General features: G+C 35.2%; 1 protein-coding gene and 1 non-coding gene across 2 annotated transcripts; one reads left to right on the top strand and one right to left on the bottom strand.

The window, feature by feature from the left end:
- Positions 1 to 13,117: 13,117 nt before the first annotated feature.
- LOC138702165 (odorant receptor coreceptor-like) lies at positions 13,118 to 51,998 on the top strand. Its single transcript, XM_069829771.1, has 7 exons — positions 13,118 to 13,368; positions 17,666 to 17,945; positions 30,310 to 30,551; positions 36,067 to 36,166; positions 42,233 to 42,337; positions 46,961 to 47,116; positions 51,927 to 51,998. Exons 1-7 carry the CDS (start codon positions 13,118 to 13,120, stop codon positions 51,996 to 51,998), a joined length of 1,206 nt encoding a protein of 401 aa, XP_069685872.1.
- TRNAH-GUG (transfer RNA histidin (anticodon GUG)) lies at positions 27,874 to 27,946 on the bottom strand. Its single transcript has one exon. It is a non-coding gene; the product is annotated as a tRNA-His (tRNA).
- Positions 51,999 to 61,593: the final 9,595 nt, after the last annotated feature.

The following is a 61,593-nucleotide window of genomic DNA, read 5'->3' as shown; positions in this document are numbered from 1 at the left end:
TATTATATAATATTACATATTATATTGTATTGTATTGTATTGTATTGTATTGTATTGTATTGTATTATATTATATTATATTATATTATATTATATTATATTATATTATATTACATTATATTATATCAGAAGTTCCTGTAATAACATTATAGCATTATGTCCATCTAGAGAAACTATACTTTCCAATGGTGAAATAATAATTAATTATACAAATCGGTTAATTAGCTTCCGATATTATTTCATACAAACACAGAAACATTCTCTGTAGGCTATCTTTCATAGCTTTCGATTGTTGCTGTCCAAGGCCCCTTATAGACGAAGTCATTTGTTTTTTTAATTCATTACACGGCCTTAGATGGCAGTTATTTTAATTTTAAAACTCATTTATCTCATTAAATATCAGTCCTATCAAACTTTTTCAAGGAATAAAACTTATCGAGAATTATTTTCAAAGAAAATTTTGTTATGTAACATTTTTCACAAAAATCAATAATAAGCGAGATATTTCGATTTATTTAATTCAGGCCCCCTTATAACCTCCCTTTTAAATAATGTATTTTGAATTCCATTTGGTCTAAAATCTAAGTTACAACGAACTTAATTTATATTCCAATTTTCATCGAAATCCGTTCAGCCATTATCGCGTGAAAAGGTAACAAACATACAGACAGACAGACAGACAGACAGACATACAAACGAAAATTTCAAAAAAGCGATTTTCGGTTTCAGGGTGGTTAATTATATATGTTAGGACCAATTATTTTTGGAAAATCGAAAATGACCAGAAAAATTTCGGCTACAGATTTATTATTAGTATAGATATTAAATTATATTATAAAATAATATAACACATTATAAAATTAAGTATCAAATTCGTTTAATATTTGTATATAACATAATATAGGTATATGGTTTTACTTCTCATAAGAGTTTTGTTTTTCTATTTTCAGCGCTATCAAATCATTACATATTTTAATTGTTGTTGGGGTCAACGTCTCAACTCTCATTATAAAGGAACTCTAGAGTCTAGACATTACAATTAATGATGGATTTATTATTTTATGGATCCAATTTGTTTTATTTGAGTACATAATGTACCTAGATGCATTAATTTTATGTGTTATATTTCCGCTGTGTCGACTGCTAGCTGGTGTGATGTCAGCGCCAACTCTAGGGAGAAAGCAGAATCTCACGCTCTAGCTGGCTTGAAGGTCATTGAAATCAGTCCGGCTACATCAAAGGTACCGACGCGAAGTGTCCATACTTAATTACCTATACGCTGGTCAGAAGGTCATTCTAACGCAATTGTTCAGTACAGCATTGGGCAGAGGATCATTTCAGTGGAAACCCATTCACAGAATAAAAACTCTATAAAATGCGTTAAGAAGCTCATTCTTCATACTGTTAATTCGATTCCCTTATATAGGAATCAGTAGATAAATATCCAAATTGTGTTCGGATAAAGACAGAAAAGTTTAATACAATTAACACATGAAACTAAACCCACCTAAGTACTCCTCAAAATAAAGAATATAGCCTATTTTACTAATGAAAGGCAATCGTATACCATTTATACAGGGTGGAAGAGAACCAATCACATTAATTCACAGAGGTAGTAGATTCAGTATATTCAGTGTTATACAGTCAGAGCATACAACATTGTTCAATTGACAAAGTCAGTAATAAGAGGTAAACAACAAAACAATCAAATTAATTCAAAAACTCTCAACAACGTTGACATTAAAAAATAATTAATTTCATAAAATAGTTTGTTGATTAACCAACCAGAGACAAGTCTGTTAAAAGACTTTCTTTCCAGATTAAAAAGATAGCTCGGAAATTTATTTGCTATTTTTAAAGACATAATAATTATGCATTGTTTTAGTTAGCCTACACTTAGGTATGTCAAAAAGGTCACGGTTTCTGGTGTTGTATATATGAACATCATTCCTATGTGTCAACATATGTGAATTTTCTTTGACGAAATTTAGGGCTTTATAAATATACAGTGATGTTAGTCATAATTTTTTCATTTACAAATATCAGTCTGCAGTGTGCCTTCGTTGATGAATCAGTAATAATTCTAATAGCCTTTTTTGTAACACAAATACCTTATTTGTATGAGAACTATTACCCCATAAAAGTAGTCCATAAGAAAGTATAATAATTATGAAAATAAGAAAAATACATAACTCTAATATAATTCTTCGGAACATACATTTTGAAATTTCGACGAAGAAATATTACTCTTGACAATTTTTTACAAACAGAATCAACATGGTCTGCCCAAGTAAGTGTGCTGTCCACCGTAATACCAAGAAGTATAAAATTATTATTTTCCATGACTGTACTATTAAACAACAAAGATGCAGTCAATGCGAACCAGTGTTGTCAAATAGGTTCCTTTATACTTCCAATTGTTTTGAGAATACGAAATGTAACGTTTTGCAAAACTACAAAGTGTATCAGCGCTCCTTGAAGTCATTGACCCGTAGTTCCAATTTGAATTGCATTAGCGACTGTATTGTCGTCTCGTGTTCGTTTACGGCGGACGGTAGCGATCCTGGCGGTGGTTCTCTTCAAAGTGCTACCGATTTTAACATAGGTATAAGCAATCTGTTCACTTTGAGAGAGGAACAGAGATTAGGGGTGTTTGAGAATAAGATTCTTAGGAAAATTTGAGCTGAGAGGGATGAAGTTACAGGAGAATGGAGAAAATTACACAACGCAGAACTGCACGCATTGTATTCTTCATCTGACATAATTAGAAACATTAAATCCAGAGGTCTGAGATGGGCAGGGCATGTAGCACGTATGGGTGAATCCAGAAATGCATATAGTGTGTTAGTTAGGAGGCGGAGGGAAAAAGACCTTTAGGGAGGCCGAGACGTAGATGGGAAGATAATATTAACATTGATTTGAGGGAGGTGGGATATGATGGTAGAGACTGGATTAATCTTGCTCAGGATAGGGACCGATGGCGGGCTTATGTGAGGGCGGCAATGAACCTCCGGGTTCCTTAAAAGCCAGTAAGTAAGTAAGTAAGCAAGTAAGTAAGTAAGTACTATTTCAGTGTAAAATAGAATCATACAACAAGTTAATTTACAATTTCTTTTTGTTGTTCACTACTTGATATAATATTCCCTAAAGCTATATGAAGACGCAAAACTGTCTCATAAAATTCCAGAGTAGGACATGGTCTTGGGTTGGTGTTACATAATTTTTGTTGTATAATTTAATTAGACCACTTATTAATCATGTAATCAACGACTCCTTAACCCGAAAGCATGTGTCTTCTACATAATTCATACTCCAGGCCACGAATTTAATTTCTTCTTGTAGTTGAGCAGTGCCTAATTTCCCATATTTATACTTAATTTTGTTTCAATCACCTTCAATTCACCTCCAATTGTGATACAAGTGAAATCATTCGAATCCAATACTACTTCAAGACTTCATTATTGGATGAACATTTCTTCCCATGCAGGAGATCTTTGAGTTTTGGGAATAGCCTGAAGTCGCAGTGTGCCAGATCTGGTGAATAGGATGGATCAGCGTTTCTCAAACTTTTTTGAAGTGGGGACCACTTTTTTAAGTCAGAACAGTTCCGCGGACCATCTTACTCTTGTTCCCTTCGAGAGCAAATTTATCATTTTTGTACGATATTTTAAAACAGAATTAATTAAAAGTGATTTAATTTAATTTTATATTAGTACTAGCCGTACCCGTGCGCTCCGCTGCACCCGTTAAAATAAATATGAAGTAATTACATATTTAAAATAGGACATTTGATCCAGGGAACATGCGTGTTTGATAGAAGGATAAATCGTTTATTATGTTACTTAATTTAAATTGTATTAAAAAAATTAAAATGCGATCATTTTGATCCAGAGACCACTCATTTGGTCATAAAAATTATTTTAGGAAATACAGGAAACGAATGCCTATCAAGTTTTCTGTGCATAAGAAGCTATTTTAATCTTACCTGTCCTCAATTCACTCACAAGTTACTGTAATAACATTATAGCATTATGTCCATCTAGAGAAACTACACTTTCCAATGGTGAATTAATAATTAATTATACAAATCGGTTAATTTAGCTCCCGATATTAATTCATACAAACACAGAAACATTCTCTGTAGGCTACCGTATGTTTCATAGCTTTCGATTGTTGTTATCCAAGGCCCCTTATAGACGAAGTCATTTGTTTTTTATTTCATTACACCGCCTTAGATGGCGTTATTATAATTTTGAAACTATTTTATCTCATTAAATATCAGTCCTATCAAAATTTTGCATGGGATACAACTTATGGGAAATTATTTTTAAAGAAACTTTTGTTATTTAATATTTTTCACGAAAATTAATAATAAGGGAGATATTTCGATTTATTTAATTCAAGTCCCCTTATAACCCCCCTTTTAAATAAAATATTTTGAATGTCATATAGCCTAAATTCTAAGTTACAACGAACGTAATTTATATTCCAATTTTCATATAAATCGGTTCAGCCATTATCGCATGAAAAGGTAACAAACATACAGACGGACAGACAGACAGACATACAAAGAAAAATTTCAAAAAAGTGATTTTCGGTTTCAGGGCGGTTAATTATATATGTTAGGACCAATTATTTTTGGAAAATCTAAAATTGCCAGAAAACTTTCGGCTACAGATTTATTATTAGTATAGATGAACTAATTAAGTTAAAATTAATAGAAAAAATTCATTTTCGTCTTTTAATAAATCCAGACTCTTAGAGTTCGGATAATCTTCAACTTGTTAACTAAAAAAATTAAATAAATATTGGTACTCACATTAATGAGATGGATGAGCCTGCTGATTCTTGCACAGTTGTTCTATATTTGGACGTATGCTGGTAAGCTTAAATCGGAGATCGTCACATACATCGAGTCGATTTCGGTACTTTGTTTTTATTAGAGTTAGTGATGAAAACCCTTTCTCACATAGATACGTAAAAGCAAGCTGAATTATAATCTGCAAAGCATCATTGTAAAGTTCACTATATTCTCATTTCACTTGTGATGAGGTCCAGAAATTAACCATACCTTCCGCTTGGAATTTCATTTTAAGTCCTGTGTCATTAGAGAGTTTAATTAACTGTTCTCTTTCACTCAATGAAAGTTTGTTATTTTCAATATCGCAATGAAAGAGATCACAAACCCATGGAAATTCATCATATTTGCTTGAAAAATAAGTTTCAAATTGTGACCTCAGAGTTTCGAAATGCGAACATATGTCATTGCACAATTGTTTTCCAATCACGAAATCATTTTCAACAAAAAAAAAAGACTCTAGGATTGGAAATAGTGAAAAAATCCTCTGTTTTACGGAAATGACCCACAAACGAAGTTTCCTCTCGAACATCTTTATTTTCTCATTCTCACTAAGAACAGTCAAAGAATTACCTTGTAGAGCGAGATTTAGTTCGTTTAGTTTTGAGAATACGTCTGAAAGCTATGCCAATGTACTTAGCTACATGTCATCAGCTGATGTGCAGGGAAAAGATGGCGAGAAAGACCACGTTCATAGTATTGTCGTACCATCGGATCCATGCCCCTTCAGCGCTGTCGTCGTTCTTGGAAAAGTTAACGCCTCTACTCACCCCATTCCACCCGTTTCTCTCCCACTACGTCAAACAGCAGGCCACGAACCTTGCCGAATAGGGATGTTGCCAAACTTCCGTGAAACAGTGTCATGTCTCTTGAATATTGCTTATAATACTGTAAGGTTAATTATTACTTATTCATAATTTAATTTAAGTAGGTCTAATGACGCTGATTGACTTATGCAAAATGCTATTACTTGCTTAATAATATTTCTTTCACCACTCCGTGCTACAGTATTCATGTTGAGTTGACAACACTGGACTGCAGGTGCAAATAAACTGTCCCGCAAGAAGGCTCAAAATTGCTTAGTAGTGGGGGAGAGAAAGAGAGAGGGATAGAAAAGAGAGAAATAGGAATACAGGGAGAGAAATGAATTGCCGAGGCTGAAAAGTAATTAGGGTTCAGTTCGCATATCTTACGGGGGCACAGAACCGATGGTCGGACTATACTTTAAATCCCTCTTTTGCTGCTGAGAGTAGAGTGGGAAATCGGTAGACGGTAGGGTAATAAATTTCATAAAATGTCAGTACTGGGAAAAAAAAGTGAAAGGCGATTGCCATGTGTCATTTCCAATCTCTGAGATTTTCAGCTATAGTGTGATACGCAATTCGTTTGAAATTTTATTTTTTCTGACCACAAAGATAGACCTCGAGGACCACAGGTGGTCCGCGGACCATAGTTTGAGAGATGCTGGGATGGATGATCCAGAAATTGAAATCCTGCTGTTGAAATTGCAGGCATTGCAACTAAGAACTTCTAACTTGGAGCATTATCTTCGTGGAAAAGAAAATTTCGCCTCAACTTGCCACGGCGTTTCTCTTCCGCAATTTTTAACATCCCGCAATTTTCAATTAAATTTGCATAATAAAGTTCTGTTATTGTGGCTCCTTTTTACAAAATAACACCATGGGCATCCCAAAAAAAAACAGACAGCAAAACCTTGCCTGCTAATAGCTGCACCTTTAATTTTTTATTAAACTGTGGACCTTTTTGTTTCGACTTCATAGTTCGAATTTCGGTTTCAGAGCCATAGTGGTGAGCCCATGTCTCATCCACATTCAAATATGTTCAAGATTTCTTTTTTGCTCTAAAATTAGTTACATGCTACTCTGCTGCTTGCAGTTATTTTTTATGCCCAATTCGTTTACTAAAATACTGTGTACACTATGTTATGAGAAGCCTATTTCCTCTACTATATCCCTGATGGTGACTCATCGATCTTGCATCACCAAATAATGCATTTTATTGATGTTTTCTGGTGTTGTGACAGTTCTCAAAAGACCTCCACCATGTTCATATTTATTTATTTACTAGCCGTACCCGTGCGCTCCGCTGCACCTGTTAGAAATAAATATAAAGTAATAATTAAAATAGGACCTTTGACCCAGGGAACAACTTTTACAACAGCGCAAGATAATCTGCTTCGCTCATTACCCAATTTTTTTGCATTGCATTTATTGCATATATATTTTATGTATTTTAACACGATTCAATTGAGCATAGTTAAAATTTGAATTATAAAATAATGGATTGCTAAGCTAACGTACTATTACTGCATACTAAATCAATACACTCTCGTTGTTCGTTAATTCTCTGAGATTAAAATGAGTGTACATAAATATTATTTTAAGAAATACAGAAAACGAATATACAAAATAGCCTATTAATTTTCTGTGCATAAGAAGCTATTTTAATCTTACCTGTCCTCGATTTGCTCAGACGTTACTGTAATAACATTATAGCATTATGTCCATCTAGAGAAACTACACTTTCCAATGGTGAAATAATAATTAATTATACAAGTCGGTTAATTTAGCTTCCGATATTACTTCATACGTACACAGACAGATTCCCTGTAGGCTATGTTTAATAGCTTTCGATTGTTGATGTCCAAGGCCCCTGTTTCGATTGTTGTTGTCCAAGGCCCCTTATAGACGAAGTCATTTGTTCTTAATTCATTGCACCATCTTAGAGGGCGTTATTTTAATTTTAAAACTCATTTATCTCATTAAATATCAGTCGTATCAAAATTTTGTAAAGAATACAACTTATCGGAAATCAATTTTAAAGAAGCTTTTGTTATGTAACATTTTTCACAAAAATCAATAATAAGCGAGATATTTCGATTTATTTAATTCAGACCTCCTTATAACCCCCCCTTTTAAATAAAGTATTTTGAATGCCATATAGCCTAAAATCTAAGTTACAACGAACTTAATTTATATTCCAATTTTCATATAAATCGGTTCAGCCATTATCGCGTGAAAAGGTAACAAACATACAGACAGACATACAAACAAAAATTTCAAAAATGCGATTTTCGGTTTCAGGGTGGTTAATTATATATGTTAGGACCAATTATTTTTGGAAAATCGAAAATGACCAGAAAAATTTCGGCTACAGATTTATTATTAGTATAGATTTATTTATTTATTTATTTATTTATTTAAGTCGCTAGCTAATGAGTACAAATTACATTTATAAAACAAAAATGTTTCTAGCCACTACCGTAACAGCCAGGCTCGTGTACGGTGTGGTCTTAGTCAATAATATAACATAAAATTTACAAGGACAGTTTACTAAATACAGTAACTTAATTCAAACCAATGAATAACACACAAGACAAAAGAAGAAGAAAGAGAAAAAGAGAAAAAAACACATTTCATATAAATTGACAATCAGACAGAAGCCAGTGATATTCACTAATAGTACATTATGCAACCAGCCTATAATGGTAGTAATTAAGACGCAAGTATGTTTGTTTATGAGACGAGCGCAAGCGAGTTTCATAATTTTCATACGAGCGTCTTAATTACCATTATAGGCAAGTTTCATACGACTTTTTATGCTCGACCATATTTCTAACTTGAAATTATTCAAAAGTATTCATGTTATGGTTATGTAAGTGAGTAGCGAACTGACCTGAATTGTGAGATGTGCGCAGACGCGAAAGTATTGATTTTTTCAGAGGCCGAATGTCATTGACCTTGATATAACGTAGAGAATAAGATTGGTCTTGATATAACCTGGAAATTGATTTAGAATTGAAAAACGAGATGACAAATTGAATTTATTTGAATATTATTTACAATTAACGCTAATTATTATAGTAACAGAGCATAACCTTCTGCGACAGTATTGGATTTCCAGCCTCCGTGATTTTTCGCTAATTGTCTTTCGATTGCATATCCGAGAATAATCGATCCTTGCGGTTTTATAATGGTACAAAGGTGATTTGCCATTGGCTGAACACCTGAACTTTAATGAATAGGTGTACTTTAATGAGTGTGCATTAAAGGGGTACTACCAGGTGTATAATTACTACATTTCGGCATGGTCGAGCATAAAAACATGAATATAGTCGACAAAAATAAAAGGAAAAAATACACACATTTGTTAATATTATATATCATGAATAGTTTTATAAATTTCTCTTTTAAAGGTTTCAATTTTAAAATATTTAAAATTTGGAAAATGGTTTGTAATTTTATTATACAGTCTTGGGCCGAAACTAGCACCATGTTTAAGAGCTGCACTTGTATGACATTTAGGCTCAATTAATGGGAAAGTAGACTTTTGTTTTCGAGTACGATATTAATGTCGATTAGATTTATGTTTTATTTGATTTCTGTGGTAGTAAGTTAGTAAACTATATTTATAAATTTCTTCAATACCGGTAGTTAATACATTAAAATCTGTATAAATTAAATTTGTTGAGTAATCCATATTTTTGGTCAGACAAATTTTTATTAATCTTCTGTGTAATAAAATTAATGGATTAAGTACAGATGATGCTACTCCACCTCATCTTCATTTCCATCTTCACAAGATAGTCTCCCACATTTAAACATTCGACATCACCTTTTTACTATACCATAAGATACATTATATTCTCCTAAGATACTTGTCATATCTGGTGAAAATGAGATGGAGACATTCTTTCCTTTAGCAGATATTTAATCTTTGCTCGACAGGTAGAGATGAGCTGAAACGATATTTTCAAGTATCTGTGACAACTGTGACTGTGACAATTAAATATCTGTGACTTTTATCGGTGATTTTGTCACTCCGATATTTTATATCGATACGTAGCATGAATTACACCGATATTTTGTCATACCGATAAAAATTAGCAGGAAATATTGAAGAGCAGTGAAATATGAATGCGATTTCTCTATACACACCACTCATCAGTGATTTATATGGGAAAATCCAACAAAGAAATAATGTACATGTACCATTAATAAATAAATACTTACCTAACTGAACAGTAACATGTCAAAAGTTAACCTCATGTACCAAGAGGTTATACAGTATTATAGATATTGAACCAGTTGATCATTTTTAAATGCAGTTGGGTATGGAGAAATTGAGGTTATATGATTATCCTAATCGTTTTAAAAATTGATCCTTTTCATTGTATATAATATAATGGATAAATTATTTTAAGTCGTGCATTAACATGATAATATTGAGTCAGAGAATAAAAATTAATGAAAAATAAGTATTCGGAAAAACATTGGAAAATAATTACAAAACAAAGCAGTTGTTGAGACAGGATTTTACACAAGATTAAATACTGGTAACCACTGGTGTTATTATTTAAATCGTGTAATAACTACATCATTTATAAGATGGAGAAACTACCGCCCGATTGCTGTTATTGTATCAAGCGCACGCGCAAACCTACGACGTAGAGGAGAAAATATCAGTCACAGGGTACTGAATACGGAGCAGATTTCGATGGCGATATTTTGTCACAGATATTTCGCGTCATCAATCACAGGTTTATCTGTGACAAAAAATACCTGTGACAAAATATCGGTTTGTGAAATATCGGCCATCTCTATCGACAGGTTAATTTATCTACTGACGCCACTCGAACACTTGCTACGACCCAACGCGTACACAGACTTGCAACTTGGCATGTAGCTGTCGTGCCCATTTCTGTCACCAACTTTTTGTTATACTATATTAATTCTGACACCAGTAATTTATCGTGGCGCTTGCCACGACAAGGGCGGATGGCTTATCTTCGAAATAATCGCGAGTTATAATCTCTATCAAAATAACACAAACGAATCAGACACTGCGTTATACTTTATAGACTGTTCTTTCCTATGGATAGGAGGGATTCCTACTTAGAATGTGATCTCAGGTTTTCGAAATAACCACAAGTGTAGAAATTCACTATTACTAAGTTTATTAATAAAAATATCAATTTACTACAGATAAAATATTGAGTATTGAACGATTTGGAAAGTATGAAAATTTCTGTTAATTTAAAAGTACCAAGATGAACTAGTTACACGAAAAGTTTAAAGATTGATCTGATTATTTTACTTACAATAAATAGTAGGGCGAAACCTAATGCTGTCCCAGTTGATCCCATTTTCGATGCCATTTTCAGAACTTCTTCCTGGACATCGGGAGCGCTACTCCATGACCGCTATCTTGACCAATAACTAATGACCGCGTTTTCGACGTTTCATATCCTTTTATAAACTCTCGAACCGCGTCCTTTGTGACGTAACAGAGTGACGCTATTTTACCCGCGAATCTTCTGAAAAAACGGTATTGCATTCACTAAACACCACGCTTCTGATTCTTAACCATCCTTTCAAATCGGCGTTTCCGGTCGTTACTTAGAACAATATGGATTCAAGGAACTTTCACGACTGAATCTGTTTTTGACTTGATCGATGGAAATTCAGAGTTTCGGAATCATCGCCAATTAAAATGTCTCGCGAGAGACGCTATATCTTCGCTGTAACTCAGCTGTTGCTAAGTTGAGTTCGTGATAAAAATGCAAAATGCAAGCGTACGCATTTCTGCATGTTCAAGGACTGGACTGTGCTGAGTTGCTGACGTTAACTAAACTGTGCTCTGTAATCTGTCGAAACAGGAAGCGAGCTCTTTCGCATGTAAAGCATGTATGCATGTATTAATAATACGATTTCAGTACTTTAAAATAAAGTGGAAATATATTGCTTATCATAATCCTTGGGCACAACATAGCAATAACATATTTCAGTAATTTTTTGTATCACAAAATGGAAATTTTAGTTCAAGTAGAAATAGATCAGGGCTACAGCATAGAGATCAATCCTCGTATACGTTCTATGCTCGGACATTGTAGGCCTAACCCTATGATGAAGTCTGGTTGCACGGGAGTTGCTTGTACAGGGACATCATTTTATTTTTACTTCAATTTTTATTGTACCTGAGTTTTTTAATGTACTTCACTCCCACCCTCTCTACTAGTAAACTTACAACCGTTCTCCAAGCGTATACAGTCAAAGTCGCCTTACGGTCTTCGTAAACACAAACAGTACTGAGTTAATGAGTATAGTACGTTCCAGAAATATGTTCGCTTTCAATATTGAATCATATTCTCGCACAGGTACTGTCGTCCGTTTGCCTATGTCGCATCCCGATTTCCCCCACCCACTTCTGCCCGTCCCTTTGTGGCTGGGCTGTCTTTGCTCTTTTCTGAAAACATTAATTTCTGTTAGGAATCGGACGTCTACGTAATATTATACAACTGTTTAAAATAACTTAAATAAAAAGGCCTCGTTAAGTAATTAACTGTCACATGATTTCCCTCCTTTCTACGACCTTCGACAAAACCACTTGAATGGACAATAAATAGCATGTCTGAATAAATCTTTTCGGATCGGGCAGAAGTGAAGATTGAATTTACGGTACGTAAGGTACTCTTTTATAGAGTAGGTACACAATTATTTCAACATGAGTTACTAGTACGAAAGACGAAACTGGTAATTGGAATTAGATGCAATAATTTATAGTGCGATAATATGCAAAAAAAAAAAAAAAAGAACTGAGATCTGTATAGAAATGAAAGGCCATCATTTTCAAATATGTGTTTAAATATCCATATTATGATTATTTTTCAATTTAACTTCATTCTCTATATTGTACGCTAATGTGTTATAGCCAGTATAATATGCGCTGCATAATGAATACGTCCACATGGACAGCTCAGTTCGAGTATAAAAACACTTATTGTTAATATTTTACTGTATTTTGACTAAAGAAAAACCTAATGAAAATTATCAAACTCAAAATCGCGATATTTCCTAGTTTACGTAAATGGATGAACTACTTTTCATCCCTCCTATACCTAGTAAAGTGATTTGTTTGTATCTTACGCCACTACCATCGAACTCTAGTGGAAGGGGGTATCAAACGGTGTTTCTGGTTCACAACCTTTAAGCCAAAGGTATAGGCAGGTTAATATTAGAAATGTTAGTAAAAATAAAATGATGTCCCTGTAGTTGCACGTCGTGCCAGAGGCAGTTTAGATATTTGCGTGATGTGTCGTTCCGTGCGGTTGCTGCTTATTAAGAATTGTCCCCACTTGCCTCTTCTCTCCTCCGTGTTATAAATTTTAATGGAATGTTTGTGTTCATGAAAGCCGGTTGGCTGTAGTACATCGCTCTTAAGCAGTAGTGATATCGGCACCATGGAAAGAGCACCCCCGCGATTTAAATTCTTCGTCAGAGTCATCATGTTTGGCGGCAACCAGCTGGAGGACAGACCATTCTCATTCTTGTACTTACTTTACCAAACTTTCTGTGTACTGCCTGCATATGGATACTGGATGGGGGAGGTCATCGACCTGACTCTTAATTGGAGAGATTTTAAACGCGTTTTGGAGACCGCGACGGCCTTGTTACCTATCACCGCCTGCGTGTGGACCAATATCTATATAAAGTATGAAATAAATATATTAAGATTCAGTTACTTTCGCCAAATATTCTAAAAATTTTTATCAATCTACAAAATTTCTGTGAAAATTATTATTATTTACTAGTGGCTTGTGCAGCAAATGCTGCAAACTAAGTTCATTAGACGTTCAAATAAACATTTTTCAGATTTATTTTCAACTAGCCGTACCCGTGCGCTCCGCTGCACACGTTAGAAATAAATATAAAGTAATTACATAATTAAAATAGGACATTTGATCCAGGAACATTCGTGTTTGATAGGAGGATAAATCGTTATTATGTTACTTAATTTAAATTGTATTAAAAAAATTAAAATGCGATCATTTTGATCCAGCGAGCACACATTTGGTCATAAAAATTATTTTAGGAAATACAGGAAACGAATGCCTATCAAGTTTTCTGTGCATAAGAAGCTATTTTAATCTCACCTGTCCTCGATTCACTCAGAAGTTACTGTAATAACATTATAGCATTATGTCTATCTAGAGAAACTACACTTTCCAATGGTGAATTAATAATTAATTATACAAATCGGTTAATTTAGCTTCCGATATTACTTCATACAAACACAGAAACATTCTCTGAAGGCTACCATATGTTTCATAGCTTTCGATTGTTAATGTCCAAGGCCCCTTATAGACGAAGTCATTTGTTTTTTATTTCATTACACCGCCTTAGATGGCGTTATTATAATTTTGAAACTCTTTTATCTCATTAAATATCAGTCCTATAAAAATTTTGCATGGAATAAAACTTATCGGAAATTATTTTTAAAGAAAGTTTTGTTATCTAATATTTTTCATGAAAATTAATAATAAGGGATATATTTCGATTCATTTAATTCAAGCTCCCTTATAACCCCCCTTTTAAATAAAGCATTTTGAATGCCATATAGCCTAAATTCTAAGTTACAACGAACGTAATTTATATTCTAATATTCATATAAATCGGTTCAGCCATTATCGCGTGAAAAGGTAACAAACATCCAGACAGACATACAAACAAAAATTTCAAAAAAGTGATTTTCGGTTTCAGGGCGGTTAATTATACATATATGTTAGGACCAATTATTTTTGGAAAATCGAAAATTACCAGAAAAATTTCGGCTACAGATTTATTATTAGTATAGATGAGGAATATCAGACATTCTGAAAGTTATTTGCTTCCATAATAATGAAACATACTCCCACTGAATGTTTTTTTTTATGCCAAATACTTTTTCTTGAACCTATACACCTTCAGTTTTTTTTTTTTTTTAGTTTGAACGCGAAAACGCAAGTAACAATGTCAGGACGATCAGTCGGTTTTTCATGTGGGAGTAAAGCAGTAGCTATTACAGATCATTGCGGATTGTAGGTGAAAGTTAAAAAAAAAAAAAATGTCAGGTTTGCTATGCTTTCGAACAATAGACATAACATCTTGGTATAGCTGCTGCACGTTTCGTAAACTACCTTGAAATGTAGAGGATAAAATCATTTTATCCTGCTAAGAGATCTTTCTGAAATGATCAGGAGACTACAAAATCTTGTAGACCTCATATTTTATCAGTAAGTAATACCTTTTGATCTTTCCTTAGGAACTCTAAGTTTTGCACTCTCTCGAGCCAATACTGAGGAGAATCACGCACAGAAATATCTCCACCACACCGCCATTAAATATATGAAAAAGACCCAATCCCACTTGATTAATAACTACAAAGATATTTGATTTTTAATAACAATATTATTATCTTACGTAAGTTTTACAGTTTTAAATAACATATACTATATTGCAGCCACTCAGAAAATTATATAAATCAAGATCTAATTTAAGATATTCTCTACATCTACTTATATAACACCAAAATGTTTCACTTTCATATCATCAATATAGCATTAATATGTATAATTAATGAAAAATAGTCACATCATGGCATTAACTACAATAATATTTTATTTCTAATGGTAATAAAGTCATCAAACCACCTCAAGTTTTGTAGTTTTTAATATCTAATACACAGCTGTACTCAGAAAATTACACACCACAGAATTAGAACTGTAAATTAATTTTACTAAGTCTTGAAATTTGTAATAACCAATTTAATTTCACCGCCTAAATACTTATTCTCTCAATCACAACATTTTCACATTACAATAACGTACGTAGACGGCCATATTTGATTTCACGACAGCAAGGCTTTGGCCTTCCATCTAGGTCAGACTTGCAGAACTGTAGCTCCACAGAGCGACTGCTTTACTCCCCTCCTTACTCCACCCACCTTTTCTATCAGTGTGATCATGGCGTTCTAGTTACGCTCGGCTGCATCACCATTCATTCTCGCGGCGGCAGGTATACAATACGCTATCAATAATTACAAATGAACAGATAATAAAATCCCCGACTTGTCTTTCCGTGCTCTGTATTCTACTAAAATGAAATAAGTCCGAAATGTTGCATGCAGGCAACAAAGCAATTACTTTATTTGAAGAATTTATTATGAATTTTCGTGCATTAATAAAGTTTTAATTCCTGTTTTTACAAAATTTGCATTACTGGTCTTAACTGGTTTCACTGGTAATAGGACGATAAATAAATTGTACGTTGATAAGTGAGTGATAGCTATATGACCGGATATCATTGCTGTCATTCAACATTGTAACGCACTCCAGCCAAATAAATAAATAAATAAATAAATAAAAAAATAGAGTGAGTAAGTGAGTGAGTGAGTGAGTGAGTGAGTAAATGAATACATATACTGCAGTTTAAAGAGAACTGGAACATGGCAAAATCTAAACCGTGAAGAAATACTACTTCCAAAGGAAATGGGAAAAATGATAATTTTGTTGTTGAAGACGTTGCTTGTTTACTGTGTCCCATCCAATTTATTTCTACTCGTCATTTCAATATTAAACCACATTTCAACAAAGTCCATATTAAGAATTATGGAATGCACAAACTTTCGGGTAAGTTCATTATTGCGAACTGTATATTGATTATTTATTTATATTCTGTTAAATTAAGGACGTCACTCGTGTTCATTTTGAATTAAAATTAATAGTGACTTTCAAGGTTCATTACTTAAATGCTATAAATTTATGTTTCCGTAGGTGATGATGCGAGGAAAGTTTTTGAAAATCTAAAGCAGGTTAGGTGCAAAGGAATCTCAAAGAAACTACCGACAGGAAATCTAGCTTAATTGTAAACCTTGAAACGAGATAACGCATTATAAATACAATGAATTTATTACAATCCTTTTTGCAAATTACATGCCGCCACTGATGGGCCTTTGGACGGGAAGAGAATGTAAACAACTCTACGCGGAATTCGATCATCCCCAATAGAAGTGGAGTGAGGTTGACGTCATATTTCCCCTACTTTCGAGTTCTGCAGGCCTGATCTAGGTGATGTTGCCCGAATATGATCCACCTTGCAGTATTAGTTTGAAACCCCCTGTCTTTAACAGACCGATGCAGAAAGACAATTTGCATTTATCGATTTTGCAAACACACTCGTTAAATAGCCATAACATATTGTGACAGCCACGTGAGATTCGATCTCACGACCGGCAGAAGAAGGGCAAGGTCGGCCGTGGTTCGGCGCGGAAGTTGCGCGCGCATCTGCTTCCTGGGGCATGTGCTGTGGCGTAGAGAGGAGAGGAGAGATAGCGACCGCGGCAGTGAGGGGAGAAATCCAGAGAATTCGAGGGGTCCATCTTCTGGGCATCCGTAGAAATTTCCAGTATCGTACTCTCTGGAAACTATGGTTTGGTTATAAAAAAAGAGAGGCAAGTGAACGAGAGCAGTTGTTATAGTCGTTGGGCAGCAAGTCAGCCAGTCTTGTGTAGGAGTGAAGCCAGCTTCGAGACCGGAGTTCGACTTGAGTGTGTCCGCAGATGTGTGAGCGTCCGAAGTCCTGAGTTCGAGTGCAGTGGACCGCAGTTGGGGGACCTGAGTTCGAAGTTCAGTGGACTGTCTCTGAAGGTCTGGGGTTCGAGATACTGTGAACTCGAGTGACTGAGCTAGAAGAACTAGCCAAGGCAAACGAACTGTGAACTGAGAACTGACAGTTCTGTGTTGTAAATAGTGCTTTGTGAACATTAGTTAAGATTTGCAGTATATTGTTGTTCTCAATAATCCAAGTAAATTGTTATTGTCGTCTGTGGAGTGCAATAACGAATACTGTGTTGCTGTGTGGAGTGGAAATCCCATTGTTGACGGGAGTATTTAAACTAAATTATAAAGTAACTATTGTTGAAACAATAAAATTACATTATTGTTTTGTATTAAAAAGTTACAATATTACAGGTTCAAGAGGAGGTCTTTTCAAGAGATGATTCTTCTTGCTGACCAGTTCGTTTGGGAACATCTTCCAAAACGGGACCCAGAGACTGGCTTCCCTACCAAGGCAGGCATCATCGCGGTGATTGAAAAAGTTGCGGTCACCGCGTCTCTGTGCTGTCTGATACCCACCTGGGTGTACATGGCTTACCGCACCTTTCAATCTCGACAGAACCTCGGACTCAACGCCTGGTTGCCGTTTGATACGTCATACAGTCCGCTCCATGAGTTTATGTTGTTCTTTCAGGTATGTGGAGATACGGCATTCCTACTTGTTACGGCACTTAGTTGTCACTTGGGGCAGGGCATGGTTGCGCCCCACGGTCAGGTAAGATGCAGCAGATAAAAAAGGGTCCCTGGGCATAGTTGCGCCCCGTTACCATCAGGTAGAGAAAAGGGCATGGCATAGTTGCCCCCGATGAAATAGGTAGAGAAAAAGGCATTACTGTGGAACGGTTCGCTGCTCTTTACTTTGTACAGTTGATAAGAGTATTAAGTAAACAATACTACAACAATAAAGAATTACCCTGCCGTCGAAAGATATGATAGGGTCAACTGTCTCTGTGGTGAGGTGATACAAAGAAAACACTCCATATAAATCATTAACACTCTCTGTCAACATTTATTAATAACACTTTAGGAAGATGCAAATGAACCAAGGTCTCCAATAAAGTACACTCACTGATAATTCACCCACGCATCGACACTGGCTTGCCGCTAAAGGTCACTGAACTGGCATTCGCCATTACACAAACTAGTAACGCCATCTGTCCACACAGATAATAATTAACAGCTTGCAAGACAAGTCCCAACTTGTCTGATATGGCAGAAAAGCACTAAAGCCTCGTTCACACTTTTCAAGTAACTTGAATTGAAGTCACTTGAAAGAAGAACTTGAAAAGTGTGAACTATGTTTCAAGTTGACTTGAAATCAATTAGCGGCTTGAATTCAAATTCAAGTGAAGTTGGATACCTTTCTACTTTTTACTTGACTTGAAAAGTGTGAACGTCACTTGATAAGTTGAATTCAAGGAGAAAAGAGCGGGAATTTAAATTAACAGCTATTTTAAGAGCGTTAAATTAACAGCTGATTGTTTTTCAGTTCTACTGGGAACGTAAAAATAATAGGAAACAGCAGTAAGTGAAAAAATGACCAAATATTTGAGTTTCTGAAGTTGTATAAAATTCACGAAGGCCTGCGGATTATAGTAACTGCAAAGTTTCGTAATAGAAATCCTAAGAAAGCTGCAAAGAAAGGAAGAGTTCATTGAAGAACTGAACAGCAGAGATTTTAACGTGGACACAGATGGGATAGCCTATGAAAAATAATACAAAACTATTAAACGTAGATAGAAAAGAAGTGAGGAAGATATGAGGGATTAAGAAGAGAAAACCGTTGCTTGAAGGGATGATATTTATCGCCGAAACTGGCATGGTTCAATGTGGTTGATAGATTTTTGTGGGGGAACTGTAACAGCTTCAATTATTATGGTAAATCAGACTCGCTTATGTTTTATTACATTTGCGATAAGAATTATTAAATCTGCTTGAAGATTTCACTTATTCTATTTGTCATAGTCAGTGGTCGTGTATTTCTCTTACTAATCTAATTCCTAACCCATACTGCACAACGCGTTTTCCATTTCTTCAATATATTTATCATTTACCTGGCACGGATACCTGCTACTACAGAAATTCCTAATTGCACAACATCCATGGACGCCATTTTATCCTACTTAAAAACAAAATAACTTCAATATGTCTGAACGGCGACTTGAATTCAGGTACTTGAAATCACGTGACTTGAATTCAAGTTACTTGAAAAATGTGAACGAGGCTTAATACACAACAGAACACAACCAATGTAAAACCCTTGACGAATGCCAGGTTATTCTTTCATACTCCATATGAAATCAAAGTCCTTCTATGAATCCTAATAAACTTAACATTACTAACATATGAAAACCTGTTTAGCTTCCTGGTACACCAGTCTCGAAACCAACTCAACAATGATCTCTCATATCTCTATATACACACAGCATACATCACAGCAGCTCGGCTACGTTTCCGCCTGTAGTAAGTCACGAACTCCGTTCGATCCCAGACTACATCAGTCCACGTCCCTCCCGAACTGGGTTATCCGTGGTCCCCTCACGGATAGTCACACACGCACACGCACACGCACACGCACGCGCACACGCACGCACGCACGCACGCACACACACACACACACACAACCTCTCCACAGCTGTCGTCCAACCTTCCTCAACGAGACAAACTGTATGGAAATTCTCCCCCAGAAAAACCGAAGCTAATGAATAATTAATACAAAATGGCCAATGGCATTCAAAGCGCAAGACACGTGATCACTTAATTCGCTCCTTATACGTGAGGAATAAGAGAGCCATAATGGCAGAAATAAAACAAGCTATCTAAAGGAGAAATAAAGACTAAAAATGGAGAAGAAGTGAAGCCACCTATGAAAGGCGAGGGTAACTGATAATAAAAAGAAAATAACAAGAATAGAAAAGAAAGAAAGAAAAGGAAAAGAAAGAAATGAACATAGTGTGCCGAAACTAAGACGGCACAACGGGAACTCGAGCCTCGTAATCAACCAGCCTTACTGATTTCTTATTCGATTTAATATTCATTATCGATAGCGTTAAAATGAACACCATGAAGTTGGCAGTACTTTATTAACTGTTTTTCTACTGTTTATGCAGTGATTATCGATAGCCTAGTCGACCTGGTTGGCGAGTTGGTATAGCGCTGGCCTTCTATGCCCAAGGTTGCGGGTTCGATCCCGGGCCAGGTCGATGGCATTTAAGTGTGCTTAAATGCGACAGGCTCATGTCAGTAGATTTATTGGCATGTAAAAGAACTCCTGCGGGACAACATTCCGGCACATCCGGCGACGCTGATATAACCTCAGCAGTTGCGAGCGTCGTTAAATAAAACATAACATCGATAGCCTACCGTAAAAATGAACACAATGCAGTTGGCATTACTTTATTAACTCACATATTCAAATGAGTGAGTCGTTGAAATATGGGACCTTAGCAATTTTGACATTTTTATTAGTGACTTCCACAACATCTGTGGCGTATAGTGAGGTTAATTTAATGAATGTTATGTTTAGTGAAAAGGGTAGAGTTAATAATTCACAATGGTTTTAAGTTTCGATTTGAGAAACTCTGTAACATATTTTATCCCAATCACTTACGTGTGTACTATACCCTCTCCATTATGCTACCTGATTTCAACGCAGCTACCACAATAATATTTTTATAATATTTTAAGTAATTTATATAATTTATAACAATCACTTTCGTGTGCACTATGCCCATAGGGCGCAACTATGCCACGTCCATTCTGCTACCAGATTTCTTCGGGGCGCAACTATGCCACATCCATTCTGTTACCCGATTTCTTCGGGGCGCAACTATGCCATGTCCATTCTGTTACCTGATTTCTTCGGGGCGCAACTATGCCACATCCATTCTGTTACCTGATTTCTTCGGGACGCAACTATGCCATGTTCATTCTGCTACCAGATTTCTTCGGGGCGCAACTAAGCCACATCCATTCTGTTACCTGATTTCTTCGGGGCGCAACTATGCCATGTCCATTCTGCTAACTGATTTCTTCGGGGCGCAACTAAGCCACATCCATTCTGTTACCTGATTTCTTCGGGGCGCAACTATGCCATGTCCATTCTGCTAACTGATTTCTTCGGGGCGCAACTATGCCATGTCCATTCTGCTACCTGATTTCTTCGGGGCGCAACTATGCCATGTCCATTCTGCTACCTGATTTCTTCGGGGCGCAACTATGCCACATCAATTCTGTTACCCGATTTCTTCGGGGCGCAACTAAGCCACATCCATTCTGTTACCTGATTTCTTCGGGGCGCAACTATGCCATGTCCATTCTGCTAACTGATTTCTTCGGGGCGCAACTAAGCCACATCCATTCTGTTACCTGATTTCTTCGGGGCGCAACTATGCCATGTCCATTCTGCTAACTGATTTCTTCGGGGCGCAACTATGCCATGTCCATTCTGCTACCTGATTTCTTCGGGGCGCAACTATGCCATGTCCATTCTGCTACCTGATTTCTACGGGGCGCAACTATGCCACATCAATTCTGTTACCCGATTTCTTCGGGGCGCAACTATGCCATGTCCATTCTGTTACCTGATTTCTTCGGGGCGCAACTATGCCACATCCATTCTGTTACCTGATTTCTTCGGGGCGCAACTATGCCATGTCCATTCTGCTAACTGATTTCTTCGGGGCGCAACTATGCCATGTCCATTCTGCTACCTGATTTCTTCGGGGCGCAACTATGCCATGTTCATTCTGCTACCAGATTTCTTCGGGGCGCAACTAAGCCACATCCATTCTGCTACCTGATTTCTTCGGGACGCAACTATGCCATGTTCATTCTGCTACCAGATTTCTTCGGGGCGCAACTAAGCCACATCCATTCTGCTACCTGATTTCTTCGGGGCGCAACTAAGCCACATCCATTCTGCTACCTGATTTCTTCGGGACGCAACTATGCCATGTTCATTCTGCTACCAGATTTCTTCGGGGCGCAACTAAGCCACATCCATTCTGCTACCTGATTTCTTCGGGACGCAACTATGCCATGTCCATTCTGCTACCTGATTTCTTCGGGGCGCAACTAAGCCACATCCATTCTGCTACCTGATTTCTTCGGGACGCAACTATGCCATGTCCATTCTGCTACCTGATTTCTTCGGGACGCAACTATGCCATGTTCATTCTGCTACCAGATTTCTTCGGGGCGCAACTAAGCCACATCCATTCTGCTACCTGATTTCTTCGGGACGCAACTATGCCATGTTCATTCTGCTACCAGATTTCTTCGGGGCGCAACTAAGCCACATCCATTCTGCTACCTGATTTCTTCGGGAGGCAACTATGCCATGTTCATTCTGCTACCAGATTTCTTCGGGGCGCAACTAAGCCACATCCATTCTGCTACCTGATTTTTTCGGGACGCAACTATGCCATGTTCATTCTGCTACCAGATTTCTTCGGGGCGCAACTAAGCCACATCCATTCTGTTACCTGATTTCTTCGGGACGCAACTATGCCATGTTCATTCTGTTACCAGATTTCTTCGGGGCGCAACTAAGCCACATCCATTCTGCTACCTGATTTCTTCGGGACGCAACTATGCCATGTCCATTCTGCTACCTGATTTCTTCGGGGCGCAACTAAGCCACATCCATTCTGCTACCTGATTTCTTCGGGACGCAACTATGCCATGTTCATTCTGCTACCAGATTTCTTCGGGGCGCAACTAAGCCACATCCATTCTGCTACCTGATTTCTTCGGGACGCAACTATGCCATGTCCATTCTGCTACCTGATTTCTTCGGGGCGCAACTAAGCCACATCCATTCTGCTACCTGATTTCTTCGGGACGCAACTATGCCATGTTCATTCTGCTACCAGATTTCTTCGGGGCGCAACTAAGCCACATCCATTCTGCTACCTGATTTCTTCGGGACGCAACTATGCCATGTCCATTCTGCTACCTGATTTCTTCGGGGCGCAACTAAGCCACATCCATTCTGCTACCTGATTTCTTCGGGACGCAACTATGCCATGTTCATTCTGCTACCAGATTTCTTCGGGGCGCAACTAAGCCACATCCATTCTGCTACCTGATTTCTTCGGGGCGCAACTAAGCCACATCCATTCTGCTACCTGATTTCTTCGGGGCGCAACTAAGCCACATCCATTCTCCTACCTGATTTCTTCGGGGCGCAACTAAGCCACATCCATTCTGCTACCTGATTTCTTCGGGACGCAACTAAGCCACATCCATTCTGCTACCTGATTTCTTCGGGGCGCAACTAAGCCACATCCATTCTGCTACCTGATTTCTTCGGGACGCAACTAAGCCACATCCATTCTGCTACCTGATTTCTTCGGGGCGCAACTAAGCCACATCCATTCTGCTACCTGATTTCTTCGGGACGCAACTAAGCCACATCCATTCTGCTACCTGATTTCTTCGGGGCGCAACTAAGCCACATCCATTCTGCTACCTGATTTCTTCGGGACGCAACTAAGCCACATCCATTCTGCTACCTGATTTCTTCGGGGCGCAACTAAGCCACATCCATTCTGCTACCTGATTTCTTCGGGACGCAACTAAGCCACATCCATTCTGCTACCTGATTTCTTCGGGGCGCAACTAAGCCACATCCATTCTGCTACCTGATTTCTTCGGGACGCAACTATGCCATGTTCATTCTGCTACCAGATTTCTTCGGGGCGCAACTAAGCCACATCCATTCTGTTACCTGATTTCTTCGGGGCGCAACTAAGCCACATCCATTCTGTTACCTGATTTCTTCGGGGCGCAACTAAGCCACATCCATTCTGCTACCTGATTTCTTCGGGGCGCAACTAAGCCACATCCATTCTGCTACCTGATTTCTTCGGGACGCAACTATGCCATGTTCATTCTGCTACCAGATTTCTTCGGGGCGCAACTAAGCCACATCCATTCTGTTACCTGATTTCTTCGGGGCGCAACTAAGCCACATCCATTCTGCTACCTGATTTCTTCGGGACGCAACTATGCCATGTTCATTCTGCTACCAGATTTCTTCGGGGCGCAACTAAGCCACATCCATTCTGTTACCTGATTTCTTCGGGGCGCAACTAAGCCACATCCATTCTGCTACCTGATTTCTTCGGGACGCAACTATGCCATGTTCATTCTGCTACCTGATTTCTTCGGGGCGCAACTAAGCCACATCCATTCTGCTACCTGATTTCTTCGGGGCGCAACTAAGCCACATCCATTCTGCTACCTGATTTCTTCGGGACGCAACTATGCCATGTCCATTCTGCTAACTGATTTCTTCGGGGCGCAACTATGCCATGTCCATTCTACTACCTGATTTCTGCGGGGCGTAACTATGCCATGTCCATTCTGCTAACTGATTTCTTCGGGGCGCAACTATGCCATGTCCATTCTGCTACCTGATTTCTTCGGGGCGCAACTATGCCATGTTCATTCTGCTACCTGATTTCTTCGGGGCGCAACTATGCCACATCCATTCTGTTACCTGATTTCTTCGGGGCGCAACTATGCCATGTCCATTCTGCTACCTGATTTCTTCGGGGCACAACTATCCCATGTCCATTCTGCTACCTGATTTCTTCGGGGCGCAACTATGCCATGTCCATTCTGCTACTTGACTTCTTCGGGGAGCAACTATGCCATTTCCATTCTGCTACCTGATTTCTTCGGGGCGCAACTATGCCATGTCCATTCTGCTACCTGATTTCTTCGGGGAGCAACTATGCCACTTCCATTCTGCTACCTGATTTCTTCGGGGCGCAACTATGCCATGTCCATTATGCAACTTGACTTCTTCGGGCGCAACTATACCGTGCCTAGGCCTCCCAACTGACCGCGGGGCGCAACTATGCCATATCGGTCACTTGTTCTAGCGGTCGCTGAGAGCCTAGAGCTGTGGTTCCCAAACTTTTCCAAGTCGTGGACCTCTTCAAGCTGGTATTTAATTTTGGCGGACCCCAAAAATAGTTTCTTTCATATAGCCTATAATTTATGCTTTTAATCATGTTCACCTTGTTAAATATTTGCATAATTTTATTGCATTAAACATCCTTAATAAATTCACAGCGATATTGAATTTCAGTTTTAGTTTTCGACATAATTTGAAAATAATAATAATAATAATAATAATAATAATAATAATAATAATAATAATAATAATAATAATAATAATAATAATAATGATAATTTACTTTAGCTGGCAGAGTTAAGGCCGTAAGGCCTTCTCTTCCACTCAGCCAGCAAAAAGTATACATACATATGTATCAACTTACAAAGAATTCAACAATTTGATTTAGATAAGAGCTACATGTATATAAGAGCTATTTACAAATTAAACAACAAAATACTATGAACTATTAATTTAACACTGAAATACAAACTATGTAGCAGAATTAAGCTAAAATACATAGAATGTTAATATATTTCAAATAATGTCAGATAATAGGAAGATATTATTATGAGACAATTTTGAAAATACAGCACTATCAGGATGCATGTCTAAAGGAAGGAGTAACAATGTAGTCAGTGACAGTTTAAGTCAGTATGATTGGAGCGAAATGCTAAGAAGGTTATCTTTTAAGCTGTTTTTAAAAGTGTTTATTGTCTTGCAGCCCCTAATACTTTGTGACAGGGAATTCCATTGTCGCGAGGTGGATACTGTAAAAGATGATGAATAACAAGATGTTCTATGAAGAGGTATAGGAAAGCGCCACAGATAAGTGATCTGGTATTTACGTCGTGGTTAGAGTATAGATAAGAGAAACGAGACGAAAGGTAATTTGGTGTTGAAGTGTGCAGAATTCGAAAGAGTAAAGACAAAGAGTGTAAAATTCTGCGTTCTTTAAGTCGGAGCCACGAAAGATTTGCGAAGGGCGGTGATATGTGATCATATCATATGTGATCAAATAGACAAATACAAAATTATTTTACGTTAAATAATACCTGTACTGTGCAAAATGAAATCTGTTTTTTTTAGACTCACCATAACCTTACAAGTGAGATGGTTGATATCTTTGCTGTGACATAAAAATATCATTTCATCCAATACTCTAACTGGTGTAAATATTCAAAATTACAATAACTGTAATATTATTACAAGATTTAGTTGAAGTGTTGTATGACTGGCATTATATTATTAAATTAAAATAAAAGTGTATAATTTTATACACATAGCAACGTGCTTTCTGTTTTGTATCAACATACCTTTTTTTGTAAGAATATAAAGATCAGCTTATGCAATATTGAAAACAACGAAACAAAAGCCTTTTTTTAGCAACGTTAGTACAAAAAATAAATTTGGATTTGTCACAGATAGCAAAAAAATTAAATTATATTTATAGAGCGATGATTAAAGCAAAGATATTGTATAATGTTGAGATATGGGGAAATTACTTGTCAGAAGTAAATAGAGAATGATTCACACGAGAATTTACCGTCCTTTACAGAACTTATTTCTGAAGACATTTTGACCAAAAAATGTCATATAAATGTAGTTCTTATTCTCAATATTTTCAGAGTTAAACAAATTTAAAGTTGTGTGTAAAATACGTTTTTCTTTAGTTTTAAGGTAAAAGAATAGCCTATTACAAATAGAGAATGAACCACTCAGAAGTATCATTTCTTTAATTGGCAAATATTATGAACGATGAAAGAGTAATGGAACGGAGAAAAATTCTCTCCGGCGCCGGGATTTGAACCCGGGTTTTCAGCTCTACGTGCTGATGCTTTATCCACTAAGCCACACCGGATACCACCCCGGCGTCGGAAAGAATCGTCTCAGATTTACGTTCCAACTCTTGGGTTCCCTCTAGTGGCCGCCCTCTGCACTACGTCATAGATGTCTATGAACGTAGGACCGAAGTCCACACATGTGCTGAGGTGCACTCGTTATGAGTGACTAGTTGGCCGGGATCCGACGGAATAAGCGCCGTCTTAAATCACGAAGTGATTTACGCATATCATATATCATATATATTACTCTTTCATCGTATGATGACGCAGAATATCTGCATGGAAATATCATATGTACTTCGGTACATTAAAATAATATATAAAATATTATGAAGCTAAAAATGTGTTGTGAACTCCGTAATTGCTTCGTACAGATATATTTTTTTCTATTTTTAACTAGAAAATTATATTTTTCTTACGAACTTATCACAACATTATTAAAACCACACCACTTCCACCGACTTAATTATTTGCAGTTCAATTTTGCGTCCTAATTTACAGTCTTGGAGAGTTTACAACACATTTTAAAAAATGTCGCCGTCCGCTTGAGTACACTTGGTCGCACGCTTGTGAACGGCGCTCGTCGCTCTACGTAACTGCATACGGCTATCTTTGATTTCCGTAGCGCTCGCGCTGGCTGCTGACTGCACGCTGACCAAGATCACGGGTTCACAGCAATGCGTTCCAATAACGAAACGTAACTCTGTAAATATCGAGAATACGACCCACGTTTATATGACTTTTTTCCTCAGAATGTATTCGAAAATAAGCTCCGTAAAGAACAATTAATATTTGAGGAGAAAAATTCGCTCCGGCGCCGGGGATCGAACCCGGGTCCTTGGTTCCACGTACCAAGCGCTCTGACCACTGAGCTACGCCGAATTCAATCCACAGTGCCGGATCGAAACTTCCTCCTTCAATGTTTCCCTTTTGGCCTGACTCCAAGTTAGGCGTATGTGTTGACGTATATGTCCAATGTCAACTGCCATTATATTAGGAGCGCACTCAGCTGAGTGACTTGTTTGGCCGGGATTCCGCAGTTAAGTGCACAGTAATCTGTACAGACATATGCACTGCAGTTATGAGAATATTAATAGATTTATTAATTTGTCCTACAGAATAATATCTGGAATATTGACAATTAATTGATCCGGCACTGTGGATTTAATTCGGCGTAGTTCAGTGGTCAGAGCGCTTGGTACATAGAACCAAGGACCCGGGTTCGATCCCCGGCGCCGGAGCGAATTTTTCTCCTCAAATATTAATTGTCAATATTACAGATATTATTCTGTAGGACAAATTAATAAATCTATAATATCCGTAAAGGACGGTAAATCAACGTGAAACACTCTGTATAGATAGAATAAGATCTAAATTTTGTAAAAAATATTTGGGGATCCCATGGAATGCCTCAAATATAGAAGCCAGATTGGAAATGGGGATGGAGTGTAGTAGGGGAACAGTATTAGTTAGGAAAATTAAGTTTTTAGGTTATATTGTAGAGAAAGAGGACAATGATATCTTTAAAAGATGTTTAAGATTCCTACAAACGATGAAAATTAAGTCTAACTGAATAACAGAATTAGAAAATAATGTAAGGAGTTTAGAACTAACTGCTTTCGAATTATTGTTGCACCCCCTACTCACCAGATCTTGCACCCTCAAATTTCTCTCTTTTCTCGAAACTCAAAACTCACTTGGCTGGGAAGAAATTTTCGTCAAATGAAGAGGTTACCGCAGCAACAGAAGGTTTTTCTGCAAACCTCGAGGAATTTGTGTACAAGAATGATATAGCAGCATTGCAGCACTGGTGGACCAAGTGTGTGAATTTCAGTGGAGATTATGTTGAGAAATAAAGATTGTTAAAAAATAATCCTAGTTTAATTTCTATGTCAGGCTATGAACTTTTCAAACTACCCTCGTAGGGGAGACTAGTCTAATTTGGCGATATTTTGTATTTTGACACAGTTTGTAGTTACATATTCTGAAATTAAATATTCCTCTATTATGGAATGTGTTTAAACATTAAATCCCAATAAACCTCTGAAAGAAAATTCTACAAATCTAAATTACTTTACACATAACACACTAATTAATAACAAATTACATGTTTCCAGATTTGGTACTTCATGAGAATAATTTGGCAGTAGTACAGGGGTAATTTGGCAGTACGATTAAAAAATAAAATTTTCAAACTAAAACGGTGGTACAAAGTTTATAAGACTTAATTTACTAGGACAAGAAATCACTAAATACCATAAACACAAATCAAAAGCAAGAAAAAAAATTGAATGGATTTTTCCGACCACTCTTATTAATTATATTGAAGGGTTGTCTTCTAATTTCTTTTGCCGATAGCCCAAACCCAAGTTCTTGCATTTTGATTACATATGTCACCAGTTTTTGCTCTTCCTCAACGGTTAGAGCTAGGGGTCTACCTTTCTTGGGAATGACAACGTCATCGGGTTCTGAGGATGCATACAGAAACCTCTTTAAGTTGTTAAAGGGCACATTGTACTTCTTAGAAGCCCTATAAGTCGACCATCTAACTTTCAAAACACTCCCAACCGCAGCCCGCAAATCATCTTTGGAATATTTTTCAGAAAAATGTTCTCGTTCCCTTGGCATATCTGCAACACACCACACACAATACTGCATTGAAGACTGTAAAAATCCCTCATACATCCCTACTCTTAAATTGTACCATCGAGTACACATTCTTGTTCAAAGAGAGCAGCGATACAACACTATAAAGGAAAATGGCTAATTCACACTACACTGGAGAAGACATTTTTTGCTAAGAAGAACATAAAACGAGCTAAGGCCTGGTGAGTTATTAACAGAAAATATTATTTATATAAATGGCTTACCTTATAATATGGAATCTCAACTTTTGATATGTAATGTAAAAACATACGTAGGTAATGAACAACACTTCTCTTCCGTCTTTGTATACACACGTCCACACAACCACCACGTCAACAGGAAGTATTCAACACTTCTTTCTATTAGTAACAATATGTGCCACTATAATGCGCGGATTCGAATGAAACGAAAACTGAAAGTACACTCAGATGTTGCACTCTATGATCGTGTCATTGAACTTCTTAAAACTCTGGAGGAAATTTGGCAATAGAAGAAATACAAGAATATTACCAAATTTCCCATATTGCCAAATTTGCAGAGTTTCCCCTACTTACTTTGTTTTCCTATTAATGTATTTTGTGATCCTTTTCTCTTTTTAGATATACTTCACGATTTTCAATGCAGCAAATTTTTATGGCTATATGACTTTATATGCAATATGCATTAGTATTGCGTGCACCCAGCTGCAACAGGTGGGAATGCAGCTGGATATTTACCGACAAGAAAAAGAAGAAGAAGAAGCGGAGAACAAAGGCTCCCCGGATGTCGTAGAGAGACACGACGACGACGAAGAGAATGAAAGACTTAACAACGCTATCAAACTGCACCAGAAAACTTTGGAGTATGTTTAAAAATTAATTACGAGTACATTATTTCTCATTAACTATATAAATAATTTGAACTGGTAATGGAAATTACGGGAAAACGGCTGAACGGATTTTAATAAATGACCCCTCATTTTGAAGCTTGGAACCCAAAGTTTTTCAGAAAAATAGTAGTTTTCAGTGAAATATCAATTTTCCTACATTATTTTCCTATTTTCCAAAATCCATCTTTCTTCTGTTTTGAGAACTAATTGCATTTCAGCACGGCCGTGATTTCAGAATAAAACAAAACATGCACTACAATAAACAATAGCTATTACACGAAGGCCATGACCTGCAGGATTGCTGACATATTTAGAGTTCAAATTCAATTGGTTATTAAAAACTTGATGACTAGGTAATTTACAGGTCTGATTCTGCGGTGTGTAATTTTCTCAGTACAGCTGTGTATTGGATATTGAAATCTATAAAACTTTAAGTGGTTTGATTACATTATTACCATTAGGAATGAAATTTCATTATAGTTAATGCCATGATGTGATTATTTTTCATTAATTATACAATTAATGCTAAACTGATGATATGAAAGTGAAACGTTTTGGGGTTACGTAAGAATGTGTTAAATTAGACCTTCATTTCTATAATTTACTGAGTGGCGGCTATTTTATATATATATATAAAACTTACGTAAGATAATAATATTGATATTAAAAATCAAATATTCTTATAGTTATTAATCAAGTGAGGTTGGGTCTTTTTCAGATACTTAATGACGGTGTGGTGTAGATATTTATATGCGTCATTCTCTTCAGTATTGGCTCGAAAGAGCACAAAAATTACAGTTCCTAAGGAAAGACGGTATTACTTACTGATAAAATAAGAGACCTACAAAATTTTGTAGTCTCTCGATCATTTCAGCAAGACCTCTTAGCAGAATAAAATGATTTTACCCTCTACATTTCAAGCTCTACATGCAGCATCTATACCAAAATGCTATGTCTATTGTTCGAAAGCATAGCAAACCTGACTTTTACAATTCACTATGACCTGAAATAGCTATTGCTTTACTCCAACATGAAAAACCCACCGATCCCACTTTCATTGTTACTTGCGTTTTCGCGTTGAAACTCAGGAGACATAGGATACATAGGTTCAAGAAAAAGTAATGGACATAAAAACCATTCAGAGGGAGTATGTTTCATTATTATGGAAGCAATTAACTTTCAAAATGACTGGTATTCTTCATTGAAAATAAATCTGAAAAAGTTTTATTTGAACGTCTAATGAACTTAGTTTGCTGCACAAGCCACTAGTTATATTATAATCATCGAGTGTGTAGGTCAGTTTTGGTCAGGAAGTCTGGGTTCAAATCCCCCTTCACTTTGATTTACAACTTGTGCTGGGAAAGCCCGATTCCAAAGAAACACGAGGGTTTTCTCAGGTACTCGAGTTGTAATAATTTGATAATTTTATCAAAATATATCAGAAATGTTCCAGAACAGAACAACGGAAGGAATCCATAATTGTACCTATCTTAAAAAAGGGAGAAAAGACACTTTCGACGAATATCACTTTTTTGATGTACAAAATCCCGTCCAATATTTTAAGGAGATTAATTCCATATGTAGATGAAATTATTGGGGAACATCAGTGCGGTTTTACGCGTAATAGATCGAATATTGATCAAATTTTTTGTATTCGGCAGATATTGGAGAAAAAATGGGAGTATAAGAGCACAGTACACAAGTTATTCATAGATTTCAAAGAGGAATATGACTCGGTTAAGAGAAAAGTTTTATATAGCCTAATATACTTATTGAATTTGGTATTCCCAAGAAACTGTTGTTGTTGTTTTCTAATGCCCGGCATTTGACAATAAAGTATTTGACCTCTTGCATTCCAATATTTTTCAAAGATATTGTCATGGTTAGCCACTGACGCACAGATTTTGAGATGTTTTGAATCCATTTCTTGATTTGAGTTGCACAATGGACAGTTAGGAGACTGATATATTCATTCCTAAGAAACTAGTTCGATTAATTAAAATGTGTCTCAGTGAAACTTACAGCAGAGTCCATATACGCCAGTTTCTGTCAGATGCTTTTCCAATTCACTGCAGGCTAAAGCAAGGAGATGCACTATCACCTTTACTTCTTAACTTTTCTTTAGAATATGCCATTAGGAAAGTTCAGGATAACAGAGAGGGTTTGAAATTGAACGGGTTACATCAGCTGCTTGTCTATGCGGATGACGTCAATATGTTAGGAGAAACTTCACAAAGACGGGAATTTTACTTGAAGCAAGTAAAGAGACAGGTTTGGAAGTAAATCCCGAAAAAACAAAGTATATGATTATGTCTCGAGTCCAGAATATGGTACGGAAAGGAAATATAAAAATTGGAAATTTATCATTTGAAAAGGTGGAAAAGTTCAAATATCTTGGTGAAACAATAATAAATATAAATGATACTCGGGAGGAAATTAAACACAGAATAAATATGGGAAATGCCTGTTATTATTCGGTTGAGAAGATTTTATCATCCAGTCTGCTCTCAAAAAAGCTGAAAGTTAGAATTTATAAAACAGTTATATTACCGGTTGTTCTTTATGGTTGTGAAATTTGTATAGGAACAGAGGCTAAGGGTGTTTGAGAATGAGGTGCTTAGAAAAATATTTTGGTCTGAGAGGGATGAAGTTACGGGAGAATGGAGAAAGTTACACAACGCAGAACTGTACGCTTTGTGTTCTTCACATGACATAATTAGGAACATTAAATCCAGATGTTTGAGATGGGCAGGACATGTACCACGTTTGGGCGAATCCAGAAATGCATATAGAATGTTAGTTGGGAGACCGGAGGGAAAATATAGATTTACGGAGACCGAGACGCATATGGAAGAATAATATTAAAATGGATTTGAGGGACGTGGAATATGATGGTAGAGACTGGATTAATGTTGCTCAGGATAGGGACCAATGGCGGACGGCAATGAACCTTCGGGTGCTCTAAAAGGCATTTGTATGTAATAATAATAGTAATAATAATAATAATAATAATAATAATAATAATAATAATAATAATAATAATAATAATAATACCTTTGGGGAGGCCGAGACGTAGGTGGGAAGATAATATTAAAATGGATTTCAGGGAGGTGGGATATGATGGTAGAGACAGGATTAATCTTGCTCAGGATAGGGACCAATGGCGGGCTTATGTGAGGGCGGCAATGAACCTCCGGGTTCCTTAAAAGCCAGTAAGTAAGTAAGTAAGTAAGTAAGTAAGTAAGTATGTAAGTAAATAAGTAATCCTTCAAAATTTTCTAGAGCTCCTTCAGTGGAGCAGCGTAACCCGTAGTGAGACTAGTGGCCAACAGGCTTGGAGCTCACATATCTAGTTTCGTACAGCCCCCAACCCCTTGCAAGGACGCGTTATGCGTACCTTTAAATTTTTCCTCCCAATTATCCCCTTTCGATTTTTCGATTTTTTTTTCGGAGTAAGTAATAATAATAATAATAATAATAATAATAATAATAATAATAATAATAATAATAATAATAATAATAATAATAATAATAATACATAAAATTTAATATACCAATAATGTAAATTGCAAACAATTTTAATAACAATCTCACTTATCAAAATGCTGCTACTTTAAACTGAATGAAAGAATTTCCAGGTATTGGATACCCGCTTCAGTGTCATTTTTAATCCCATTGACAACTACTTCCAGTGTCGTCAGTCGTCCCTGAGAATTAAGTCTTTCGATTGTCGCTTCCCTCCGTAGCTCCACATCCCTCTGTATACTCCTTCTATCACCTACGCTAGTACCGGAGATTACCGGAGGAGAGCTTTATTCGTAATCTTCGATTCCTCCGTCAGTAGTATTCGCTCCGCTGAGCAGCACTAGTACTACGTCATTATATGACGACGTCGAACAAGAAGTTCACTTGATTTTTACTCTGTCAAGGGAAATGCAAGTAGGGGCCTATATCTATATACATAATTTGAACTGGTAATGGAAATTACGGGAAAACCGCTGAACGGATTTTAATAAATGACCCCTCATTTTGAAGCTTGGAACTCAAAGTTTTTCAGAAAAATAGTGGTTTTCAGTGAAATGTCAATTTTTCAAAATTATTTTCCTATTTTCCAAAATCCATCTGTCGTCAGTTTTGAGAACTAGCTAATTGCATTTCAGAATAAAACAAAACACACACTACAGTAAACAATATTACACGAAGGCCATGATCTGCAAGGATACTGACATATTTAGAGCTCAAATTAAATTTGTTATTAAAAACTTAACTTACTAAAAATAATTTACAGGTTCGATTCTGTAGTGTGTAATTTTCTGAGTACAGCTGTGTATTGGATATTAAAAACTAGAAAACTTGAGGTGGTTTGATGACATTATTGCCATTGGAAATAAAATATTATTGTAGTTAATGCAGTGATGTGACTATTTTTCATTCTTGATCCCACAATCCGTTTCGAGATGCATGAGCAACAGCCACAAGAGGTGTGTCGTGAAAAACAAGTCATCTATGAGCCTTATTGTCAGCATCTTGGAGCACAATACCACATCACACATTGGACAGTTTTTGGGCTCATGTTCGGTGCCCGTGGCACGATCCCACGTGAAACTTTAAATCAACTTAAACAATATGAAATTTCTGATGCAACGATTGATGCCATAGGATCTCACGTGTTAAAATCATCCTTAGCTATAATTAGTAATCATTTGTACCCAACAAAATTTTTATTGTAAATGATTTCCTACGTTTTCTTATCTTAATGTTTTTTTTTTTTCTTTCCAAGTGTCACAAAATTGTTTTGCTTACTTATTATTCTTTATGAATTGATTAGTAGGCCGATCTATCGAACCCTTATTTAGGGCGGCTTTTGTTTATACAAATTATCTCTACATATTAATGCTATTGATGATATGAAAGTGAAACGGTTTGGGGTTATATAAGTAGATGTAGAGAATAACTTAAATTAGATTTTGTTTTCTATATTTTACTGAGTGGCGGCTATATAGTATATATAGTATATGTTACTGAAAGCTATAAAACTTACATAAGATAATAATATTATTAAAAATGAAATATTTTATAGTTATTAATCAAGTGGCGTTGGGCCTTTTTCATATATTTAATGGCGGTGTGGTGTAGATATTTATATGTGTGGTTCTCTTCAGTATTGGCTCGAGAGAGAGTATCTTTCATTATTATAGAAGCAAATAACTTTCAGAATGTCTGGTATTCTTCATTGAAAATAAATCTGAAAAATGTTTATTTGAACGTCTAATGAACTTAGTTAGCAGCATTTGCTGCACAAGACAGTAGTCATCTATGAATATGGTCCCGGCACTGTCTGACTTGAAGTCAAGACGAAGTGGAATTTGAGTGACGTTCCTGAATACGACAATGGGTCGGAGATTCCGAGCGGTTTTTATGGCATTATATTTTCATGTTAACATTTGATATCTTCACTGTCACACTCTTTCAATCTTGTCGGTTTCAGTTTAATGAACGCTATGGAGAGTACGCTGAACTTACTAATTCTGGGTCACTTTATGCTGATCATGATTGCTAGCTGTTTCGCCTGCTTCTCAGCAGTTGTGGTAAGTCACTCTAACACATCATCACACTATAAATAGGCTAGAGATAGGATAGATATATCGGATTTTAGGAAATACCGATATTTTCGTTTCAATATATTAATATATCGGCATCGAAATTTTGATTCAATATATCGTATTTTACTAGTTTGCACATTAGACGAAATTGTCAATCTTTAAACTTTCTTTATAAAATTATTAACAATAAGTTGTACTGTGTTGATTTATTTTCTTATATAACATTATATGCACCTAAGCTTAAAACGAAATTTCGAAATTTATTTTACATACCGTAGAAGAGGGTAAAGTCGATCAAAATTTTGCAATTTTTTATGATATTATCGAGTTTATGCAATGGAGCGAAGTTCCTCAGAAAATAGCATTTTGTCGTCATATCCTTCACTTATGAAGGCACGTTATAAGAATTGAATTACAATCTATCAAAAATTGTTCTTTTTTATTTGACTTGTGATCGAAGTTACCTGCTTAAATAGGGTAAATTCGATCACCATTGAATTTTTAGTTTAAGATCGATTTTAAAATATTGCGGAGTAAAGTCGATCACTGTTTATGTTTTTGAAAAACAAATTAATTATATTACATATATTTTATTTGTTATAAGGTGTGTAAAAAACAATAATAATCTCCAATATATGCCTATAGCATTATATAGTATATCTTTTGTTACTGTGATCATACTATTCGATAAAATTTGGCCTATAGGTTTCCACTGTACAAACGTGACTATAATTGCCAACTTATAAAACATAAAAACACATTTTAATACTTCACATACCAACAAACAAAGATTTAAGAATTCAGAATTTACATTGAAATACCACACTTCAATTATAATCTAAAATTCAATTCAACATTGCTTAGGTTTATATCAGATGTTATTTGAAATCTTTCCCTCCTCATGTCACTTTAGAAACTACGTAGTTCCAATCGTCAGGTACAGAGGGGTGTACAAAATATGTTCCTTTGGCAGTGTTTCTCTTACGCAAGAAATTCACCATAATTTCGTCTTCCTCGTTGCCTACTATCCCATCAATATAAGCTATACTATGACACTTTTCTGTTTATAAGTGTTAGTTGGAGGTATTTCGGTGAACAATTTATTCTTCCTGCTGGTCCTATCTGCTTCGAGTAGGTCGATGGCATGATCGACTTAACCCTATAAAGGTACAAGTTTTCTTAAAATAATAAGTTTCAATACTAACATTTACGAACTGCAAAACTATTATTTCAGGATACAACCTCAACCAAAAGTACTTACGTATGCTTCCTGTCTCCTTTCACTGCTGACTATAATTTAGAGTTTGTAGGACTTTGTTTTCGTTTAAGAGAAAAAGTTGAAAATAACAATTTTCACTTCAACGGTAATTACACAGTGTTCCCATTGTTGGCATTCGCAGGCTTTTTGTTGTCCCTCTCGCTTACATTTGCAATGTCAGGCAATGAAGTCAGCATAACAAAATTTTAACAAGTAACTGAGAAAATATATAATTTTCAATAAAAATCGCAAATGATCGATTACATACCCAATGATTGACTTTACCCACTTCTACGGTACCAAGGACAAATACTGAATCCCACAAAAATTCCCCAGTTTTCCAAATGTTACAGTTATACAATAAATTACATCCTCATCCGAATGTTGATATTTTCAATATGAGTTTCTCTAAATACAGAATTATTTGTTATCATATTTTACAGAATATTTTTATTAGTTAATTTGAAGCTACTTTCACACCTTATTTCAATTTCTCTTTTTTTCTTTCTCTTATTTCTATTTTGTTTCAGTTTTTAGTAAGTGTCTGTTTCCTTTTCCTTGTTTGTTTTATAAATTAATTTGTTAGTCGTGAACATAGTAATTGGGCTTTGCGTGTTATGTTCAACAAAAAATGAATAAATAAATAAATAAATAAATAAATAAATAAATAAATAAATAAATAAATAAATAAATAAATAAATAAATAAAAATAATGAATATATAGGTTCTCTCATAAATTTATCGCTTTTTGTAGAATTACTATTACCATTATCAACAACAAAATCCACATTACACAACCCTGATAATTGCCTGAGAGATGATGGCAATGAATGTGCACAGTTGTATAATTGTGCAACCTTGAAATATCCAATCCAATCAATACGTTGCTCTGATTGGCTGGACTAAAATTCGAATTCAAACTGTTTAATATGCAGCAACAAATTCAAATTGCAACGTGTGCAAACATCAGACTGAGACGGGAGATTTATTTACCACTGTTTTAGCATTAATATTCTCCAAGGCAGGAGCAACTGTCATTATGAAAAGGAACTGTCTGATCTCAAAACGGCTATCAAAACTTTTATTTGTATGTTCTGAAATGGGAAGAGAAACAATAATTTAATACCTATAGTCTCGGCGCTCTAATTTCCGGCAGCCAATCACGTTGCAGGTCGGCCCATTTAAACGTGTGCGTCTTGTCATTCGCTACTGATGATGTAATGCATTTCCTAAGGCTCGATAAATACTTAATATAATCGCCCGCCATTTTGGCTCTTTCGTTGGCGTTCGCAGAAATCACACGAGGACGTTATTTGCCGCTCAATTATTTGCTGAATTACATTGCGTTTGATTTATTATCATAGGAGCTACAACATGATAATGTTTAACGGTGTGGCAAATAGATTCCTCATCTGGTAGCTTGGCAAACGAAAGAACAAAAATGGTGAACGATACTACCTACTTAGACTTTATAGAGCCTTCACTTCCTAAGACTTAAGTAATGAGGAGAAGTCACACCGGAAATAACAGCGACACGACTATAGTACTTACATTCTGTTTTCTTATTATATCCTTCAGTGCAGAAAAATTCTATCCCTATCATCACCACCATTGATATTTGGAGTGTAACAATAACTTGCAATAGGATCTTACTACAGCCGGATTGTATCAATTCAATTGTGAATTTTGTTAAGTATTTACTTACATTTAAAAATTATTACGTTGTTATGCAGAAAACAGCATTATATTTCTGTACTGGATTGTATCCTATACAAAATTAGAATAGTTGAATCTCATTCCAGTATCAAATACTGACCCATGCAGAGTTCATTTAGCTTTTTCCCTATTGTATCATTTTAAGCTCACCTCACTTCGACCCACTGTCTGCTGGATCACATCCTATGGCTGCTTACACTGCCTGCCCAATCTACGCTTATGCGCGAGTATCCGCTACGTGGCAGGTAGTGACATTGAATATACTGATGATGTTAATAACGCTGGGCACTGCGGCAAAATAACTTTGATTGAGCACGCAGTTTATCAGCTATAGGATGCGATCCAGCAGGCAGTGCTTCCACCATAATTTTGATTTATGTTAGGAACTACATTGATCAGATTTTTTGTATTCGACAGATAATGGAGAAAAAATGGGAGTATAAGGGTAAAGTACATCAGTTATTCATAGATTTCAAAAAGGCATATGACTCGGTTAAGAGGGAAGTATTATATGATATTCTTATTGAATTTGGTATTCCCAAGAAACTATTTCATTAATTAAAATGTGTCTCTGTGAAACATACAACAGAGTCCGTATAGGTCAGTTTCTATCTGATCCTTTTCCAATTCACTGCGGACTAAAGCAGGGAGATGCACTATCACCTTTACTTCTTAACTTCGCTCTAGAATATGCCATTAGGAAAGTTCAGGGTCACAGGCAGGGTTTGGAATTGAACGGGTTACAGCAGCTTCTTGTCTATGCAGATGACGTGAATATGTTAGGAGAAAATACACAAACGGTTAGGGAAAACACGAAAATTTTACTTGAAGCAAGTAAAGCGATTGGCTTGGAAGTAAATCCCGAAAAGACAAAGTATATGATTATGTCTCGTGACCAGAATATTGTACGAAATGGAAATATAAAAAGTGGAGATTTATCCTTCGAAGAGGTGGAAAAATTAAAATATCTTGGAGCAACAGTAACAAATATAAATGACACTCGGGAGAAAATTAAACGCAGAATAAATATGGGAAATACGTGTTATTATTCGGTTGAGAAGCTCTTATCATCCAGTCTGCTGTCCAAAAATCTGAAAGTTAGAATTTATAAAACATTTATATTACCGGTTGTTCTGTATGGTTGTGAAACGTGGACTCTCACTTTGAGAGAGGAACACAGGTTAAGGGTGTTTGAGAATAAGGTGCTTAGGAAAATATTTGGGGCTAAGAGGGATGAAGTTAAGGAGAATGGAGAAAGTTACACAACACAGAACTGCACGCATTGTATTCTTCACCTGACATACTTAGGAATAGTAAATCCAGACGTTTGAGATGGGCAGGGCATGTAGCACGTACGGGCGAATCCAGAAATGCATATAGACTAGGGTGTTAGTTGGGAAGCCGGATGGAAAAAGACTTTTAGGGAGGCTTAGACGTAGATGGGAGGATAATATTAAAATGGATTTCAGGGAGGTGGGATATGATGATAGAGACTGGATTAATCTTGCACAGGATAGGGACCGATGGTGGGCTTATGTGAGGGCAGCAATGAACCTTCGGGTTCCTTAAAAGCCATTTGTAAGTAAGTAAGTTAGGAACTACATAATATGCTATTGGAAATGAATTATTTTTCGTTACAATTTCACATTTATGCTTTTTAATATTATGATGTTAATTTCAGTGCTAATTAATAAGGAATATTAAAATTTAAGTAAGTTTATTGTAATAAATGTACAGGGTCATCATTTTATTTTTAATTCAATTTTTATTGTACCTGAGTTTTTGAATGTACTTCACTCCCACCCCTTCTACTAATGAAGTTCCAACTGTCCTCCACACAGAACCAAGGCCGCATATACTAAACAGTACTGAGTTAGTGAGTATAGTACCTTCCAGAAATATGTTCGCGTTTTCCAGTGACGAAAGAGCTTTCAATATTGAATCGTATTTTCGCCCAGGTACTGTCGTCCGTTTGCCTACGTCGCATCCCGATTTCCCTCACCCGCTTCTGCCCGCACCTCTGTAAAGGCTAGTGGCTCGGCTGTCTTAGCTCTTTTCTGAAAACATTAATTTCTGTTAGGAATTGGGCGTCTACGTAATATTATACAACTGTTTAAAATAAATAAAAGGACCTCGTTAAGTAATTAACTGTCACGTGATTTCTCCCCTTTCTACGATCCTGTGACAAAACCACTCGGACGGACAGTAGATGGCATTTCTCAGTAATTTCATCTTTTCGGATCGGGCAGAAGTGAAAATTGAATAATTTACAGTACGTAAGGTACTCTTTTATAGAGTAGGTACAGAATTATTTCAACATGAGTTACTAACTAGTACGAAGGACGAAACTGGTAATTGGAATTAGGTACAGTGGTCTATAGTGCGATAATATGCACAAAAGAACTGAAGCCAGTATCGAAATGAATGGCCACCATTTTCAAAATTGTGTTTAAATATCCATATTTTGATTATTTTCCAATTTAACTTCATTCTATATATTGTACGCTAATGTGCTATAGACAGTACAATATACACTGCATAATGAATACGTTCGCATGGATAACTCAGTTCGTGAGTAAAGACACTTATTGTTAATACTGTATTGTATTTTGATTAAACAAAAACCTAATGAAAATTATCAAACTCAAAATTCGATATTTCCTAGTTTACGTAATGGATGAACTACTTTTCTTCCCTCCTATACCTGGTAAAGTGATTTGTTTGTATTTTACGCCAGTATCATCGAACTCCAGTCGTGGAAGAGGGTAGCAAACGGTGTTTCCGGTTCTCGAGCGTTAATCCAAAGTTATAGCCAGGTTAATATTAGAAATGTTAGTAAAAATAAAATGATGTCCCTGTACATGTAATTTTGATTTAGTATCTATTAATTTGCGTATGGAATAGCGACATATCGATGAGCATTTCGATATATCGATATAATTTCTGCAATATATATCGATTATCGAAAGTATGTTTACAATATATCGCAATACCAATTTATCGGTTTTTAAATTATTTCCTCCATCCCTAACTGTAAATGCTATCGCAGTTTTCCATCACTTGTCTCGTTCTTGCAGACCTGGGGAGACATGGAGAGTTTACTTCTGGTGGCGCTAGTGTTCCTGAGCATGCCCATACTTCTGGTCATGTACTGCATGCTTGGAGAAGAGCTTACGATTGAGGTGCTCCCTATACCATTTTTTGTCATAGATATTTTTGGTCACACTACGTTTTGTCACAACTCATCTATACTAATAATAAATCTATAGCCAAAATTTTTCTGGTAATTTTCGCTTTTCCAACAATAATTGGTGTTAACATGTATAATTAACCATCCTGAAACCGAAAATCGCTTTTTGAAATTTTTGTTTGTTTGTATGTCTGTCTGTCTGTCTGTCTGGATGTTTGTTACCTTCTCACGCGATAATGGCTGAACCGATTTATATGAAAATTGGAATATAAATTAAGTTCTTTGTAACTTAGATTTTAGGCTATATGGCATTCAAAATACTTTATTTAAAAGGGGGTTATAAGGGGGCTTGAATTAAATAAATCGAAATATCTCCCTTATTATTACTTTTCATGAAAAATGTTACATAACAAAAGTTTCTTTACAAATAATTTCCGATAAGTTTTACTCTATACAAAATTTTGATAGGACTGATATTTAATGAGATAAATGAGCTTTAAAATTACAATAACAACGCCATCTAAGGCGCTGTACTGAAATAAAAACAAATGACTTCGTCTATAAGGGGCCTTGGACGACAACAACAATCGAAAGCTATTAAACATAGCCTACAGAGAATGTTTCTGTGTTTGTATGAAGTAATATCGGAAGCTAATTAATTGTTTAATTATTATTTCACCATTGGAAATTGTTTCTCTAGATGGACCTAATAAAATTCTACAATGTTATTACAGTAACTTCTGAAACATATAGCAAGTAATATAAAATATACACATTAAAACTAAATGATATATCAATCTTCATTAAACTATATTTGCATGTAATAACAATTAAGAAACATGTTAAAGGAATTGTCATTGCACCAAATGATTGCTCTGTGGACCAAAATGACAGCATTTTAATTATTTAAACAGAATTTAAATTAAGCAATATATTAAACGATTTATCGTTCTATCAAACACGAATTTTCTCTGGATCAAACGTCCTATTTTAATTATGTAATTACTTTATATTTATTTCTAACGGGTGCAGCGGAGCGCACGGGTACGGCTAGTAGTATATAAATTCGTAACGGCCATATTTTGTCACTTATTAGATTTCGACATAGACAGAGGTTGTTCATTCTATTGTTGACTTATTTCCATCACAAACTCTTTCACTTTCCGTTGTAAAATTAACAGTTATGTCAGACAACATACATACAGGTCTCAAAGTCTAAACGGGGAAAGGAAAAATTAATTAATGAAGATTACATGCTGAAGCAGGTGGTGATGTATGGAGGTGTGACAGCGTGACAGTTACAACTCTACAATAGCAATCTCACGATGGAAGGTCCATTACCAAGGGTTCCCAGATCATGCACCAAACTGAGAAGAGCTCGTGCTGCCGACTGCGCTCAGTCGATAAAGAAGGTAGCTGAAACTTCGGTGGAGCCAAATTCAGACCAAGTACTACATGTTAGCAGAGAAACCAACCTGAAGCTGGAAAAGTTGGACACAATGAAAATAACGTCACGTGCTAAAGAGTGAAATAGTAATATATACCAGGATATTATGGAAAGGTTGCATTGTGGACAATCAGCACCGCGTAAAAAGAAGAAATACGTTGATGTCAATACAGAAATTCTCGAATCATGAAAAGGTATCAAGAATACTAAAGCCATGGAATAATATTCTCACATATATGAGAACCATTGCACAGAGTTTGACTAGGCATTTCGCGTGAAGTTCACTGATGTACTGTCACATACTGGGTATAACTCACTATGTAGCAACAGTTCTAGCAAATACAAGTTTACTACAAACAAACAAGCAAGCAAACAAACAAACAAGCAAGCAAGCAAACAAACAAATAAATAAATAATAAATAAATACATAAATAAATAAGTACATAAATAAATAAATGCATAAATAAATAAATGAATACATAAATGCATACATAAATATATCAATACATAAATACATAAATAAATAAATGCATATATAAATATGTACACAAATAAATAAATAAATAAATAGATAAATAAATAAATACATAAATAAATAAATAGATAAATAAATAAATCGATAAATAAATAAATACATAAATAGATAAATAAATAAATACATAAATAGATAAATAAATAAATACATAAATAGATAAATAAATAAATACATAAATAAATAAATACATCAATAAATAAATACATAAATAAATACATCAATAAATAAATACATAAATAAACAAATAAATAAATATAAATAAATAAATATATAAATAAATACATAAATAAATAAATAAATAAATATTTAAATAAATACATAAATAAATCAACAAATTCATACATATAAATACATAAATAAATACACAAATGAATAAATACATAAATAAATACCTACATAAATAAATAAATAAATAAATAAATAAGTACATAAATAAATAAATAAATAAATACATAAATAAATAAATAAATAAATAAGTACATAAATAAATAAATAAATACATAAATAAATAAATAAATAAATCAATAAATATAAATATATAAATAAATATATAAATAAATAAATATATAAATAAATAAACACATACATATAAATTCATAAATAAATACACAAAGGAATAAATACATAAATAAATAAATAAATTAATTAATGCATGAATAAATAAATACATCAATAAATAAATACATAAATAAATAAATGCATACACAAATAAATAGATAAATAAATAGATAAATAAATAAATACATAAATAGATAAATAAATACATAAATAAATACATAAATAAATAAATAATATATTTGCCGTCTTAGATACCTTATCAAATTCCTAAGTGATTACTTATTCACATAATTAGCATAACATGTAGAACGATTTAAATTGATTAACGTTTTCGGCAGTAATTTGCCAACTTCAGATCGTTAATAAGTGATGTTAACAAAGTATGAATACTTTACAAGTTGATATACAAACAATTTCATGGTTAAAACAATTGTCATGGAAACAGTTAAAATATGTAAATACAAATAATTAGTGCTCATTTCTAAATCATAAAAAATGTGGCACTAAAATTAAAATTGATGTGTGAAAAGCAGCACTATGAATATTGAGTTTAGCTGTTGTCGTAATATTGTTTGTTAATTCTTGTGACCGATGCTAATGACAAATTCTTCCAGAAGGAAGGACGTTGCATGTTGTGTGATTCAACCAGGTCTTGTAACTGCAAACATTCAAACGAGAATCAAATAAAGGGATTACTATTATACAGGGCTATTCAAAAAGAAGGAGCAGATTTCAAACATTTATTTCTTTCAAACTACAAAAGATAGAAAAACAATTCCAACGTTCCTGGACAGACGAAAGTTTAAATTTTGAACAGTCCGGATAGAAGTTCCAATCACGGCCGCATTGGCGCTGTTGATTGTCTGTAGTAAAATGGCGAAACAATAGGAAAAAGCATTTTGTGTGCTGCAATTAGCAAAACTAGAGTCCATTATTGAAATTCAACGTGCTTTTCGCCGTCAGTTTAATAAACAACTTCATCTTCATGCAAGATGGTGCCCCGCCTCATTTCTCTAACCACGTCCGACGTCACCTGAATGACACCATTCCAGGACGTTGGATTGGAAGAGGAGGAGGAGAAGATCAACTTCATCGCCGGTGACCTCCCAGATCTCCAGATCTTACTCCTTATGATTTTTATCTGTGGGGTTATATGTTATGCTAATTATGTGAATAAATAATCACTTACTTGTTAGCAATTAGATAAGCTATCTAAGACTCCAAATACATTATCTATTTATTTAATTCCTATACTTTAGCGTATCGGAATTCATACAACATGTCTATGGACTTTACAAGTTTACTGGTCTCCATATTTTGTTTCTCTGCTAATTATTTGAAAACCCGAAAATCGAGGCTGTGACGGAACGCCTTCTGTCACAAAAAACCGAGTGACGGAACATATTCTGTAACGAAACATGACACTGTGGTGTTATTTTGGAATAAAAAGCACTTAAAATATAATATTAGAGATCTCAAAATATCATACAGGCTATATATATATATATATATATATATATATATATATATATATGTCCAGATGGACTGGGCGAGTTATCCTTCAATTTAGTTCTTTTAACCTATTTGTTTTGCTGACTTCTACTTTTCTGTTTCTTTTTTATCTCTTTATACAGTAGTTATACATTTTCATCTTTTTCTTCTTTCCACTTTCTTTCCATCTTTCTGTCCGCTTTGCATTCTACTTTTTTTACTTTGTTCACTATTTATTTTTAATCAATGGTTCGATATAATATATATGTTATTGTATGTGTGGTTAGCATTAGTTATGTGTTCGGCATATGTAGATGTATTGTGTCCTCTGGTTATTGCTTTAATGTGTTCTTTGTATCGAGTTTGGAATGATCTACCTGTCTGTCCAATGTAAAGCAATAACCAGAGGGCACAATACATCTATATATGCCGAACACATAACTAATGCTAACCACACATACAATGACAGAAATACAGACATGGAAATCCTACACATACATATATATAATATATTATAACATGCTTGTAGAGTAATTTTAAATAATCAATTCAATAGAAATCAAACTTACTTACTTCAATTTCAGACTGAAGAACTTGATGACTCGATATGGTTTTGTAACTGGGTGGGAGCAAACTTGAAACAGCAGCGTTCTATACTGTTCATGAAGGCTGTGTCAAGCAAGGAATTCTGTCTTACAGCTGGAGGTTTCATCCCAGTGTCCAGAAACACTATGTCCGTGGTAATTATCCCATAATATTTTGTTTGGTATAATATATAATAATTCTTAATTCATTTAAAATCTATTTGAACAGATTTGGCAAGATTTGAACATAATTGGAGCTCTTACCCTAATCTATATTTTGTTACTACAGAGTGTCCGAGAATAGTGTCCAAGTGAATCACTAAATTGCAAATACACCTTAAGTCACAAAATACTAATTTAGTGAAAACATGAAAAAATATTAGATTGTGTTAATGTGTTACTATATACAGTTATGAATTTATAGATGAGGAGACGAGACCTGACATGTGAGCAGTGCGAGTGGGGAACGAATGAGCTATCAGAAAGAGAGTTTGTTTCATGATGATTAATATTACACGAATCTACCGACACGGAAGTTCATCTCAGACTAAAATCTATCTTCCTTCTCCTTATCCATTGGTGATATAGCCACGGCACATGATAAGGTCACAGGCGAAGACTTGCGTCCTCTACTGTAACTTATTTTAGAATGCCTTGTTCCTGAAAATATCCTAACAGTTGAGATTCAAAATTGAATTACAAATGTGTTAAAACATTATTTTAAGAGTAGAGAACGATATTTTTTGGTGAAAAATGAGTAAATTAAAAAAAAAATTCTTTAGAATACCCTGTGATATGTGTGGAATGCATTGCATAACATTTTGTGGGGTATTTGTGCCCTTATCGGATGTTGAGTCGCCATTTTTAAACTTCCTGCGCTATGGATTTTTAAATCACACGTCACCTTTCATTGTTGTTTCCGGTAAATTAAATTTAAAAAAAAAATCTTTAAAATATTCTTTGATGTGTGTGGAATGCATTGCATAACATTTTATGAGTATTTATGCCCTTATTAGATGTTGAGACGCCATTTTTAAACTTCCTGCACTACTGAATTTTTAATCACACGACCCCTTTTATCGGTTTCCAGTAACTTCACTTTTTTGCTACATTTCCAGACAAAAATGGATATACGTTCTGAACTATTAAAGATACATGCATGAAATTTAGAACACACATTCTTTAGACTATTAGGAAACGTTTCTCTGTAACAGAATTTTGTTAACGGATTTCATTTTTAAAATATGCCCGTTTGTTTGCGAAAAAGGAAATAAAAAAGTGTTATTAAATTTTAATTGTTTATTTTACAAACGTAGGGACTAATATCAAAATTCTGTTACAGACAGATTGTAGAGCATGCTTTTGCAAGTACATTGCAAAACATTGTTTGAATCTGTATTTAAAAATGGTTTAGATATACCGGTTTTAGTAAAATCCTGCATTGAGTATATCTTTTTTTCAAATTTGGGCCCCCAAATACATTTTTTTCAAAATATTTATGTTTGGTTGAGTTGCTTCAGTTATGAGCTCTCTAAATACAAAAAATTAATATTTTACACCAAATAGGAAAAAAGTTTTAAAAATACCATCCTCTCCCCTAAGTTGGTGGACTTCGGTTCTTTTTGTAATCATTTCAAAGTAATTGGTATATGATCTATAAATTGGCTTCAGACTCATTACATTTTGAACAAACTTTAATTAAATTGTTGAGAACAAGTTACTGAACATTTTTATTGCACTAAATATATTTTGTTGTTGTTTTCTAATGCCAGGCGTTTGACAATAAAGTCATTTGACCTCTTGCACTCCAATATTTTTCAAAGATATTATCATGACCAGCCACTGAAGCACAGATTTTGAGGTGTTCCGAATTCATTTCTTGGTTTGAGTTGCACAATGGACAGTTAGGGGACTGATATATTCGAATTCTATGCAGGTGTTTATCCAAACAATCATGGCCTGTTGCCAATCTAAATGCAGTTACAGACGATTTTCGTGGTAAATCTGGAATTAACTGTGGATTTTGATGCAGAGAGTTCCATTTTTTCCCTTGGGATTGTGTTATCAAATTTTGTTTGTTGAAGTCTAAGTATGTAGATTTAATAAATCTCTTCACAGAATAATACGTAGATTTAGTAACAGGTCTGTAAGTAGCAGTGCTGCCCTTCTTTGCTAAAGCATCCGCATTCTCGTTTCCCAGGATTCCACAATGGGATGGTATCCATTGGAATACAATTCTTTTATTGAATGATATTAATTGAGAGAGCATTTTAGTTATTTCTGCTGTTTGAGATGGTGTGTGTTTAGAGACGATTGATAGAATAGCTGCTTTGGAGTCTGACAATATAACTGCATTCCTAAATTTATTGATGTGGCATAGACGATTCCTGACACATTCACCTATTGCAATGTTTTCTCCATCAAAACTTGTTGTTCCATATCCAAGAGATCTATAAAGTGAGAAGAGACAGCACGTAACACCTGCACCGGCACCTTGTTCTCTGGAGATCAAGGTTCCGTCGGTGTATAAATGAAGCAAGTTTTGTGGAGGGTACCTAATATTAATTGTCTCTAAAGACAATTGTTTCAGTATTTCAGTGTTTACTTCTGATTTCAGTATTTCGTCTGTTAAATTTAGGTTATATTCTATATTTAATAGAGCTAAAGGGTTTGGTTTAATTTGTAAGTTTTCTTTTAAATTCGGGATATTGATTTTCTGTTTTAATTCTTGAACAATGGATATGAAACTTGTTTGAGTTTTCAATCTACAGAGAGGACTGTATGAATGCCAATTGTTTCCTGGTAATCTAATAAGTTTTTCATATTGAATCAGTGATTTTTCTTCTATTGTCATTTTGATACTGTTAATATTAGTGTTATATTATTAATATACATTTTGTATATTGTAATATTTTGCATATTTGTTCATGTTATTTATTTTACTAGCAATTGAACATTGTTATTGTTTAGCCAACTGTCCGAAGACAGGTTTGAATCTCATAAATGACACCAATAAAACATTACTCATGAGGCAACAATGCCAGGAAATACCGGAATAGTGTGAGAATTGAGATATCAGTATTTAACTGTTCCAAACCCTTAAAATGTACATAATACAACAATGATATTCATTCATAGTGTTCTGTCCAAGGTCAGGTACTTAACTGCAAAACTAGTATTCTCCAGTCTTTCCTATTTTCTTCCTTCCTCATAGTCTCCGCATATGATTCATGTATCTTAATGTTGTCTATCATCCGATTTATTCTGCCCCGAACTCTTCTCCCGTTCACCATTCCTTCCAGTGCATCCTTCAGTAGGCAGTTTCTTCTCAACCAGTGATCCACGAAATCCCTTTTCCTCTTTCTGATCAGTTTCAGCATCATTCTTTCTTCACCCACTCTTTCCAACAAGCTTCATTTCTTATTCTGTCTGTCCACTTCACGTTCCATTCTTCTCCATATCCACATTTCAAATGCTTCTATTCGCTTCTCTTCACTTTGTCGTAATGTCCATGTTTCTGCCTCATACAATGCTACAATGCATACAAAGCACTTCACTAGTCTCTTCCTTAGTACTTTTTCCAGAGGTCCGCAGAAGATGCTCCTTTCTCTATTAAAAGATTCCTTTGATCTACTGTTCACATTTTATTATGCAGTTTTCTTTCTTTCTAGGCTGTATGTTATATATTATGTCTGATTTTCACTGGCTTGTTGTTTACATTATATTATGATTACCTACTTCAGTTCTGTGTGCAAAATTGTAGAGTACTTTACTTTATAAATTTGTAATGTTTTTTGTATCGCAGTTTTACTCCTGGCTGAGTGTTAGGGAAGGCCGTATGGCCTTAACTCTGCCAGGTTAAATAAATTATTATTATTATTATTATTATTATTATTATTATTATTATTATTATTATTATTATTGGTATCATTATGTTAGAAACTTACACCGTCATTTTAGTTACAAGTTCAGTTTCCCAATACAATGAGTACTTTACAGATATTTATTTCCTGTTACTGAACACTACATAAGTCATAATCAGGCTTCGAGACTTTGGACCCGATACAATAAGTTTACTGTGCATGCACCATAGGTTGTTGACTCGCTGCAGGTAGATAGAGATGTGTTGAGGTAACAACGTTGCTATTTAGAGTAGAGTATGGTAGTATGGGGAAACACACACATATGTACATTCTGAAAGTAAATATGCATTACACAATGACAATGTCAAAATAATGTGAAAAGAATTTTATTTCCTGTCTTTTATAAGCATTTTTGTTTAATTATACACAGTTTTAATGGTGGAAATAAGGATGTAGCAATTGCAATTTTTTCATTTATCCTATTGGTCGTCTTTAGGAAGTGCAGTTACAGTACCGAATTGCAATGTACTACAAGATACATTGTCAGGTCTCAAACGTAAATCTTTTTCGGTTATCTGCCAAAGTTTGTACTGTAGAAAGCTGCGCTCTACGTCGCATGACGTGATAGGAGCAAAACGAAAAACCTAACATCATTGCAGTCTCTAAGAGACAGTCCTTTATTCTCGGGTGACTCTATGTCCACTGATTTGCTGTTTATATTACACAATGTTCCACATCCGTTATTTTTACATAAAATTGATTTCCACTTCTGTTTTACACGTTCAGTAACCGGTGTACTTGATGTCTCATTAATTCTCTGCATCATTTTCTAAATTAATTTGAGGGCTTCCGGCATCTCTTGCTCTGACTTTTCTAACCGTGTAATAGTTTCAGACACAGTTTGCATTAAAACCAAATTATTCGTCAGAACCTTCAAATCCAGAGCGTTTTCCTTTGCGTATTTGTTGGCATTCATTCTACAGTACCCGCACCCACTGTACGCTTCACCACTATACTCAGCACGCCGTTATGCGGATTTCCCACTGAACTGCTCTATTGGGTCCGAAGTCTCGAAGCCTGGTCATAATGATATTTTGTTTCAGGTGGTGAACCAAGTGATGTCTTATACGATGTTCCTGATAAACGTCAAGGAAGAAAATGAAAACCGTGCATAATAAAGTACAGGAAGATAATAGTCGTTAACCGTTTTCACCGTGATCTTGCACGAAAAGAGTGACGAGTACTCGAAAATTGTTATTAACATAATGGTATACATTAGAAATATATTTCACATTATTGCATATATGTAAAAAAAAATCACTGTAGGACATATCACACTTACAAGAAAGTGCAGTAACTAAGAATAATAAAAATTGCAAGCATTTCCAATAGCTTAGAGCAACGTCTCTCAGACTTTTCTGAAGTGGGGACCACTTTTTTAAAATCAGAACAGTTCCGCGGACCACCTTACTCTTGTTCCCTTCGAAAGCAAATTTATCATTTATGTAGCATATTTTAATATCAGTATACTTATATTTTAATGTAGAAACAATTAATCAAAATTAATTTAATTCAATTAATTTTATATTAGTATTAACTAATTAAGTTAATGTTAATAGAAGAAAATTTCTTATATCGTCATTTGCAAAAACAGAAATAAAAAAGTAATGCAGAAACATGCCCGATTTTCAACAAGTAAAGATGCAATTTTGCATGTTCTATTATAGGTGTACGACGTACAGTACGTGACCATTCGGAAACTCATAACAATGAAAGTGGAAGCAAGAGGAGAACATTTTGAACATTGATTAAAGTTGCAACACTTGCTGCCAAGCTGACAATATCTAACAGATGTTTCATTATTTTCTTTCATTAATAACTAAAAAACTAAGAATTTTCGGACATATGTTTATATGAACTTTTTTCTTCTTTAATATGTTTTCGCGGGATATCAGCCGAGTTAAGATTTTGGAATGCTCCAAGCTTTCGACTGCTATCTCTGCAGCCATCTTCAGGGAAGCGATGTCCGAACAGAAAGTCGAAAAGTAATATAGATGTTAGGCTGTTTCAGGTGAAACGGGATTGGTTGGCGGATCGGCCAATATTACCTTTCGACTTTCTGTTCGGACATCACTTCCCTGAAGATGGCTGCAGAGATAGCAGTCGAAAGCTTGGAGCATTCCAAAATCTTAACTCGGCTGATATCCCGCGAAAACATATTAGCGAACCTACGCCGAGAAAGCCTCAAATCATACTTTTTTCTTCTTGTTTTGGTGTGAGGAACATGTCCCCAAAGTTTGTCAACACCCTGTATTTTACATACATATAATAATTGTTTACTATTAATGTTAAATAAATGTGCTATCGCAATAACTATGTATATTGCACTACAATGTTGTCTGAAAAGCTCTGTCAAATAAATGGTTATAAAATACACTTCTAACCATCTCTGTTCGTTATTTTATCATGCGTAGAAAGATGTAACTAATGTCTAATGTTTGGTTAAGCTGTCAAGTGGAAACATGTTAGCTGTGTAGAAAGTATAGTGCAACAGATTGTTGCAAGATCAATACACTGGCATTCAAAGATACCTGACCCTACTAATCGATAATGACCGATAATTTGTTCGTGTAAGTGTGGCTTCTTTAGTTATTACTTCTATGAATTGATGGCGAAGATAATAGCACAGTCTACTGTATACAGTCACGAAGCTTGGGGTGATTTTTTTGCAAATCTCGCGATAGTTGCTAGCCGCTTGGAGCGCTGTGAGTACTAGGAACAATAGACTGTGCCACAGCCATCGTGATCTAATACAGGCCTTAAGACAGACCATGTAACTCGCTTAACCCGATCACGAAGGGCGGCGTTTCAACCATATAAATTAGTTGGAATGCATAAACAGTAACATATGTTTCTCTAAAATGTAGTGTAATTCCATTAATAAAATTTGAAACAATGATTATGAAACACTTCAGACATAATTTTACTTGCGAGTTAAGATGTAATATTAATTATGGTGTGAAAATTACGTTGTTCATATGTGTAATACTTGCCTTTATTTCGATTAAATATTGCGAAATTATTGTACCGTACATTCATTTATGCACGATTCAATAATTTTCAATTGCACCGCACGGATATTTAGATATGTTGAAATTATAGGTTATGTTTACTGTACCAGTTGCCCCTTTCTGTCTAAATTTAGTGATCTCCAATGCCTTGCCATTCACATGAAAATTATAGGTTATGTTTACTATATTTAGCTTATATTCTTAAATTCGCAATCATACATTATAATTAAGCATAATGTCATGTATGATACCCCGGACATTCAATTTGCCTGTATTTTAATACTACAATTGAGTACTGAATTATTGTATTTATCTACTACTTAAGAGATGAAGTAACACAATTGTACGTACACTAATTTCATAGCAGTGGTATGGTAAATGTTTTGTCTAAAATTAAAGAAGGTAGATGTGCTAAATTGAAATCACAAAATAAATTCTCTTTTATTAAACATCAAAATAGCTTCCATTCTAGACTTGAAATGTTGACGCGAACAGATTATGTTAACATGTAAAATTCTCTTCACATTAACATAACACAGTTTTGTAATTATTTCTGCAACATATTATGCAACAAAGAGTAAACGGAACTTATGGACAAATTACACTAAATAAAGCTTAGCAATGATAAGCAATAAAGTTATAATATAATATTTCACTGAGCTCCATACACTGAAATAGAAAACCCGAACATACATTACGGCCTGGTCTAGATCGAAAAAGCATTGACTGTGCCGTATTTCGCATTTTTGTGAAAAGTTCGTTATCGGTTGTAATAACTGTAAATGGCTAAAATACAATAATTTGAATAATAATATGGGACAAGGGGACGTTTGTAGTACTATAAATTGTAAGAAAAATAGGTTAGAGTTATCCTTCTGAAAGATCCAGGAAGGTGAGTTTATAAAATATAATATATATTTTATGAAAATAATATATAAACCTTATATATTTCATATTTCAATAGTGGAAGGAAGGTGTTAATTTTTTCAAAAGACCACGATATCGAAAGTACAATACATTTTATGGTCTGCTAGGGAAAGAGTCTGTGATGAGGCGATAGTAGCGATCCTGGTGGTGAGCAACTATCTATGGATGCATATTTCAACTGTTAACGTTTGCATATTTAGTAAGTATTAAGCTTCGTGACTGTATATACTGGACTGTGATAATAGTGTCGCCAATAGCACATAAAAATACCCGTATAGGGGAGAGTCGGGTAGTATCGGACATCGGGTAATATCGGACAGTGAGGTTCATCTACCACACGATGATAGTACCTGACTGACATGGTTACGTTTCTGTGATGTCGCATAGAGAAACATAACCATGTCATTCAGGTACTACCATATGGTGGTAGATGAAAGGAACGCACTGTCCGATACTACCCGATGTCCGATACTACCCGGCTCTCCCCTAATAGAATTCAAAATTTCATCCTCCTTTAATGATTGTAAAAGCAGTAATGTAAATTTAGTAGGAAACTACTAATACTGTCAATAATTATGAGAATCATTTATACCTGATCTATATCAACATTTTCACAACACTTTTTTCCCGTACCAATAATGATGGTACCCACTGAGAACTAGTGGAACTATTTCAAAGTTTGAATAATTTCCCCGAAACAATTTTTCCCTTGATATTATTGAAGTCTGCTTCACAGAAAGCTATACCTGAAAGCCAGATTTGCATTTTTTTTATTATCCAATTTATTAAACCCTATTTCACCCTGAGGTATATTAGGGTTATAGTTGGCATCAAAACACATATTTTATAAACAATAAACAATAGTAAAGTGATAGTATAAAATATAAAATAGTGGTCACAGTTACAATTCACATGAATTATGTAGAAGCATCCTCATTAGTGAAAGAATGGCTCCTGTTGAAGATTAATGAGATGTTTGAGGAATAATGAAATAAAAGGTATACAAGAATGTCTAACCGTTTCAGAGTAAATCACGATCTTAAAAAGATAATCAATAGTACATTAGCAAAACAAAGTTTCACTTTCACTTTCAAATTAATACTTAATTCATGAACAATGAAACAGTTAAGAGTAATAAAGAGATATTACAAGCAATGATTTACGGTTACAAGTTACATACATGATTCAGGAACAATTACAATAATTAAAATATAACACAAGTGATGACTTACGACTAACGAATACCGAAATTCTTGAAGGGCGATATATAATGGTAGGGGCAACACAAAAGATTTAAAAACAAATGTAAACAGTACAGTAAAGGAATAGTAGAAAAAATGACTTAAGATTATAAATTAAACACATTCTTTTTAAACCAATAGGTAACAACAAAGAGATACTAATAACATTACACTGACTGTAGTTACAGATTAAACACATTATTTTAAAAACAAACACGCAAAGGATTAATAGCTATTTTCAGGCATCATTCAAAGGGACCATGACTGTAACTCACATCTTCTTGACGTTATTTCGTATATTATTTTGTGTTTCAACCTATTTCAATTGGTTATTTTTCACTGTAATAACGAAATATGTTTCATAACGCTTCAAGACATTTCTCTATACTTATTGTATCACGATACTCTTTGTTAATGGCAACCTGTAATGGTTATAGGAAGATATATATATAAATTAGCTTCCCTTATGAAAAGGTTGCCAGATTTGACAAAGCGTATTACATATAATTTGGAAACACACCTAAAAGGTAAAATGATACACATTAGAAACGGTTAGGGAATCAGATATGCAAAATGTCAGAAAAATTTATACCTAAGTAGCGTTTGTGCTCATTTGCAGTTAAGAAAGGGGGGATATTATCAGATAGGGTAGAATGATTTGAATGTCGCGAGAAAAATAATAATACGGATTGATTGGCATTGATATCTATACCACAACAGCCATCGGTTAAGATAACTTCAAATTTCCATTATCACTCCCATACAAATGATTTCTCAATATCTGAATCGATCCTTTGAGGGCACTAATGGCTATTTCCTTCACAATGCTGTGTGTTAGCCCCAGGTTTTTACATTTGTTGGCAAAGAAGGAGGGTATGGTACCTCGCGCTCCCAACATCAGGCCTATTACATCAATGTGGGACAGGCTATATTTATCTATATAGAACGCGATTGTTGGTTCATAGATCCGTTTCTTTTCACTGTCCACGTCATACGGTTGATCTGCATGTGTCTCAAATCTGAAACATTATTTTAAAAGCAATAAATAGCTATATTAAGAGATGACTTGAAATTTACGAATTAAATGCATTATTTACTAAGAACAATTGGCAACAAGGAGTTATTAACAAGAAGTGGCTCAAAATTGGAAATTAAATACATAATTTAAAATAAAAAAATTAATACATAAATAAATAAAATGAAAACCAATAATACAATAGTATGCGAAATTGAAGACTTACAATTTCATAATAGTTGATTAGAACTAATACGATTTTCCCCCCAGAATTAGATTTGCATATTTAAAAGTTTGTCAATTTGTTATATCTTTGGTTTTGACATATTCCCTGACTATATATCTCGCTTACACGTTCAGAAAGTTGTAAGTCAGCTCTCTTTCAATGCCAGTGCACATTCAATTTCTGATTAGGCTAATGTAATGAGGTATGAGAGCGTTGGTAGCTTACTGGCGTTCTCAATGGGTTTCTTTAATGCTATCCGATTCTTGGGCGAGTAATTCCAAGATCTGTCTACAACTATTCAACTTCTCGAATCGTCAAAGAAAATACGAGTTTGTGCCCTCCAAATAATGGAACACTTACAGAAAAAACTAAGCACCTGTAGTGTCTGCTACTGAAAATATTAAAGCCAAGTTGTTCAGTGTTCTAAAGAAACATCCTGGATACTGTTGCTTAAGGTAACCAAGAAATGTAAATCGAATATAAAATACAGCAGCGCACATATGAAGGGGTCAGAAGCAAAGGGGTCCAAGTGACATTTCTAAAAATGTGAGTTAAATGCATCCAGGTTAAGCTAAAGCATAAACCTTTTAGTGGCAATGGGATATATATCTTTTAACGACATCACACACTAAAATTTAAAATAAAAATTCATGAAATTTAAGAAAACTTAATAACATTTTAATCAAATTTTCTCAAAAGTAATGGAAGTGCACTTAAACCCCTTTGCTTCTGACGCCCACATATCTTTCTGTATCTCATGAACTATCAAAGCAATCTATTTGAATTTTTTAAGACAGATAAAGAAAACTGTAATAAGCATTCTCTATAAGTTTCAAAATTTTTAACAAACATATGAAAATATTAATAAAAATATTTTAGAAATAAAAATTGCAGGAAATGAACTGAAAACAATGGCATAAATGCTCCTTTTCCTCAGAAATATTAGAGTGATTGGAATGAAATCCTTTGATAAAGAATAAAGACATAGATAATTTAATTTTGGGAACCAGAATCATTTTTCTACGTTGGATTGGAAATTATATGTAATTATTTTGGAAATTTGAAAAATTAATATAATTTTCTTCACATTTTACAGTGATTATTGGTATGGACTGCTATGAAATAATTAAAATATTTTAATAATTTTAGTTCACACAATTCAGACATGATTGAACAATGTGTGTGCAAATTGGTCCAACCAATCTTGAGGAAAATTGGAATTTAGTTAGAAAAATTAAGAAACATTACATTATCCACTTTTGAAACAAACAGAGATGGACGTGCCCATTTTTGAAACACAAAACCCAGATTCAGGAGATTGATGAGAAAATTCTATGGAAGTTATGATTTTATTCTAAAACTATTTCAGGGTAGAAAAAGAAAAATCTGAAAGTGACATTAAATTACTTTGCAAAAAATCATGCACCAAATTAATCCTAGAAAAAAGTAGATTCTTTTAGGCCTGAAAACAAAAAAAGGCCATTTTTAATCATTTTACACTTCCTTGTTATCTTAAGAATTATTAGAGGACAAAACTAAAATTCTTTCAATCATTTATTAACATAATACACCGCTCTCTTAAATTGACTGAGCATATTGGGAATTACATCAATGACTTTTCCAAAATACGCTATGAAATATTTCGTATAAAACAATTTTTATCTCGAAAAGGAAGCAAAAACGAGCAAAACTGCATTACATTTTTTCTTTGAAATAACTCAAAGAATAATCCTCTGAAATTAATGACATTACTTCCGGATCACCCTGTATATAATTATTTTGTCTAGCCTATGTCAAAGATTTACTGAAAGTATTGTTTAAATTTGTGTACAACTTATTGTGACAACCGACCGTACCTGAACGTATGACAAATGAGAAATGAAAGAAAAAGAAAGGAAAGTCCGCTGCTGTCCAAACCCTTACCATGTAGCCACTGCATACAAAACTTTCGTCAAATGTGACCGAACACTGGGCTTTACTCTTATCCCGTTTGATAAGAGTTGTTAGAGCCCGATGAAAACACTAATTGAGCAACAGAAGCTGAAGAAAGTCAAGTTGAGAGCATTCATATAGAGTTAATTTCCATTCACTGCAGTTGAATTTATTTCGTGGCAATGCAAGGAACAGTGAAATAGCTAATCTTTATTAGTAATGATACGTTTGAATAATGTCAAGGAAAAAATTGTTCCGGGACCGGATATCGATCCCGGGACCTCTGGTTGAACGTACCAGCGCTCTGCCAACTGAGCTACCCGAGAACTCCACTCGACACCGTCGTCTCAACTTTTCCCTTTATATCCACACAACTCGCGTGGGCTGACGAAACGCCAGAGACCTACATCGAGTGCACACAATCTCTGTGTGACTTGGAATTGTGGTTTTCTGTTAACGTACACAGTGACGTATATGTACCAGCGCTCTGCCAACTGAGCTACCAGGGAACTCCACCCGACACCGTCCCAACTTTTCCCTTTATATCCACACAACTCGCGTGGGCTGACGAAACGCCAGAGACCCACATCGAGTGCACACAATCTCTGTGTGACTTGGAATTGTGGTTCTCTGTTAACGTACACAGTGACGATACCCGGCTCCGGAACAATTTTTCCCTTGATATTATTCAAATCTGCTTTACAGGGAGCTTTACCTAAAAGACTAGATTTGCATAATGATACGTTTATTACGAAGAATCGCAAAAAAAATGTAGTAATATCACAGTTTAGTATATACAGTCACGAAGCTTGGGTTTAAGGGTGCTAGGAACAATAGACTATGCAGGTACTATTTCGCATTGTCTCTAATGAGGCGATAGTAGCGAACCTAGTGGTTAGCAACTATCTGTGGATGCATATTTACTACTTATTGAGCTTCGTGACTGTATACAGGGTGTTTCAAAAATAGAGGGCATAATTTCAGGTATGTATTCCTCACATGTAGACAATACAAAAAGTTCATTACAACATGTGTCCGAAAATCCTTGCTTTCCGAGTTATGGCCCTCAAAACAGTGATATTCACCGGAACGTTTTTCTTCCCGCAGATAGGTGCCATGACAGAAGATATTAACAGAGGACACTCTAACAGTTGATTCCGAGGCGAAGAGTACACTGAATGTTGTGTTTGGCGTTGTACTTGCGACATGTACTGAAATCAGGAGCTGGCAGAAGTGCACTTCATGTACGGTAAGGCGGACGGCAATGCTGCGCTGGCTCGTCGTTTGTATCAGGAGAGGTGCCCTAATCGATGGATAGGTAGAGGTGGCCCAATTGCTTGGCCTCCATGCTCACCTGATTTCAACCCTATTGATTTCTACTTGTGGGGCCATTTAAAATCATTATTGTATTCGTCTCCGGTGCCTGACATGGAATCCCTTCGGAATCGAATTGTGACATTTTGTGAGGAAATAAACAAAACTCCTGGAATTTGGGATCGTGTCCGCAGGGCCATGAGACATCGATGTGAGGCCTGTATTCAATCAGGAGGTGGACATTTTAGCAGGAGGTGGACATTTTAGCAGGAGGTGGACATTTTGAACATCTGTTGTAAAGACAACTACCTGCGGGAAGAAAAACGTTCCGGTGAATATTACTGTTTTGAAGGCCATAACTCGGAAACCAAGCATTTCCAAACACCTGTTGTAATGAACTTTTCGTACTGTCTACATATGGGGAATACATACCTGAAATTATGCCCTCTATTTTTGAAACACCCTGTATACTAGACTGTGGTAATATTTCCAGCATTCAATAGTTCCAGCACTTACTATAAGATAAGTCAATAAATTACATCGGTAACGTATTGTATAATTCGCGGTTATCTGAAGCTCATCATACTTTCGACTCGATTTCGAGAACTACAATTACAGTTCGTCGTTTTAACGGGAGTCTTGTAACACACACAATGCCACTTTAACAGTTCACTACAGCTCCGCCATCTGTCGGAATGACTTGCAACTCGGTACACAGCCGGGAAAACATCAGTTTCAATTAATTACTGCTTATTGCTTCAAACGGAAGTTTTGCAACTACTAGCAACCTATACTATATAACGTCTTTGCTAGCAACACACGCCAATTAAAAAATTTACTACAGCACCGCTATCTATCGGAATGACTTGCAACTCGGTACAGGACAAAGTAGACAGTATCTTACTTTGGTGTAAAGCTGTTAAATAGGTTCCAATTTTATTTACATGTTTTCTGTTTAACATTACTCAAATCAAAATAAATATAGCTAATTTGAAACTAATTTTTGTGTTTCAAAACAATCCTAATCCTATGAGTTTATTGTAG

This window comes from Periplaneta americana, chromosome 6 (assembly GCF_040183065.1).
Source record: "Periplaneta americana isolate PAMFEO1 chromosome 6, P.americana_PAMFEO1_priV1, whole genome shotgun sequence".
NCBI lineage: Eukaryota > Metazoa > Arthropoda > Insecta > Blattodea > Blattidae > Periplaneta > Periplaneta americana.
Note: the sequence above shows the minus strand (reverse complement) of the source record. Positions and strands in the feature narration are given on the sequence as shown.

Coding starts and splice junctions, on each gene's coding strand:
- LOC138702165 (XM_069829771.1), top strand. CDS start 13,118: ATGGAAAGAGCACCCCCGCGATTTAAATTCTTCGTCAGAGTCATCATG. Junction 17,946..30,309: donor AGTTTATGTTGTTCTTTCAG/GTATGTGGAGAT, acceptor TTCTCTTTTTAG/ATATACTTCACGATTTTCAA. Junction 47,117..51,926: donor CCAGAAACACTATGTCCGTG/GTAATTATCCCA, acceptor ATTTTGTTTCAG/GTGGTGAACCAAGTGATGTC.